The sequence below is a fragment of the Notolabrus celidotus genome, chromosome 2 (assembly GCF_009762535.1).
Source record: "Notolabrus celidotus isolate fNotCel1 chromosome 2, fNotCel1.pri, whole genome shotgun sequence".
Taxonomy (NCBI): domain Eukaryota; kingdom Metazoa; phylum Chordata; class Actinopteri; order Labriformes; family Labridae; genus Notolabrus; species Notolabrus celidotus.
In genome coordinates, this window is record NC_048273.1 from 21,648,479 (window position 1) to 21,714,887 (window position 66,409).

General features: G+C 39.8%; 4 protein-coding genes across 7 annotated transcripts; 2 read left to right on the plus strand and 2 right to left on the minus strand.

The window, feature by feature from the left end:
• Positions 1-6,902: 6,902 nt before the first annotated feature.
• LOC117805954 (ELAV-like protein 1) lies at positions 6,903-15,404 on the minus strand. Of its 2 annotated transcripts, none has more exons than XM_034674605.1 (8): positions 15,207-15,404; positions 14,839-14,888; positions 13,048-13,113; positions 12,748-12,916; positions 9,056-9,159; positions 8,333-8,486; positions 7,540-7,765; positions 6,903-7,253 (listed from the first exon to the last, which is right to left on the minus strand). In XM_034674605.1, the coding sequence occupies exons 2-8, from the start codon at positions 14,872-14,874 to the stop codon at positions 6,935-6,937; spliced, it is 1,074 nt and encodes a 357-aa protein (XP_034530496.1). In that variant the 5' UTR covers positions 14,875-14,888; positions 15,207-15,404; the 3' UTR covers positions 6,903-6,934. The 2 variants fall into 2 exon arrangements, with proteins under 2 accessions (XP_034530496.1, XP_034530486.1); XM_034674595.1 differs by having other exon boundaries at positions 7,540-7,774.
• A 6,270-nt stretch (positions 15,405-21,674) lies between these two features.
• stx6 (syntaxin 6) lies at positions 21,675-28,832 on the plus strand. Its single transcript, XM_034703903.1, has 8 exons — positions 21,675-21,891; positions 23,461-23,630; positions 23,705-23,799; positions 24,427-24,483; positions 25,030-25,158; positions 25,394-25,500; positions 26,270-26,364; positions 26,788-28,832. Exons 1-8 carry the CDS (start codon positions 21,857-21,859, stop codon positions 26,862-26,864), a joined length of 765 nt encoding a protein of 254 aa, XP_034559794.1. The 5' UTR covers positions 21,675-21,856; the 3' UTR covers positions 26,865-28,832.
• A 184-nt stretch (positions 28,833-29,016) lies between these two features.
• On the minus strand, positions 29,017-40,989 carry LOC117827349. Of its 3 annotated transcripts, none has more exons than XM_034703930.1 (8): positions 40,610-40,989; positions 36,696-36,846; positions 34,073-35,085; positions 33,809-33,911; positions 33,474-33,687; positions 32,126-32,232; positions 31,594-31,766; positions 29,017-31,091 (listed from the first exon to the last, which is right to left on the minus strand). In XM_034703930.1, the coding sequence occupies exons 2-8, from the start codon at positions 36,758-36,760 to the stop codon at positions 30,910-30,912; spliced, it is 1,857 nt and encodes a 618-aa protein (XP_034559821.1). In that variant the 5' UTR covers positions 36,761-36,846; positions 40,610-40,989; the 3' UTR covers positions 29,017-30,909. The 3 variants fall into 3 exon arrangements, with proteins under 3 accessions (XP_034559821.1, XP_034559813.1, XP_034559806.1); XM_034703922.1 differs by having other exon boundaries at positions 40,575-40,989; XM_034703915.1 differs by lacking the exon at positions 40,610-40,989 and having other exon boundaries at positions 36,696-37,747.
• Positions 40,648-60,388, plus strand: wdr18 (WD repeat domain 18). Its single transcript, XM_034703944.1, has 10 exons — positions 40,648-40,930; positions 42,580-42,690; positions 42,780-42,913; positions 44,907-45,048; positions 48,254-48,397; positions 51,710-51,774; positions 52,603-52,727; positions 59,199-59,359; positions 59,443-59,511; positions 60,172-60,388. The coding sequence occupies exons 1-10, from the start codon at positions 40,721-40,723 to the stop codon at positions 60,298-60,300; spliced, it is 1,290 nt and encodes a 429-aa protein (XP_034559835.1). The 5' UTR covers positions 40,648-40,720; the 3' UTR covers positions 60,301-60,388.
• Positions 60,389-66,409: the final 6,021 nt, after the last annotated feature.

A 66,409-nucleotide genomic window follows, 5' to 3' on the forward strand; every position in this document is an offset into this window, starting at 1 on the left:
TTCCAGCTTAAGCTTTGATACTCACATTTTTCTGTGATGGCGTATACGTCCTGTTTGTACCTCTGATTCTCTACCTGGACAACAAGTGCAATATGAATCCGCGGCTCACCAAACAACCTGTCAAAGCCCTCCAACATGTTTCTAAGCTTTTTTTTTTGTTTATATTGCTATGTTGCTTTATGTAATAACCTATAAGAAATTCAAAAGACTATAAGGAGATACCATTTAAAACACTTGCTGCCATATTTCAGCCATGCTAGCTGTGTAGCTTTGTTTATGGTAATATAGTACAGGGGTTCCCAAACTTTTCAGCCTGTGACCCCAAAATATCGGTGTCAAAGACTCACGACCCCCACTGTCCCTCAAAGTGATTTAATGTGGCTTCGTTTATCAGGTCTACAGAAAATTTGCCTATCTAGGTGAGTATGTGTCTGTTTCCTGTGCCATTATGAATGAACCTACTGCTACTGATGCTTTTGATAATTAGCTGTTCACTAACCCTAAACTTAGGAGTCATCTGACAAAAAGAAAGGCAGAAAACTCTACATTTTCTATTTTCAAGGTTTTACTTCAAGTTTCGCTACTATTTTTAGTGTAGATATTTTTTTAAATTTAATTAAAAAAAATTAATTAAATAAATTAAGAAAAACAATTCTGGAAGACATCTCACAACCCCCCCATTTGTGTCTCGCGGCCGCCCAGGGGGTCCCGACCCACACTTTGGGAACCCCTGATATAGTTGACCTGAAATATCCACTTACTGTCTGTACCCTCAACAGGCCAAAACTTTTAAAAGTTCAATCAATCAATCTTTATTTGTATAGTGCCAAAATCACAACAAACGTTATCTCAAGACGCTTTTACAAACATAGGAGGTCTAGACCACTCTATGTCAAATTATGAACAGAGACTCAACTTCAAGACAGGGTAAGACTCAGTCTGACCCTACCTTAATCCATCATGAGCATTGCACATCGCAGTATTTAGCTAGTTACAGTGGTGAGGAAAAACTTCCTTTTAACAGGCAGAAACCTCAGGCAGAACCAGACTCATGTTAGACAGCCATCATGCCCTCGACTGAGTTGGGTCTGGAAAGACAGATAGAGGGGAGTAAGAGAGAGAGGTGATAGTGATGAGACGAGTCGTAGAAGCTGTTGCCACTGGAGTCCAGCACGTCCGTATCAGCTGGAGTCCAGATCGTCCACAGCAGGAGGACGTCTACGGCAGCTCAGAGGAATCTACGAGACAATGGAGCTCAGGGACTCCAGAAAGGTCTATGGTTAGTAACTTTAATGGGACAGGCAGAGTTAAAGTAAGTGATGAGGGGGTTGGGGGGAAGAGGGTGAGCTAGGATCCCAGTGTGTCAGTGTGCCAGTTCCCCCGGCAGTATAGGCCTATAGCAGCATGACAAAAGCTAGTCCAAGCCTGATCCAGCTCTAACTATAAGCTTTAGGTTAACTTAAGTTAACAATATTTACCCGTGAAAGTAAAGTTATTGCCATTAGCTAGTTTTGGCGGGGGGAGGTAGTTGATAAAATGCCTTCTCTGTTGCCCTTCCTGGGGATAAAATGTAATAAAGGTCCTTGTCAGGTGCTCTTTGTGGTTATAATGTAATTAAATGAACTCTCAGATGCTCTACCATTAGGCAAATGTAAGTAAGTGCCTTACTGGTACTCTAACCCAGTTATATCTTTGGTTGTCATGATGCAAGGTTTGTGAGTTTAAATGTATACTCTTTAAAGTATTTTTAATTTACGTCTTGAATCAGTTAACAGAACTCGATTATCTGCTTTTGTGTATGTGTTTTATTAAACCACCATCTCTCACTGTGACCATTTGGAAAAACAACAGACACATCTCACTTGAATTTGACCTTCATGTAGGAAGTAACATTCAGTTTTTGTTAATTTTGTTTTACTTATTTTGTTTCAGTATGTTTCAGATGTACCCATACATCCCCTCGTATTACTTCTGCCTCAATGTGTTGAAATGAACCCTACATAGTGAGTATCTGGGGTTTGAAAAACTATTCAAATTCAGTAATTTCTTTGCTACCTACTGTTCAGGTTGGCCATCTAATATGTTTACCAGCCCAACCTAATTTTTGACCTGCTAGAACTGAGCATTGATGTACATCTGTCTCATGATTACAGAATGCCAAGGAGAGAGTGAACAAAACAATCTTCAAAATGCTGCTGAGGGAGACCTTTAATCACAACTTCCTGTGCACTGGTGACCAGTGGCATACAGCAGGTACGCTTTTTGTTTTCTCCACTGTCCCTCAAATAGCCTGAGTATGCAGCTGACTGTGAGCCTGTGCTGTTCTCTACTTTTGGTACTGTAGCAAAGTTAGAATATGCTAAACTGTTCTGGATAACTGTAAACATCACATCTGCTTAGCTTCACGAGATTAGCTTTGTCAGTGTAAGCATACTATGACGTTTCTTAAAGCTCCACAGGCTCTCTGAAGACCTCCTGGCTAAGACTTGTGCATTTTAGGAAGTGTTAAAGAAGCTAAGGGTCTGGATTCCCTTATGATTTCAGCTGCAAAGCTCCATACAAGGCCAGGCAAAGAGATTCTTCAGTTGCATCAAGTCATGTAGGTCAAAATGTGGAGAGGAGATGGAGGCATGTCTGTCAGTAATCTGACAAACCAAACATGAAGTTAGAAGGAAGAGGTGAGTGATGATGGTTTGTGTGAGCAGACGGAGCATGTAGTCACCGTCTGCGGATGTAGCGATGCTGATGGCAGGGATGAAAGGATGGAGGATCAGCAATACTGTCAAAACAAACACGCAGACCAACAGGAGAGCTCATAGGTCAGGGGGGTGAGAGTGTGGCCTGTGGACAGAGCTGAGGCCTCAGAGAGTTTTTGGCTGGACTCGAGGAGCAGCGAGTGATGAGCTGGTGGTGCATGATGGAGCTCTGGACAGGGCAAACTGTTCTGTTTCCTCTGGACGGTGATGCTGAATAAACTGAGGATGATGTGGATTTTGGCTCAGCTAAAAAATGTCTTTCCATCTCTGACGAGGAAAAGATGGAGACCTCCTATGAGCAGCATGGAGGAAAGTTGTATACATTTCCAGTGATAATAATCCCATGTGCCACATGTACAACCATTCTTTCATATTATACCTACTTTCCCCCGTTTAGTCAGATTTCTGTTTCATAACATTAGGAGTATTCACCAGTTAGTAACCTCACCACCTTTTCCATCATGGGCTGAACAAGTCGTTGTTACTGACCCTTTAATGTGGCATCTTCATGAAGCACATCAGGTTCCCTGTCTTTCTGCCTCATGTGCTGCCCGTTTACTAAAACCCTGCTCTGACCCGCAGAGTGCAGTTTACTGTGTTGATGTTCTCTTGGCCCCTCTAGACACAGATAGGACGACTGATGTCAAAACAGTCTGAAGAGTTATATAATGGTCCCTGTCGTCGCTGGCATCCCTCAGCAGCAGCAGCTGAGCAGAACCAGTAGCAAGTCCAAGTACTTAATTTAAGCCCTGAACAACACCATACTGATTAATGACCTACTTGAGCCTTCACTTGAATTCCACCTCTGATAGGCACTGTATGAAACTGCACACGCAGTGCACCGCTGATCTCCTAGAATAAGAATAAGACTTCCCATACACCGTTTCTAAGATTTTGCATCCATCTTTGACTGAGTGCAACATCATAAAGGGTATTTATTTGGTTTTCTTTTGCTTCTATGATAAAAACAGACATACCAATAACACAAAGCTGAAGTTCAGGTCCTGTAAAGGGATCTCATACTCGTGATTTGCAAAAAGTGTTCATCACTCTTTCACATACTGGCTGTAGAGACATTTAAGGACATTTCTGTTTACTAAGGTACTTTATTTGGCCCTTTAGCCTACAGTCTGAAAACTCTGTGGGCAAGAGGAACACTGGCTGCAGGAGAGGAACTTTTATGTCCCCCTCAGTGTCCAAACAGCTGGACAGCAGACCTCCTCAGCTGGGGAGATCTGTTAGAAATGCTCAGAGCTCATCATGTCATGAAGCCCTGCTATTCTTCTTCAGTCTGGAAAAAAAAATTGCAGAAAGAAAAAGGGAAAGAAGTGGAGAGGCAGCCGGTTCTGTACATTCCGGACACAAACAAAACATGCATCAGTTCTAGAGAATGGAGCACAGACCAGCAGCCTGTTGATGGTAGAGTATTAACGTTGTCTTGTGCCCAGAAACCTCCACCTTTTCACTCCTTGGGAGTAATTAAGGATATTTGAAAAGGAGTTGAGGTTGAGGAGGGAAAGTGTGCTTAAACAATGCATCTAGTAATGCAGCCGGTTTGTTTATCATTAACATTTAGAGAATACATACAGAACTGTTTGGATTTCTACTCAAGGCTACCACAAAATATGCAACTTCAGCCTTTCATTTTCGGTGTGAAAATGGAAGAAGTAAATATGAACACTCATGGCTGAAAATTTGGAGGTCAAGACTACTGTGGTGTAAAACGCTTCTACAGAGCAAAATTCTCACCAGGAGGAAGAAAGGTTTGTTTTCACTGCAGATTGTGAGAAAAACAAACTTTGTCTTCATGGTAACAACACAGTTTCACTGATTAATTTTCAACTGGCTTTTCCTTATAAAATATGCTTACCTTTACACTAAGGTATTATCAAAGATCTAACTTCTTCTGTTATGATTGACTTTGGGCATATCAGTGTAATGTAAGAATGTAAAAATTCATACAGAAACATCAGCAACACAGATTTGTCTCTAACACTTAACATCTTCTGGAAAAAGAAAGAACAGCAGTTACAGAACAGTGCTGGTCGTACCTAAAGTCTCTAAAAGTAGTATGGGAGGTAGAGCTTTCAGTTATCAGGCACCTCTCCTTTGGAATCATCTACCAGTCAGGGTCCGGGAGGAAGACACCCTCTCTACTTTTAACTTTAGGCTTAAAACTTTCCTCTTTAATAAAGCTTATAATTAGATCTGGTTCAGGCTTGGACCAGCTCTTAGTTGTGCTGCTATAGACTTAGACTGCCGGGGGAACTGGCACACTGACACACTGGGATCCTATCTCTATTCTTTGTGTTGGTGTTGTTGATTCAGAGTAAATTCTTACACTGACATATGTATGAAAGTATTTATTCAAAATATAAACAAATGACTGAAATGCAATCAATCCATGATTCAAAAAACAGCTTGCAGAATTAGCAGAATTCACCTTTATGAAAATTGTCTTAAATTATTTCAGTGTTAAATGTCCTCTCTACAATATTTAGTCATAATGACATTTGTCAGAATTCATCCGCACCACTCTTCCTAAGTGATGTTCTTGGTCAATACCTTTCAGAAGTCAGCAGATTTACCAAATAAAAAAGACTTCACATGCAGCCGATATCATTTATGAACCCTTTCCTTCAACTTAACTTTTATTGTGTTGAAGATTAGGAGCTTGAAAAAAGTTGCAGCTTGACAAAACAAAACGTATGTTAGTTGTTTTCATTGGAAGGAAGTGAACTGATCTCATCCAGCTGGTGATTTCTGTTTGTTTGAAGAAAAAGAGACCAGTCACTGCTGGACTGTTTGACTTGTTCTCATGAAAATTTTCAGTACTTTGAGGCAGTCTGAGCAACATTAATGGAGCTTGGCCATTCACAGCATTTGTTCACATGGTGTTTTAATGGAGGGAAACGTCTCCAGTGGCGGCCCTTCACTTCTCCACAGGCAAGCAGACCGCAAACTTCCTGGAAAAGACCTGGTGGCCAATTCAAGGAACCAAGTCCAAGAGCCAGGCAGAACTAGACAGACCGACAGGCATCAGAAGGTCATGTAAGTCACATTTATTAGCCAGCATTAATGATCGAGAGTGTTTAGGATGTTTACAGAGGGCAACCATTTTTTAAAAATGAAACAGGACATGTTTTTTTTGTAGGTTATCCTGTCACTGTCAGGAAGTAGTGAAACATCGAGAAGCAGCCTTGTTCAATAACTTAAAGCTACTGTGAGGATTTTTTAGCTGGTTGTGAAATACTCTTTTTTTTTTGCCCGAAACCGACCCAACCGGGTCGGGTTCGGATAAATATCTTCAGCTCTAGTCTGGACAGCTCATTTCTCGATCGGCACATACTATACGGGTGGTGAATTTTTTCATAACAAGGCAATTTCTAGGATATTGAGATTACGAGTCCGAGAGGCACAGCTGACTTGAACGGGAACACTGTAGCTGTTGGCTAGGAGGCTCAAAGCCCACCTCTTCACGTCACAGTCACCTCAAAACAGCGCTTCAGAAACAGATGGGTGACGTCATGGATACGACGTCCATATTTTATGCATTGGACACTATTTTAGTTTAGAGGGTTTCAAGCTGTATTCAGTGCTTCACATAGGATTATATTAACAAGCCTAGAGTTTTGAAAAGGTTGCATATAAACACTGTATATCTCAGTCTAGCTAGGCACACACCACCACAATCATGGTGAAACTGCTGACCAGACAGTAACACCACTCTTCCTTCACCATTATCGCAGATTTCAAATTGCTGTTCTTTTTGGTTTAATGAAAAACAAAAACTTCTCAACAATATAAAAAAAGACAGTAACAGAAGTTATCTGTGAACAGATTTATTACTGAATAAACAGTCCATCACAATGAAGCTGCAATTTAAAAATAAGATACGAATAAGAGAAATAAAATCAGTACAGAGAAATGGCTTCAGTTTGAAGAAGCAGAGCATGCTGGGAAAAAAACAGGAACTCACATTAACACAATCACAGCTTCTGAAACTCTCTCGCACCTGATGGCTCGTCAGACTGACAAGAAAAACCTCTCCTCTTAGGAGAGTTTAAACTCCTCCTTTTCCCCTCCCTCTCTTCCACCCCCTTCCCCCGGCCACCCCCATCCTCCTCACCCACCCCCCCAGTCTCATTTCCATCCCCCCTCCTCCCTCTTATTGATCTCTACTTGTGTCCTTTGCTGGTTTTGAAGGACACCTGCAGGACTTTGTCTCCCAGCCGGTACCCATTCAGGCTGTGGATCGCCATTGCGGCCTCCTCGTAGTTCGTCATGGTAACGAAGCCAAACCCTTTGCACTTGTTGGTGTTGAAATCTCGGATCACCTTCACGTTGATGACGGCGCCGAATGGTCCAAACATCTGCCACAGGATAGCCTCATCTGCGTCCTGACCCAGGTTATAAATGAAGATGCACCAACCGGAGGACGAGCTCCCTGAGACTCCTCCTCCCCCGCTCATGTGATCCACACTCATTGGAGAAAACCTGTAGAAAAACAGGAAAGACATGCCATAAACAGCCAATCAGATTATAGCATGACCCCTAGGTGAGTAACAGGAAACAGAAATCTTATTAATGTTGAAATTATTCTAACCGAAGTCAGTGACCGTATCCTAATTAAAGATGGCCACAGTCTCTCCTAAGGTCGTCAGAATAATTGATATGTACTTTTTAATGCCACAAGCTTTACAACGATAAAATATCCAGAATTTTTATTTTCGCTGGAATAGAAAACACCAGGAGTTTAAAAAAAAAGGTTTTGGGAGCTTACCTGAACCTCTGGGCCTGGTGATGGACAGGTCCTCCATAGCGCCTCGATTGGCCATGATACATCTGTGACACCATCTGGGAGTTCCTAGCTTGATTGGGGTTGGCAGCAAACTTGACTGTTATTGGCTCAGAGCTTCCAGGAGGGGTGTGGCCGTTCAGGTGTTTGACAGCGTCTTCCGCCTCTGCCCTCTTATCAAATCGGATGAAGGCAACGCCCCGGGACATACCTGAGCCGCCAGTGAGGTTAAATATTAAATTAAGTGAGATATCTGAACACAGGATGACTGTTATTGGTCATATTGGCCCTCATTCATCAATCTGGTGTAAATACCAGGGCAGATATCAGGGTAAGACAGGGTTCACGTGTAATCTGTGAAACGTGCTTATCTGGACAAATCACAGCGTGCACATGATCAAGTGTTGATAAATGTGTCGGCTGAAAACAAATCATTTAAATAGATGTATTTTATAGGGATTGGGAGAGGCAGAGTGAAATATAAAATACATTTGAGGTGTCATATCAAATTTGACTATCTAAATATTATTTTGTGAAACTCTGTTAAAAAATGCACTGCACTAATATGATCTAATTCTCTGCCACAGACAAATTTATTTGCTGCACAGGTTTCCACTCCGACAAGAAAACTTGCTTACCCGAGCTGAGACCTGGCGCTGGATTTGAGCATAACCTCAGCCCGCGTCAAGATTGATAAATGCCAATCTTAGTGTGGAAATGACCATTCCTGGTTGTAGACACGTTTGATGAATGAGGGCCGTAACAGAGTGTGCAGTACCTGAGGCCTGGTCGACCAGCACTCTGGAGTTGATGATGCGTCCAAAGCGAGCAAACATGTCCTCCAGGTCAGTCTGGCTAAGGTTCCTCGGCAGCCCGCTGATGTACAAGTTAGCGTCTTTGATTGTATCCGAACTCGGCCGTGCAAACGAAACCTGCAGGGAGATAACAGGAAGTGTTCAATCTGTCACCATGACATTCAGAAATGATTAAAGTAAATAAAAAAAATAAACACTGGACAAAATACAAGTATATTTACATCAAGTTTGTAAATAAAATCCAGAGAATTTAATATCTTTAAATATTCAAATAAAAAAATACTTTCCATATTTGTTCCCACACCCCAAAAAAAACAAAAACAAAAAAAAAACAACAACAAAAAAGGAAATAAATAAGAAATAAAATATCAAAGTATTCAAACAGGCTCAGAACATTACACACTTGTCCAAAAGAAAAGCATAAATTTATGAAAACAAAAGCTTGGCACATCGTCACACTGAACTGAAGAAAATTCACAGATTCAGTGTTGACAAGTGTAGACTTCAAAAAACAGGCTAAGAGTAATTTACGGAGTCAGAAAAAAATAAAAACATGACAGCAGAATTAAAAAAAATACCTTCATCCATCAGACAGTTTGCAGGAGAGAGCGCCCTCTACTGTCCAGGGAACATAACACATCTATCAGTTGAGACAGGAAAATCAAAGAGCACCTTTTGCACTTTACCTTGATAGTTTTAGACTGTAGCCTCAGGCCATTGAGGGTACTGATAGCCCTCTCTGCATCACTAGGGTTAACAAAGTTAACAAAGCCGTAACCTAAACTGTGGCCTAGAGAAACACAAAGGAAAACAACAAAATAAAATAACAAAACTCTCTGTTAAAGAAGCCACACATCCTGGAGATTCACATACTGATAAAAAAACAGAAAAAATTCACAGTGTTTGAAAACAGACAGTTGTTCTGAACAAACCAAGAAACCCCAAGACAACAGAATATATTTAAGTACTGAAATATGACTCAGTGAGACCTCCTAAATTAGATTTTCAAACACAAAAATTAAATCAAAGTCAGAGCTCTCTTTCAATTCTTTGAATAATAAAAACTTAAAGTGAGACCTCTTTTTTCAGTTTTTAAAACGAGACAGTTTTTTTTTTTTTAAGTCTGGTTGTATGAGGTGTTTGTCAATAGTAAGAGTGTTACCCACAGGGGCGCCGGGCAGCTTGGCCCCTCTGAAGGAAACAGGCTGGAGAATCCGAACAGAAGCTAAACCATCAACCTCAGACGGCATCAGCTCTAACATGTCATTTAGATCTTTCAACATAATCATACCAAACAGTGATGTCAGAGTGAGTGTATGCTCTATTACTAACATTTTCAGCACTTTACTTTGCCTACAGAAAGACGCTAAGTTTTTGCAGTTCTCATGAATGTGAAACATAGGTGTTCCTCCACCTGCAGCGCGCTGATCAGCTGTTCAGGTCTGTGATGTGCGAGTCGCTGATGCATTATGAATTTTGATATTTCTCAGTCTGAGATAACTTTAAGCACTGCAGTGTTTCAGCTTAGTGTTCCCTTCAGCAGCTAACACAGTGTATTGTGATATGGTTAACATATGGTGTGGACCATTGGTTTTGCCATTACGCTGTAAAAAACAATGAGAGCTAAAAAAGGAAGAAAAAAAACGCACTTCCATTCAGCTTTTCTGATGTTACTTCGGAAAATTGAAGAAAGTAGGTAATATAGTGGTGTTCAGTGAGGCAGGGAATTCTAGATGGTATCCTCTGATTCAGAAAGGTCCCGAAGTACTGCTGTTACCAAGTGCCACTCCTGACAGCAGGAGCTTTCTGGGTTCATGGGCTAATAGTTTACACACCTTCACCACCAGGTAACTGCTCTCCAGTTAGCACAGAGATTTCCCCCTTCTCTCGTTTGGTCAGTTGAGTCTCTTCTTCCTCTGTAAACTAGTTCATAAAAGTGTCCTCTTGTGTCCAAAGTAAACAGCGTGTCAATGTCGCTGTCAGAATCACTCAGGTTTTAGTTTGGTTGTATTTTGTCTCTTTGAAGCTGCAGACGTAAACAGCTGATCGGTGCACTGCATGTGTAGGTACACGTCTGTGTTTTAAAAAACAATTGGGCTTTCTGACAGCTAAGTAATGGGCTGAAAGATTTTTTTAAATTAACATGCACTCACGCTGATGTAACTGTTTGGTTTGTGTTTGTTAAAATGACCATAATGACGTAGGAGAGCCGACTCTGTCTGCAGAGGTTGATAGTATTCTGTTCTGGTTCTCTGGAAGTTTTTAAACTAAGGGGTCAAGCTGAGCGGTATCCTCTGAGAGTAATACACTTAATATTGACAAGAACCTCAAACATCCACACTGCAAAACCCCCCAGAAAAGACGACTATCCCTTTAAAATACAGAACATGTACTTAAAAATAAACGTCCCACTTTTTTAAGATCAAACACTGACAATGTATGAGAGCTCCTCTTTGTTCTACATCTCCAACTGAAATCTCTTTTTGTAAAGCATGACAAATGAATATGTTATATTCATTTGTAGGTCTTATACATTAAGGTATCTATATATTTAGTCATGCCTGTGTATTTACACACTCACGCAAGCGCACAGATGCATTGAAGGCTCACTGAGGAGAACCTAAATGTCTAACTTTGTTCAGTCCACAGATTCCCTGACGTGTTCAGAACAATTCATTTTTCATACATTATTCAAACTTTACAAACATTTTAAAATCCTGAAGAAAAATAAATGTGAAAACAATTAAACATTTTCCAAATGGCATTAAATCAATTTTAAATGTTAAAAACAAAAGGACTCATCTCATTAAGGATAAAATGTTAACATTTACAGTTTGTTTGTATCAAAAAATAACAAAATACAAATGTTTGCTCTAGAAATATTAAATATGTAAATAAGATTATTGCTCTGTACAGTCAAATAAATGACCATCAGATACCTGTGAAACAGTGGTCACTACACCTGGTGTGAAAAATAACAAAATGTTACAAAGAACAGTTCAAAAAAATCAGTTTGATATCACAGAAATGTTCTTGAAAAAAAAACAGACTTGTTAAATCAGCATCTCGTTGAAAAATGAAAATAAAAACAAAAAACATAAAAGTGCTGCAGAAAAAGACAAGAGCACACAGAAAATACTGCAAAAAGTACTACAACTACTGCAGAGATGTTACTACTATTAATACTACAGCAACAGACTAATGCAAAGAGGTAGACTGGGTTAACTCAATGTTTGTTACTCAAAGTATTAGTATTAAGTTACCCATCAAACCTTGAGCTTCATATCCGTACAAACTACTCCAACAGCACTGACGGTACGCAGGTAATACTGCAGCATTACTGTGTCTGCCAATTGGTACAGCAGTACCCAGACCTGGTGCACAGATATACAGTACTCAGGCATGGTACTCAGTAGAACTGCAGTACTACATCAGAGCGTTGAGCACCAAGAACTGATAAAGTACAGGTTAGTGTTGTGAGAAAAGCTCTCAGCAGCTGTCTTCTGCTGTAACATCGCAAAACTAATGCACAAGTATTTTAGTCCTATTTCAGTACTACATTAGTCCCGCTTTGGTACCACATTAGTCCTGCTTTAGTAAGACATAAGACATGCTTTAGTACTAAATAAGTCCTGCTTACGCACTACACTAGTCCTGCTTACGTACTACATTGGTCAAGCTTACATACTACATTAGTCCTGCTTTTGGACTAAATAAATCCTGCTTCAGTACTACATAAGTCCTGTTTAAGTAAGACATTAGTCTAGCTTACCTCCTACATTAGTCCTACTTTAATAAGACATTAGTCCTGATTTGTACTACATTAGTTCTTCTCTCGTACTCTCTCGTACTCTCGTTCTTTAGTACTAGATTAGTCCTGCCTTGTGAACTATATACCCAATACTGTCCTCTGCACTTTACTGCTATGACAGCATGCAAATACAACATGCAAATACAACTGCAGTTTTCTTTTTAACATGCTGTTTTTTTTATTCATTTACTATAGGCTTTTAGGTTATGTATTTATATATTCTATTTTTTTATAGGGTCTATTTTTATTTTTAGCTTATTTATTTTGTAAGCTGCTGGACCCGAGTAAAATTTTTAGTTAATTCCTGTTTTTAACATGATTGAATGACAGTAAATTGAATCTTGAACCTTTAGTGCTAAATTAGTCCTGCTTTAGGACTTCATTAGTCCTGCTTTAGGACTTCATTAGTCCTGCTTTAGGACTTCATTAGTCCTGCTTTAGTACAACATTAGTTCTTCTCTAGTACTATATTAGTCTTGCTTTAGTGCTACATTAGTCCTGCTTTAGTACTACTTTAGTGCTTCACAAGTCTACGGTAGAACTTTATTAATATTGTATTGTTTTTACCTGCCACCTTGTCGCGGATCAGCTTGGCCGACTCAACATCGCCCACGCTGCTGAAAAGGCTCCTCAGCTCATCCTGGCTCATGCTTTGAGGAAGGTAGTTTACAATCAGGTTGGTTCTGGCATCTTCATCCTCCATAATATGCTCGCTGTACCCGTTATTGTACAGCTCCTGAAAACACACAAGCGCACTTTAAAGACTTCATCTTCTCACCTGACACACCTCATACAATGCAACAACTTCAGGATCAAATTATGTACAGTATGCAATAATTATTTCAGCCAATCATATAAAAATGTCACCATTGCAGCTCCTCCTTTAGGGGTGTGTGGCCCAACATCGCTCTGAGACGACTGCACCTCACACACCTGCGACACAAACACACAAAAAACAACCATTAAGGCACACAGAGAGTATTATTTTATTTTATGTTAGCAGACAATACGGTTAAGATTGTCTATGTATATATTTTTCATCAGATTGTTTCTAATATAAGACGGGTTAGTCCTTATTTTTAACTGATGTAAGTAGAACTGTCGAGGAATCATCATTCTTATGAATAAAGTTTTATCTTAGTTTGTCCGTTCAGTCTGTAGTTATCCTCCAGTATTTTCAGACTCCACTATTTCACATTGAGGGAGGCAAAGGTGTCCTCGGTGTGACGTCACATGATGCCATCATGAGAGGAAAAAACGGGGTTTTTTTTGTTTTTTTTTAGTAACATAACCAAAAACAACCACTTTATCTTATAATTGTGCACCTGTATGAAGTGTATAACACACAAAAACAGATATGAACTTTCTCAGCATGTATTTGCAGGTGAAATTATGGGATTATGGTGTAAAACAATTTACCTGCGACTCACACTTTAACCCTCCTGTTACATTACGGGTCAAACTGGCCCTTTTTGAAGTCTATATTAGGCAATATATGCCTTCAAAACAGGCTAAATGTACCATACAAATCTGTATGCGACAGAAGAGGTTACTTTATCAACATCACTTCATAAAAAAAAAAAATTCAAAATGTAACATAGTATAAACAAAAATCTATGTCATGTAAAACTATTGTATTTATATATAGGGCTTTCCAATGTGCATTAAAAACGTCTTTCTGACAGCCAAGTAATGGGCTGAAAGATTTTTTTAAATTAACATGCACTCACGCTGATGTAACTGTTTGGTTTGAGTTTGTTAAAATGACCATAATGATGTGGTAGAGCCGACTGTCTGCAGAGGTTGATAGTATTCTGTTCTGGTTCTCTGGAAGTTTTTAAAACTGAGCGGTATCATCTGAGTGTAATACACTTAATGTTGACAAGAACCTCAAACATCCACACTGCAAAAACCCCCCAGAAAAGACGACCATCCCTTTAAAATACAGAACATGTACTTAAAAATAAACATCCCACTTTTTTAAGATCAAACACTGACAATGTATGAGAGCTCCTCTTTGTTCTACATCTCCAACTGAAATCTCTTTTTGTAAAGCATGACAAATTAATATGTTTCTTATACATTAAAGGTATCTATATATTTAGCCATGCCTGTGTATTTACACACTCACGCACGCGCACAGATGCATTGAAGGCTCACTGAGGAGAACCTAAATGTCTAACTTTGTTCAGTCCACAGATTCCCCGACCCCCGACGTGTTCAGAACAATTCATTTTTCATACATTATTCAAACTTATGCCTTTATTCATTAATAAAATTCAAAATGTAAAATGAAATAAACAAAAATCTATGTCATGTAAAACTTGTATTTATATATAGGGCTTTCCAATGTGCATTAAAAACGTTTTTACATTAATTGTAATGAAAAATGAGTGAGTTGTCCTCATTGAACCATGATCTGTGAGAATTAAAGAACACCAATGGACTAATTCTTGATTTAAATGGTTAGTAATGGAGTTAAAAATGAGATTTTAAATAAATGTGTATTTTGATTTTTTGGGTTCTGACACTTTTGGATAATTGAATATGCCCCCGGTCAAATTGACCCAGGAACATTATTGCTGTTCCAGAGAAACGAACATAACAGGGGGGTTAAGATAAAGTCAAACTTTAAAAGACACATTAGATCAAACTCACCTTCAGGTACCGGATGTGTCCTCGTCGGAGCGCCATGAGACTCTCTGCGTCTGAAACAAACAGATAACTGTTACTGAGAGCTCGGCAACACTCGGTCAACGTCGGGAATGGTCGGCAAAGATCGATGGTGTTCGTTTTCGGTCGTAGCTGTAGCGGGTTCAGACCGGTTAGGCATGACATGCGGTGTAAATCTGCTACAGCTCGTGGAAAGGTAAACAACAGAACCTGTAAATGTTTGTATGAATTACTTCTGAGAGGAAGAAAATGTTAACAACATGCTAAGGTTAGCTACTTCTCAGCATCGGTCACACAAAGACTCACTGTGGCTAACGCGGGAGCTAACACTGCTTCAGCTTTAACACTCTTACCTGAAGCTACAGCGGACAGGTAGGGAACAGGTGAAGGACAAGTCTGACGCTGTCCTAAATCCAAGGTCGTTTTACAAAAATCACAAAGCGGCTGTGAGGAAAAAGCAGCTTTTCTTTAAATTGATGCAGCTCTCCGCTCCACACACCAGCAACAAACCCACTCTGAGTGAAGTCACGCGAGATTACCCGCTTCATCCTCACATACCACTGAAGAAGTAACGCGAGATTACCCTCTTCATCCTCAGATAACACTGGAGCAGTAACGCGAGATTACCCTCTTCATCCTCAGATAACCCAAGAGGTAACGCGAGATTTTCCACTTTGTGCCCTCCTGCCCCATGTTGGGGGTTGGAGGGCCCCACCATTGTAACACTGTGGGATCGCCACCTACTGTGCTGGAGTAGCCTTTTCTACTCAAGCTGGGTTAAAAAGTAATATAAATGTTTAGAAACATAATGTTTATATTCTGTTTTGATAAAGAATTCTATGTGTGTATTCTTGGTGTATGATTCTAGGTGTACACCTGGACAACAAGTTGGACTGGTCCCTTAACACAGATGCACTCTACAGGAAGGGGCAGAGCCGCCTCTTTTTCTTAAGGAGGCTCAGATCCTTAGAAATCTGAAGAAAGATGCTGCAGATGTTTTATCAGTCTGTGGTGGCAAGTGGGTTATTCTATGCTGCAGTCTGCTGGGGAAGCAGTATAAAACACAAGGATGCGAGGCGACTGGACAAACTAGTGAAAAAAGCTGGCACTGTGATTGGAACCAGGTTGGACTCACTGGGGGCTGTGGTAGAGAGATGCACACAGAAGAAGCAAAGGCGATTCTAAATTACCCAGATCATCCACTTCACAACTTCTTCGTGGACCAGAGAAACAGCAGCAGTGGACGTCTCTTCTCTCTGCGCTGCAGGACTGAGAGATACAGAAAATCATTCATCCCTGCAGCCATGGGGCTTCATAGCTCTCTAGCCAATGGGAGATGAGATAAGATAAGATAGTCCTTTACTCGTCCCACAACGGGGAAATTCAAGTGTCACAGTAGCAAAGTAGACAGTGCAAAAAAATATAAAGCTGAAGATGATCCGACAGACACCTGAATTACTTGTTTTATGGGATTTCTATAATTGTATCTGCCCAACACCTGAATTCCCCCCTTGGGGGATCAATAAAGTACATTCTATTCTATTCTATTCTATTCTATTCTATTCTGTTCTATTCTATACTGTTATATTCTACTGGTCTTTTTGTGTCTATAGATAGGAGCTGCAAACAGCTGTGGTATATCAACCGAATGTTCATTCAATTCAATTCAATTTTAAATACTTTATTTATCCCTGTGGGGCAATTAAAAGGCCAGAGAGTAGTGGTGTAAAAACAAAAGTTAGGTCAATAACTGCACAGGTCCCAAGGACAGTCCGCACCAGGATACAAACCCAATACCCTTGCATTGAAAGGCAGCAGCCCTGAACACCACACCATAGAGCTGCTTGCCCATGCTTGTGTCTTTAAGCATTTTTATTTCCCCATTTTTTTGTAGTAGTTTAAAATCATATCTTCACCATATTGTGAGGAAACTGTTTCATTTCCATCTCACATTGGAAGCCCATAGTGGGATTTGAACCCAGAACCGTCAGATTGAAAGGTAGCAGGCCTATCCTCAACACCGCAGGACTGCAGCAATGAGCTTTACTAATGAAGATCAGCTTACAGCATGCAGAGAATGATACAAACAAATAATACCTGATTCAAAATCTTAAATTATTGACCCAGTAGTAACCAGCACTGTCAATCAACATATTACTGAGTTACTTTGGAGTAATTCTCTTTGAAATGTTGATTCACAGTGGGCTGTTTTCTGTTTGATTAATACAATAAATATTCATATACCCACTCAATCCTGCTGAGGTGTACTTTTTTTTAAAGTTAATTATTCAAGATTAATTTGATGCATTTTTTGTCATTGACTAAAATAAATTATTTAATAAGGGACTTGAATTCTAGAAGGAAAATTAAAAACTTTTGGAAGTGACTTTGAGAATTTCTGTTTGTGAATGAAAAACTTGGCATTTAGTATAATGAAGTTTATGCCATGTTCAAGAGCAATATTTTCCTTGTTATCATAGTAACAAACAACATCTTTGAGTTTCAGAGAATATACATTATAAGCAGCAGAGAAAAAATGAGATTCTATGTCTTTCCAGAATCTTTTGGATAGTTCCATAAGTGGAGCAACCACGTGGGTAGAGGGTGCGGCTGCCCCAGGGACCACGGCCAGCAGGGGCCACCTACTGAGCAACTTTTTTGACAGGACCAGAACAGCCGATGTCTGTCTCTGTCCACAGTCGGTATTGTAATTAATAAACATTCTCAAACACACATCTATTTTCAATTTAAAGCAACCTCCTGTTGTCGTTCGGTTAATAATCCCCAGAAATCCATATACACACTAACACACCTGAAAACGCACATGGCATGACCATTCAAGATTATTTATCTTATGTTTAAAGATGGGCCCATGAAATGCTTTAAGCTGAGGTGTGCAAATCACAACCATGTTCAACGTATGCCCACGTAAAGGTACACTGCTAAATAATTCAAACATTTACAAACAAATCAATATTAAGGAGAAGAATATATCAGCTGTTTTAAAGTTGTGAATTTGACTATCAGAAGGGCCCCTTGAGGATACTCCGCCCCCTTTGCGCTGTGAGTCCAGCTCCGCCATTGGGTTAGGGTTATGATTAGGGTTAGGGTTATGATTAGGTCTAGGTTTAGGGTTAGGGAGTAAGGCCCGGGTTGAAGAGCCGGCCGAACCTCCACTTTCCTTTTAAAGGTTGGTCCTGTGGTCAGTGGAATACATGCAGGGGAGATGGAGTGTGCGGCTCGATTCCTGACCAAGGCAGCATTTAATTCTGCGCTGTATATGCATCTCAGGGCCGGGAATCATATAGAGAAGGAAAAAGACCTCATGATCAAAAGCTGCGGCTCTGAGAGCTGATGCTTTATAGCGAATCAGAAGAGCCGGCTCGCATCGAGAGAGGGCCGGCTCCCAGTTTTTTCCTTTCGCTGCTTAGCTCTCACAGTGCTCAGCCCCAGCTCTGCTCACAGCAGAACTTTTTCTTGATTGGTCAGCATGGCAGCCATGCTGCCCTAACCCAAACTCCTAACCCTAATCCTAACCCTAACGCTAAGCCAAACCCTAATCCTAACCCTAACGCTAAGCCAAACCCTAACCCTAATCCTAACCCTAACCCTAACCCTAATCCTAACCCCAACTCCTAACCCTAATCCTAACCCTAACCCTAACCCTAACCCTTATCCTAACCCTAACCCTAACCCTAATCCTAACCCTAACCCTAATCCTAACCCTAACCCTAACCCTAATCCTAACCCAAACCCCAACTCCTAACCCTAATCCTAACCCTAACCCTAATCCTAGCCCTAACCCTAATCCTAACCCTAACCCTAATCCTAACCCTAACCCTAACCCTAACCCTAACCCTAAAGTTATCCTAACCCTAACTCTAATCCTAAACCTAACCCCAATCCTAACACTAACTCTGACCCTAACCCTAATCCTAATCCTAATCCTAACCCTAATCCTAACCCTAACCCTAACCCTAACCCTAATCCTAACCCTAACCTTAATCGTAACCCTAACCCTAACCCTTATCCTAACCCAAACCCCAACTCCTAACCCTAATCCTAACCCTAACCCTAATCCTAGCCCTAACCCTAACCCTAACCCTAACCCTTATCCTAACCCTAACCCTAACCCTAAGCCTTACCCTAACCCTAACCCTAACCCTAATCCTAACCCTAACCCTAACCCTAATCCTAACCCTAACCCTAACCCTAACCCTAAAGTTATCCTAACCCTAACTCTAATCCTAAACCTAACCCCAATCCTAACACTAACTCTGACCCTAACCCTAACCCTAATCCTAATCCTAACCCTAACCCTAACCCTAGTCCTAACCCTTACCTTAACCATAACCCTAATCCTAACCCTAACCCTAATCCTTACCCTAACCCTAAACCCTAACCCTAATCTTAACCCTAACCCTAACCCTAACCCTAGTCCTAACCCTAACCTTAACCATAACCCTAATCCTAACCCTAACCTTAATCATAGCCCTAACCCTAACCCTAACCATAACCCTAATCCTAACCATAACCGTAACCGTAACCCTAACCCTACAAATGAAAGCCTTAATCTGCCATCTTAATTTACTTGCCTAATTAAGACCACAGCGCAGAGCATTTGCATCGTAATTTTCTAAACTGTACCACAAATTCTTAAATAACGATTTCGGGATTGTGGGTATCATTCATTTATGGGTGCGGCTGCAGCATAGATGAATCCACTGCGATGGGTAGGCTTTAACTTTGCCTTTCTGGTCCATCATTTTTCCTTTTTTGTAGTATTTATGTTGCACAGGTATCACACTGTCTTTATTTTCATTTTTAAGGTTGAAAGGGTAAAGCCTACCCCCAAATAAACTCATGAAATTAAGATTAAATCTAGAATTTGAGCATCATGGGAGTTCATTTTTGTGTTTGTTGTGTATCAATAATTATGTGTTTTCCTTTTAAATGATTATATCTCCAACACAAATGGTCACATAAATACTCTATATATATATATAATGCAGGAAATCAAGTGTTTGATGCTTAAATTTCCTCTTGTTACCGATATGTTGAAATAAATTCTAAACTGAGTACCAGAGGTTTGAAAGGAGAAGTCCATTTTATTTGTTTTCCACTCATGCCTCCCACACAGCAAAATATCAACAGCTACTGAAAGAAAGACAAAACATACATTTGAAACATACATTCACAATGTTTATTGACATTTCATGTTGCATAGTTCACCAGCAGCAGGGAAGTCCATTTTTTAAATGAAAAAGTAACAAGAAATTAGTCGCACGAACACCATAACCTAATATTTCCCATGATGCTTATGAGCCATGTTGGGTTAACCCTAACCCTAAAAACTCCAGCAGATGAAAGATGGGAAAAACGTTACATTACAAAATATGGAAGAAGTTAGCTACTTAAACATTGACATATATACAGCATATATATATAGTACTTTAACTTACCTTGGACAAAGTGGTCACTATGCACACGGGCATTATCTGACTCCGCTCCTCCGGACCGCAAACGCAGGTTCGCGATCCAATGTTTCCGTCGTTTTTTGCATTATTCCCCCTGTGAACCACTAGTGACGTCATCTGCAAGTTAAAGAGGTGAATGTGAAATATGTTTAATATTCAGCTCAGGTTTCCCATTATGCTTTGCTGAAGAGAGCACACGTCTGTTCAACGATACATTTTTTGGTGTTTCTTTTTTAAGAGGTTTGCACAAATATTCACAAATTTAACTCCTGAAGAAAGACTGATAAGCGTACCTGTGAAAAATAGAGAGATTTTCTAGAGTATCGTAAAATCAGCCTAGCCAGCAACCTCCTAATTTGTCTTAAAGCAGCGTCTCTACATGCAAGGAATTCCACATTTCAGTGTCTGCTTAATTTCAGTACATGCACTGTTGATCAGCTGACAAGCCATCGAGCAAAGCTGAGCTGAGTTAAATTTTTAACCAGGAGAGGCAAAATCAGACTGGTGCATAGCATGAATATGATGCATAGAAGATATTCACATTCTGAAAAAGTCTGCATCTTTTTTCATCTTCACCAGTTTTCATTTTCTGCATATTAAAGACCCAACTGAGAATATTTCACTAGGTGGAAAGTTGGGAGAAATGTCAGATTTCGCATAAAAAAACGTCTATTTTCTCAAACTAAATCTATGAACAGTAGAGACCCTCTGAGATAAACCCGTCACTGTCTCTGGGATTAGAGGAGGCCAGTTTGGTTCTTGAAGAATGTATAGGAAAAGTTTCTCGACTTTGGGTTTAAACTCCTGAGAGAGAGGAGAGTTTATAACGGAGGATGAAAATGAGTATGTAGAAAAGAGGTGCACACATAGAAGCACTTGAATACTTCACTTCATGAAAAAACCTGAATAGGAACACTTTGAAGCTTCCTTTGACTTCTCCTGAGGAAACTGTAGTTTTCAGGCAGCATCAGTGACACTGGTTGGGAACTATATATATATACACGCAACCTGTTGCCTTTTATGGGCTGTGTTGGATCAATAAGTGAGAATTTGTGTTTTTTATTTATAAGTAGGGGAGACAATATACCTGCTGTTTTAGAGTTGTGAATTTGACTATCAGAAGGGCCCCTTGAGGATGCTCTGCTCCCTTTGCGCTGAGAGTCCAGCTCAGCCCCTGGATAGTTCACTTTTTTTTTAAAAAAGGCGAGGAATAGTCATAGACTGTATAAAATAGTAATAGGGAATAGTTTCTGTATCGTTTTTGCAAAAGTGCTGCTGAGTTGTCCAGGTCATTTTATACAGTCTATGGTCCAGACACAGCCCTTTGTTACGTCATTACGTCACTTCCGGTGCTGCATGTAAACAAAGCGGGGTGAGAAGCCGCCGCACCGATGGGTCAAAATAAACGAGTCTGGCCCGAAATAAAGTTTTACCAGGGATAAAAACCGATCACGGTTCGGCTAGTCCCAACGGATCCGGATTTAAGACCACGTGTGATGGAGCTGCGCCCCAACTAAACCGGAAAGATGTCCATGGAAGACCCGTTCTTCGTCGTTAAAGGGTCAGAACCGTTCATACGGAGCTAACAAGCTAATGCTAGCTTAGAGGGAGACTGTTTATAACGGCAATCAACAAATGATGTTAGCCTTTTAAGGGAGCTGTTTATAACAATAATAAACAATCTGCTAACAAATAATGTTAGCCTTTAGGGGAACTGATTATAACATTAATCAGCATACTGCTGTTAAGAATTAATGCTAGCTTTGAGAGAGGCTTTTTATAATAACAATCAACACGATGGAAACAGCAGCTAATGCTAACTTTGAGGGAGACTGCTTATTACGATAATCAACAAAATAATAATAATGTTAAACAGGTTCTTATATTAGTTTTGAGAGAAGCTGTCCCTTACAAAAATCAACATGAAGCTAACAGGAGCTTATGATGGCTTTGAAAGAGGCTGTCCCTCGTAATAATCAACAGGTTCCTAAGCTAGTTATAGTCATAGTCAGGGTTATAGTTTTAGTAAGGGTTATGCTCATGGTTGTAGTTATAGTTATGGTTGGGTTTAGTGTTATCTTTATAGTAATGATTATGTTTATAGTTAGGGTTATTGTTATATGAAGGGTAAGGGTTAAGTGATGCTATAGTTATTGTTGAGGCTAGGATTATGATCATAGTCAGGGTTATAGTTTTAGTAAGGGTTATGCTCATGATTGTAGTTATAGTTATGGTTGGGTTTAAGGTTATCTATATAGTAATCGTTACGGTTATAGTTAGAGTAAAGATTGCGGTTGGGATGCTGTTTTGGAGAGCATTGTTTTGAAAGGTTATCTGATATTTTTTCTACTTCCTTAACTTACAGGAGAGGAGCAATAATATTACTTACACCATTTAGACAGTGATGACAGTGACCTGTCTATGTAAGCTTAGTCTAAGACCCCGTTCACACCTTGTGTCAACATGCGGTTACATGATGTAATCATAGGTGAACAGCCTTACCTACAGGTGTAGACACACTCAAAGATCCCATCACTCAGTCCACATATGGAGGTGGTCTGGGTGTGTGTATACTCATGTGTCCCACCTGGCCCCCTCTCCTCATATCCAAGGCAACCATCCTATCAAGTGACAGAGCACATCTCATATCACTGATTTTCTGTACTGTGTCACTGGAAGTCTGTGTTTAAGTTTGTCCCACCATTCTGTGATTGCTTGTTGACAAATGAAGGCTGTATGTACTCACACCCAGATATAAACATCTGTTGATGTTGGTGTGGGGGACTCTGACAGCTTGAAAGGGAAATGAGAACAATTATAAATTTAAAGATTTTTTCTTATTTTACTTTTCAGAAAAAAACTTTTTTCTTTTAGAAATGTCTGGTGTATGATAGAATACACTATACGTTATATGTACCTAGTGGGGTACTGCATTACAAACAGGTACCATTGAAAAAAACGGAAAAAACGGAAATATGTATTTTAAAAATTAGATATTTCATTTCAACTTTTGGATTTTCTGTTAGATAGATAGATGTGTGTGTGTGTGTGTGTGTGTGTGTGTGTGTGTGTGTGTGTGTGTGTGTATATATATATACATTTTTTTATGTATTTATTTTTCTGTGGACAGGGAAGTTCTCAAGGCAGTGAATGCAGCACAGAGCCTCCATCATAGATGGAGGGAACTGCTGCAAGAGGGGGGCGGAGCCTCCAAGGAGGAAATGGACTGGACAACCAATGAGCTGAGAAATAGTCTTCGCTCCATCGAGTGGGACCTGGAGGACCTGGACGAGACAATCAATATCCTTTGAACAATCGATTGTGCCTAAGTCTGAACTTTTTTAAATGAATGTTTTTCTTAACTGTTTGTGAACGCATCGTAGAGTCCAACCCAAAGAAGTTTAACCTGGACACTGCAGAGCTGATGAAGAGGAAAGCCTTCATCAGCAGTACCAGACAGACCGTCAAGGTAGAGTCATAACTTTGTGTAGAACTCACCTGTCAAAGACATCTTCTCCTGAAGGCTATTGGGGGGGGGGTTACATGAAATTTTGTGTTTCAGTGATCAATAGCATCACAGGACTTGGATTGGCCAATTTGATTTAAAGCATGTTCATTGGAGGTTAATCTGACAAATCCCTTTGATTGGCCGTCCACATCAACAGTGAAATTGTCGAGATAGTGGAGTGCTTCAGATATATTGGACACACAAATGCTGCCAACAAATACTGCCTGTACTAAAGCCAACAAATACTGCCTGTACTAAAGCCAACAAATACTGCCATCCATAAACTGAGAGCCCTTTCTGTTGCCCCCATCTTCTGCTGTTACTTTACAAAAGCATTATGCAGCCCATTCTTCTGTACTGTTCCCCCTGTTACTACAACATGCTAACTATCCCGAATATAAACAACCTCACACACATCAAAAACAGTGCCACCAAAGTCATCCGCTTCCCCACATCCAACCTGTCTGATAACAACAGAGGCATCATATGCAGTGCATGCACCATAACTCTCGACCCTGACACCCCCTCTACTTATTCTTCACACTGCTCCCATCGAACTGTAGATACAGATCTGTCTGTCTGTTTCAGGAAATGAAGGAACAAATGTCAAGTCCCACTGCTGCCTCAGACAGGAAGAACAAACAGGTAACACACACTCATACAGTACACACACTCATAAAGTACACACACACATAAAGTACACACACACTCTTGATGGACACAAACTCCTGATGGACACACACTCCTGAAGTACACGCACACTCTTGATGGACACAAACTCTTGATGTACACAAGCACAGTTATAACATTGGGTCATTGGATCCGATCTGACTTAAAGTACAACTCAATCAATAACTACCAAAAACCTCCTGGAAGACCTAGAAATTCTTCCTGGCATAAACCCTTAAATTTAGAACCTCCTCAAGGAGCCAAAAAGTTCTACAGACTTTCATGGACCCATCAAAGACCTCTGATGGACTCATGAAACAACACAGGTCCCGGAAGTTCATATTATGTCCTTGAAGTATTCTTGAGATGAAAGTAAAGTCCTTGAGGGTCCCTTCCAGGTTGGGTAAATAGCAGCAGGGGTTTGGGAGGTTTTGGTAATGCTCAAGTCGGCCTGGAAGGTCCTTGAATGGACTCATTGTTGCAGAAGAGAAATGTCTGACGGTTGATGCGTGTGACATTCAGGTTCTGCTCGGTGAACGTGGTGCTCAGGGTCCAATCTGGCAGCCTGGGCCTGATAAATTCAGCCGACTGGACCGGCAACTGCAAACCGCTAACTCCCAGTTTATAGACGAGCAGCAGGGGCAGCAGCAGGTACAGACACTCTTCAACATAATGAAGCAAACCACGGTGTTTAGAGCTTTTCATAATAATTTTAAAACTTGTTCAGCATAAAAAAAAACATATTTTTCAGTTTCACCATTTGATTTTTTTTTTTACTTTAATTGATTTTACGAACCATGAGACTCTTTTTTTAATCAAAATTTTAATGGGAATGGGGGTCATAAATGTTGATGAAATTTAATATGTAATGTGTGTTTTGATTTAGCTTATTGCAGAGCAGCAGGATGAACACCTGGAGCTTGTGTCAGGAACAATCGGAGTCCTAAAGAACATGTCAGAGAGGATCGGCATGGAGTTAGATGAACAATCTGTGTAAGATCAACAACTTTGATACATTGTTTCTGTTTTTTATTAGTAGCCTATATATCATCACTGAGAGGGTTGCTCCAATCTTTAAAGTTTACTATAAATTAATTTTGCATCAGTCAAGACAAAGCTTCTTTAGAGTACTTGACCTCAAGTAAAAAAGACTAAAATGTGTTTGAGGTGTCAACAGAATATCTGAGGGCTGTGAACATGAAAGGTGCAAGGTGTCAACAAATTTGGGCATTAAAAGTGTGTTTATTGTGAGAACAGGATATTTTGGGGATATTTTTGGGATTTAAAAATGTTTGGATTAGGAACATTTTATTTAAAGTGTGAGACAGATATTTTTGGAGTGTGAGCAGAATATTTTTGGGATGTGAACAGGATACTTTTTAGGTTTGAACAAGATATTTTTGAGGTGTGAACAGGAAATTATTGAAGTGTGATCAGGATATTTCTGGGATGTGAACAAGGTTTTTGGACTGTGAATGCAATATTTTTGGGGTGTGAACAGGGTACTTTTGGGGTGTGAACCAGGTATTTTTTGATTGTGAATAGAGTATTTTTGGGGTGTGAATAGGATATTTTTGAGATGTGAACAGGATAATTTTGGGATGTGTGAACAGGATATTTTTGAAGAGTGAACCGGATATTTTGGGGATTTAAAAAAGTTGGGATTATGAACAGGATAACCCCCTGCTGTGAATAAGTTGTAATATGCCCATCTGTAGTTTCCTAGTCTGACCTGTGAAGTTGATTTGTGGTTTATTTGCAGGATGTTGGATGACTTCACTCACGAGGTGGACAACTCTCAGACCAGACTGGACAATGTCATGAAGAAACTTGCAAAAGTGTCTCACATGACCAGTGGTAATATACGCAGTCCTTAGTGGAAATAACCACAATTACGATTAAATACATAAATGTGTGATAAGCAAACACTTACATTGTTACCTCTGATGTGTCAGCCCTGAACTAATTTAATGTTTCTGTAAGACCAGTTTAAAGTTCTTAAAGGTGATAAGTATCTATCAGTAATGGGAAACAAGAACTTTAACCTTTATTTAAACAAGTTACCTCAATCAGTAATGGACTGGAATGTGTCAGTGTTCAGTCAACAGTTAAAACCAGTTTTGTGACAGTGCAGACAACCCTGTATTTGAACTTGTGATCAGTAGACGTTGAAATCATAGTCAATAACTAAAAAAAAAGTAATAATTTGTCACAGTTATAGTGAATTGTAGATATTTACAGTTAGTTAGCGGTCAGCTTCTAATTTTTGTATTTTTACAGACCGTCGGCAATGGTGTGCTATCGGCGTGTTGCTCGCCATCCTCTTTGTGGTCCTTCTCCTCTTCTTCATCCTCTGATTGATGACTTCCCCAATCAGCACACATCTCATAGTATTGCTGTGTCTACTGGATTTACTGAACTTTACTAGACTCTACTAAACTCTACCAGACTACACTGGACTCTGCTAGTCTTAAATGGACTTTACCATACTTAAGTGGACTCACTGACGGACTTTTCTGTGTCCAGGGCTCTGCAGTACTGTCAGACTGAAAAGGCACTTTTGTTTATTTTGAGTGTTTGTTAAATCATGGCAGAGCTCAAAGGTCAAACCAAGTGGATAAAATTTGATGTGTTTTATTGTTTGAAAATAATGTTTGTGTTTGTGTAGATTTTTAATTTCAAGGGCTGAAAGTAACCTATTACACTCCAGTTTGAGTCCAGTTAAAATACAACTAAACTCCCATGAATCAGCAGTTTAACTGTATTAAATGCAAACCTAACTCTAACTAAATTCAAATTTAACTCAGATTTAATTACAACTAAACTGTAGTTAAACGCCACTTTAACGCCGTTACCTCCAACCTAATAACAGTCTAATTATTGTGTGACTGATTTTAAATTGTTAGACTTTTTAGTTTTTATCTCTTCACTGTAAGGTAACTACTAACTCCAGATAAATTCCAGCTTAACTTCACTAAGACATTACTTTGACCTGTTGAACTAGTTTATTCCCATCCTTAACTAGGATCACCTTTTTAACCAGTTCAGTGACTCCAATCAGTTTAACCACTTTAACAAGTTCAATTATTGTAACCAGTTAAACCAGCTAAACTGGTTAATGTATATCTAATGTGTGTGCATCCTCAGTTAACTTTAGATCTAATCCACTCTGGTTGTTTAGTGTGATGTTGGAGTTTGTGCTAAGAATAATCTAAAACACTATTTGAAAAAACACTAAGACTTCCTGTTTACAGTTTTATTTAAGTGACTGAATTCTTTAATGTTTTATTTTTTATGTTGTGTCCTCTAACGGTTCGTTTATTGATCCTTGGATTTCCTACTGTTAACTATTGAAACCTCAGACTTCCTCTTGCTGCTTCACAGTAAAAGCCTTTCTTCACTAAACTCCATGGAGGCTCTTATTGTGATGCTCCAGCAGGAAATCAGGTGGCAGATGAGCTGGGGACAAAGCCGCCAATCACGTCATCCCACCATCTGTGGTACGTCCGCTAGTAATGAAATGATGAATAAATGATTTCCTGTTTTTGACTGAAAAATTAAGTCCCAGAGTTCAGAGCCCTGATTAGCACGGAAATCGTATAATACAGAAGGTTAAAAACACACTTGTTACACACCTGTCTACGTTTTTGAACTCCCTCTAGTGGTTGAAAACCTGTTTCATCAAATGTTTTACGACGATCTTTGTTTTTAATCCATACTTCAATTTGAGTTTTTTCTTTTCCTGACTGCAGGTTTGTGGTTTATGTTTAAATATCAATCAATCAATCTCTATTTATACATCACTAAATCACAGAAAAATGTTATCTAAAGAGTCTTTACAAACAGAGCAGGTCCAGACCATACTCTGTAATATTATTAACAAGGACCTAACATCAAGACAGGGTAAGATCCCATCCCATCTTACAGGCGGGATTCAGTCTTATCTCATCTTAATCCACTATGAGCAGAGCACTTTGCAGCATTTAGCTAGTTACAGTGAGACATATCCTGAGATCATGTTGATTTAAAATAAAACTATGACACAGTTAACAATTCTTGTTATTATTATAACAAAGCAATCATGGACCCCTGAAATGATAATTTTGTTAATGGTATTAATTAGAATATCATCTCAGTAATGTGTTGCCTTGTCATGAATCAAACCATCAGAACAGACTAATGACTGAAGTTAAAATACGTTATTGATCGATGAATGAGTTAAGTTTGTGTCTTTATGATCTTTTTTCTTCTTCTTCTGTTGAATGTCTGAATCTAAATTTGTTTTGGGTTCAGAAACAAATAAAGGCTGACTGTTGCTAAAGGCATGTCCTCTGTCGATTTTCATTCTCATCAAGATGTTGCTAATGAGAAAAGTACATTGTTGCATAAAAACAAATATTTCTTTCTTTGGATATAATTGTGAGGAATAATTTCTGCATACTGCCGGTGAAAGAAATACAAACACCATTAAATATGAAAGCCAAATGATTATTTATATTTATGGATTTATTTAACATGAAACATCAACTTTGGTTTCACAAAATATGAATAAGCATTAAAATACTTTCTGCAAAAACAGTACTGCAAAAGGTAATAATGTATGCGATAAATAATAAAAAATATACTGCATAAAAAGTTCTCATCAGGCAGTCAGGTATCCTCAAATGCTTCTTCATCAGGTAGTTTGACTTGTCAACAAAGTCAGTCCTATTACTGTCACTGTAAGTACAGTCCCATTATGGTCACTGTAGGTAGAGTTTTATACCAGTCACCGTGGGTAAAGTTCTATTACAGTCACTGTGGGAACAGTCCTATTACAGTCATTGTAGGTACAGTCCTATTACAGTCATTGTAGGTACAGTCCTATTACAGTCATTGTAGGTACAGTCCTATTACAGTCATTGTAGGTACAGTCCTCTTACAGTCATTGTAGGTACAGTCCTATTAGTCACTGTAGGTACAGTCCCATTACAGTCACTGTAGGTACAGTCCCATTACAGTCACTGTAGGTACAGTCCTATTACAGTCACTGTAGGTACAGTCCCATTACAGTCACTGTAGGTACAGTCCCATTACAGTCACTGTAGGTACAGTCCTATTACAGTCATTGTAGGTACAGTCCCATTACAGTCACTGTATGTACAGTCCTATTACAGTCACTGTAGGTACAGTCCCATTACAGTCACTGTAGGTACAGTCCCATTACAGTCACTGTAGGTACAGTCCTATTACAGTCACTGTAGGTACAGTCCTATTACAGTCACTGGGGGAACAGTCCTATTACAGTCACTGTAGGTACAGTCCCATTACAGTCACTGTAGGTACAGTCCCATTACAGTCACTGTAGGTACAGTCCTATTACAGTCACTGTAGGTACAGTCCTATTACAGTCACTGGGGGAACAGTCCTATTACAGTCACTGTAGGTACAGTTCTATTACAGTCACTGGGGGAACAGTCCTATTACAGTCATTGTAGGTACAGTCTTATTACAGTCACTTTACATACAGTCCCATTACAGTCAATGTAGATACAGTTCTATTACAGTCACTGTAGGTACAGTCCTATTACAGTCACTGTAGGTACAGTCCTATTACAGTCACTGTAGGTACAGTCCTATTACAGTCACTGTAGGTACAGTCCTATTACAGTCACTGTATGTACAGTCCGATTACAGTCACTGTAGGTACAGTCCCATTACAGTCACTGTAGGTACAGTCCTATTACAGTCACTGTAGGTACAGTTCTATTACAGTCACTTTAAGTACGGTCGCATTACAGTCACTGTAGGTACAGTCCTATTAAAGTCACTGTAGGTACAGTCCTATTACAGTCACTGTAGGTACAGTTCTATTACAGTCACTGTAGTTACAGTCCCATTATAGTCATTGTAGGTACAGTCCCATTACAGTCACTGTAGATACGGTTTTATTACAGTCACTGTAGGTACAGTCCTATTACAGTCTCTGTAGGTACAGTCCTATTACAGTCACTGTAGATACAGTTCTATTACAGTAAATTTAAGTACAGTCCTATAACAGTCACTGTAGGTACAGTTCCATTACAGTCACTGTAGGTAAAGTCCTATAACAGTCACTGTTGGTACAGTCCTATTATAGTCACTGTAGGTACAGTCCCATTACAGTCACTGTAGGTACAGTCCCATTACAGTCACTGTAGGTACAGTTCTATTACAGTAACTTTAAGTACAGTCCTATTACAGCCACTGTAGATACGGTTTTATTACAGTCACTGTAGGTACAGTCCTATTACAGTCTCTGTAGGTACAGTCCTATTACAGTCAGTGTAGGTACAGTTTAACTTAAAACAGTGTAGTTGAAGTAGTTGTATGTACAGTCACTAATTGGAGGTAGTCAGTCTGCTCCTATCACTATGGCGGTACTTAATGCTGTCTAAGAACACGGATGGTGGTGGTTGTTTTTTGGATCAGCAGGTTTGTCACTTGATCAAGAGTGAGACAAGCGACCTTCTCCCCGTTCACCTCCAGGATCTCGTCTCCAACTCCAAGCAGACCAGAGTACAACTTCAGAGTGCTACAGTCCACCATGTCCTCTACGTAGACACCTGCAGAACACAGTCCTGTTAACACAGTACTTACACTACGATCAGAAAGTACAAGTAATCTGATGTAATCATGTTCTAGTATCTGTATTACTATTAATATTGATTTAATTATTGCATTTTTTTTTTAAATTGGTATTTGGTATTGCTGTATTAGTATCAGTTGTAGTGTTTATTGTAATTGTTGTACCAATAGTATTTGTATCAGTATAAATTAGTCAAACTAATCTAGCATTAACTATTAGTTCTATGCACACAAACTAAGCACTACACTTGTTAAGAAAGGCATTGATAATCTGTACCACCCTTAATGGTGTATTTCATTGTTCATTGCTCCCAGAAATATTTGTCTTAGTTGCTTATTTGTGGCTCTTGTGATCAATGACAACTCATTTTTAAATTGTCTGTTCTTTTCTTGTCTATGTAAAGCACATTGTGACCTCTGTCTGTAAAAAGCATCAAGTAGATACTGAACATTTTGCTCTTTGCCTAGTATTTGCAGTACCAGAGTCAGGTCGTCCTTTCCCTCTGCTGATGATGAATCCAAACATTCGGTCCTTAGGTCGACTGATTTCAATCAAAATCGTTCCGTCAGAACACGCCTGAAGAACCCGACCAACAGAACGGACAGAAGAAGGAAAACCGACATCCTCAATACTGAAACACCTCTGCATACACCTGAGAGACACAGAGGGAGAGAGATAGAGACACGAGGCAGACATGTAGAGACCGTCAGATACAGATAGACAGGTAGAGAGTACGAGTACATGAGCTGGGATCAACTGTTTAATGTTTGCCTCTCTATGGTTAATAATAATAATAATAATAATAATAATAATAATAACAACAACAATAATAATAATAATAATAAAAATAATAAAAATGGTAAAATAATAATAATTAAAAAGTAATAATAATAATAATAATAATGCATTTTATTTATCACGCACTTTACATTCTGGACAAATCTCAAAGTGCTACAGGACATATTAAAAAGGCAGAGGTGGTATTGACAAGTTATTTATCAGGTATTTTACTGGTCAGCAGCTGGTCTGTAGTCAGCCGATCGATCCTTCTTTTTCTTTAGCTCTGACCTCAGACTTTGAACAGATGATGACTTTCTCAATGGCAAGAAGGGCGCCCCCTGCAGGTGAGACAGTGGAACAGACAGCACACATTAAAACTCAGCAGCTGATTGTTATTATGACATTTTTAAACATTTTTATTGGATTTTATTTTTTATTTTTTTTGCTATCTATGTAAAGCCCTTTGATACCTGGTTTCAAAGAAGTGCTCTTTAAATAAAATTACTGTTATTATTATAGTTACGGCTAGCTGAGTCTTGGACTAGCTCTTAGTCATAATGTTTAGTACACGGACACATTGACGCACAAGTATGTGGGGCCCATGTCCGCGTCAGCCCTTGCTGCGTTGGGGTGACGCAGAAGTAAAAAAATCAGTCTTAAGACTGCTATAGGCTCAGACTGCTCGAGGCTGTAACTACGCACCGAATCAACGCAGTACGCTCAACAGCATTGCATTTCCTGCATTTATAGCACTTCCGGAATTGCAGCACATTGGCCATATGTTTCATCTCCTCTCTATTCTTCCCTGTAATCATGTCTGTATGATGAACAGCAACAAGTATCAGCTATAAATTAACATAACACGCTCTGAATTGCTGTGAAAAAGTAAACAGAAAACTTAGCGGGGCCGGAAACCGGCAGCCCGCCTATCAGAGAGACCACACTGCCTTAAAGAGTTTTGGTGAAGTATTGCTGCGTGACACAGCCACATTGACACACAAGTATGTGGTGCTCATGTCCGTGTCGGCCACTGCTGCGTAGGGTCAACTCAGAAGTATAAACCAGGCCTCAGACTGCTTTAGGTTTAGACTGCTATAGGCTCAGACAAACACTTTTAAGACTGATTTATATATCTGCGTCGAATTGATGCAGTAGCTTACGCTGTAGGACTGCATAGCCCTTTTTTGACGCATAAACCTACTATTGTAGTCTTATGTGCATCTCCTCCAAAATGTAATTATGTAACAAAATGTCATGGACCGCAAGCCCTGTGACTGGTCTGCTGGACAGCATTGTATTTCTTGCATTTTCAGCACTTCTGGAATCACCGCCCATTAGTAATACATTTAATCTCCTACATCATCTCATCATTTTAGTTGTGGAGGTTTCTGTCTGTTAAATGCAGTATAAGTATTTCTGTCTCATGGTGGACAAATGATGGGTCTCTGTAAATACAACAACAACTCTATAGCTGCATTTTATCAGAAGCATTGGAGATAACTTTGTTAGGATTATTGAATATTGATTGAATAGCTGATATCTTTCTTTATAACAAACACTGAAAGGTAGATCATCTTACCACACTGAGGGACTGAACAGACGGGGACTTCTTCAGCAAACTGGAGGACATCCCAGAGCTGGAGGGGGCTGGTTCAGGGTGGGATCGGAAGGGTGGCGAGGGGCAGGATCTTGAGCTGAGACGATCAAGACTAGAAGCCCGAGTCCTGTTCAATTTGACGTTGGCAAAAAGTTTACGCAGGGACAGTCGGGCAGGTTCGTCTCTGGTCATTGAGCTGACAAAAACAAAGATGTATAATTACCAAATCAAAGAACAAAAACAGACTCTTTAAAAACATAGACTCTTTACACTCTAAAACCACTTAGACTATACACTCTAAAAACTGTGAGACTCACTGCTCAGGAAGTGAGGTGTCATCAACCTGGTACTCCGATCTCATTGGCTGTCTGAACTGTCTACTGCTGCTGCTTTCTGACGTGGGCGGAGCATGGCTTTCAGCTGTAAACAAAGCAGAGGAAGTTTTTGTGTGATGTAATGATGATATCATCTCCACGGGTCAGCTGAACAGTCCATTGGTAATGTCATACAGTGTGCATGTTCTGTAATATCATGTCAGTAAGTGTGCTGAAGGAGGGAAAAGTTCTCACTTGTTGTCTTACCTGAGCTTTTTCTTGCTAATGAGAAGGGGGAGGAGCTCTTTGTTTTGACCTCCTTACACCTGCTCCTTCCTTTCAGCTCAGTCCCCAAACAGAGCTCCCTGTGGGGCTCCGACAATTTACCCTGCACCTCCTGGCTCTGGTTCTTTTTCTGGTTCTTGTTTCTTTCCTGGTTCTGGTTTAGGTTCATGTCCAGATGTTGGTTCTTCCTTACTTTTGTGTTGCTGAGCTTAATGCTCTGTGTCACCATCACTGATGTCACATGTGGAGGAGATGAAGTGCGGTTGCAGGCAAAAGTAGGTAAGGGGCAATCTGAAGGCTGAGAGGGCGTGGTTAGCTGGTTTGGGGCGTACGGATTTATTGGCAGACCTGTGGTGGGTGTGGCCTGAGAAATGCTAACCTGGTTTCCATTAACTTCTGCCAGATTGGTCCTCCTTCTCACCTGGTTTTTGGTTAGATGTCCTACCTTGTCCCCTCCCTGACAAGGCTCACTACATGTGACAGAGCCGATATAGGTCTCTCTGATTGGCTCAGTCCTCAGCTTGAGGCGGGGCCTGTAAAGTCTCCCCCCCTGCTCTTCGGGAACAGATGGGTGAAGAGAAAGGTTCAGGTTGACTCCGCCTCCTAAAACTGTCCAACAAGAGTCATACTGACCCACCTGTCCCCCTGACAACTGTCCTTTTTGATGTCCTTCCCCAACAGGCCTCGCCCTCAGAGGCCCTGTCATTGTAGTGCCATTCAAATAGAGGTTCAGGTCAGGTTTAGAGACCAGGACACCTGTCCCTCGCTGCGCAGACCCTCTCCTCTGACACTGTCGTTCCAGGTAACGAGACTCTGCTTCCATCTCCGTCTCATCCTCGAATCTCAGACGACGGGGCAGAGATGTCAGAGGGGGGTGTCTTCTCTGACTTCTTCTAACAGCTGATTCACTGCTTGAGGAGTCACTCAGATGTTCTGGTGAAGAAGCCAGTGCCCCAAACTTTACCTGGATGGCAGGAGGCAACCCGACCCCTGACCTGCAGAGAGTCAACAGGAAATCATTTCACAGCAACAGTTGTCACAGTCTGACAAACCATCAGAAACTTTCAGGGACCAACCTTTGACCTGCTTTATTTGTTTGTCATTCATTATATTTATCTATAGTCATGTTTTGGGGAATTTTTGCCTGTACTGGATAGGACAGCTGGAGAGAGGGGAATTCAGAGTGGGGTAAGACATGCAGTGAATGGTAGAGGCCAGGAGTCGAACTTAGTTTATACAGAACAGTTGTGGTTCTGTTTGAAATATAAAACTGTGCCTGCTTATCGCCTTTAATCATGTTTTAATTTTTATTCAGCTTTTCTCCACAGGGCTTAGTTTGATACCGTCAAGGCTGCAGTTGAAATATATGTTCTTCTGGGAATTCACCGGACAAGCTTCTGATGATAGGAGTGTATATCATGGGATGAAATGAATAATTGAATTTACAATATATATATTTTCCACAGGATTCCTTTATTGCAGCAGCAGGGCCAGATTTTTACCCCTAGAACTTTTATATAATCATACCAATCGCTACCAAGAAACTTAAACCATGAGTGGTGGTGATAACAGCAGCAGTGTTAAAAGTTGTGACATTTGCCTATTTTTTTTAAAAGGTGTATGAATTGCAGATTTCAGAGAAGATGGAAAGCTGAAAAAGGACAGTTTAATGTTAAATCGACAGATAAGAATCCATCCCCATGGAACGCTAACTGCTGTGGAATCACTGGGACTATTTTAAAAAAAACTCTATACATAAATAATTTAAAATTAATAAAACAATCTTTTAATCCATTTTTTGACAGCATATTTGTATCATGAGTTAGTAGCAAGGTAATAAGTGGGATAATGTATGGTCAGGAGGTGGTTATGGAAAATAGAATCCTGACAAGGTGAGACAAAACCCTGACGCATAGCCGCACCTAGAGATTTAGACTTTGTGGAGTCAGCTCACTAAGAGAAAGCCTGGGTATGTTGAGCTTGATTTGTGGTATACTAAAGAAACAACAACAGACCAGTAAACAAACAAACAGCAGACAAACTTAAAAACAAACAACAGACCAACATACAAACAAACAGCAGACCAACACAATAACAAACAACAGACCAATAAACAAACAAACAAACAAACAGCAGACCAACAAATGAAAATCAGACCAACAAACTAACCATCAGCAGACCAACACAATAACAAACAACAGACCAATAAACAAACAAACAGCAGACCAACAAATGAAAAACAGACCAACAAACTAACAATCAGCAGACCAAAAAACAACAACAGACCAACTAACCAACAAACAAACAAACAAACAAGAGACCAACAAACAAACAAACAAACAAGAGACCAACAAACAAACAAACAAACAAGAGACCAACAAACAAACAAGAAACCAACAAACAAACAAACAAACAAACAAACAAACAAACAAACAAGAGACCAACAAACAAACAAACAAACAAACAAACAAGAGACTAACAAACAAACTTAATGTGTGTGTGTGTGTGTGTGTGTGTGTGTGTGTGTGTGTGTGTGTGTGTGTGTGTGTGTGTGTGTGTGTGTATGTGTGTGTGTGTGTGTGTGTGTGTGTGTATGTATACTCACTGTGTGTGTGAGTCGGGGGTCAGCAGGTTGTGGTCGGCTCTCAGAGGAACGCAGCGACGCTTCATACGAGCGCCGTCCTCACAGTGCTGCTACCAGGGCAACCGAGCTGACACAAAGACAATGAACACACTCACAGACACACACATGTCCACTCACATACACACATGCAACGTGGGGGAGGGGTAAAGATGACATCAGCATTTCTGATTGGTTGGTGTGACGGAGGAAGGAGGATTAAGCTGAGCAGCTTGTCAGGACTAATTAACCTGACAAGCTGTCCATATCAGCAGTGTGTGTCTGTGTGTGTCTGTGTGTCTGTGTATTTGAGCGTGAGTAATACTCCAAATAATACTTATTTATAATAACAATAGATACACTATGATCAAACCAAAACAACTAGTACTACCTGAGTTAGATAGTCAAGCAAACCTGGCAGTACTATCAGTGCTCCTGAATCACTGCTCATCACCATTACCTTGGTAACATGGTGTTTACCCTTCTGTTGTACATCAGTAGTTTACCTGTAGCTCACCTGTTCCCCCAACCCTGACTTGATTTGTCTACACATGAACATTTTATTCCCACGATGTTAATTTATGAGACATGAGGTAGACAGCAGCCAACACACCTCAGCAGGTAGCACATGCACACACTCACCAAGCCATTCAGAGAGGCAGAACTGCAGCTGGAAGGGATGGGTTGGGGTACCACGTATTTTCCACCCAGACTTGGTATTGGGTGAAATTCTTACACTTTTCAACACAGTATAGAAAGATGGTCAGCTACCAAAAGAATGGAGCACTCAATTGTTGTCCCCATAGAGAAACCTGGTAAATAAGAAAATGACCCTACATTTCACCGTCCTGTTGCACTGACAGCTGTATTATGTAAAATAATGGAACAAATGGTTACAGACAGACTGGTATATACAGTACACTGGAGAAACAGAGGTCTCCTAGTCAGAGCATTTTTTGGGCAAGACTGTCAACCATGGATTCTGAATTAATGCTGCACTTGGACATCAGGAAGGCTTTAGCAAATAAAGAAGCAGTAGGTGGGTATTTTCCTGAACATTGAGAAGGCATACGATATGCTGTGGGAGCAGGGATGATGCTCCAATCAGAGGAAGGATGCTAAACTGGATTAAAAAATGTACTGAGAGAGCATAATATACAGTAAGAGTGAGTGCGGCTATATCATCTGTAGAAATGATGGCTAATGAGACCCGACAAGGAGGTGCGATCAGCCCAGGTTTGTCTAATATCATGATCAATTAAATATTTTGTAGAGTTGGCAATGGGTTGGTGTATCCCTATTTGCAGATGATGGGGCCATATGGAAAAGGGGCCAAAATTTAGACCACATTTTTAAGCAACTACCGCAGGCACTGGACCAAGTAGTATCACAGGCAGAGGAATGGGGTTTTAAAATCTCAATAGCAAAATCAAAGTATGTGGTGTTTGGCTTTAAAAATAAAGCACCAGAGAAGGGCCACGGGATTTAAAACAGCCCAGTGGAAAGGGTTAAAACTTTGTGTGTCTGATAGGAGGAGAGAATGACATGGAGGGTACACATAAAGAACAAAATAGCAAAATGTGAGAAGGTTATTAATGTCTTGAGGTGTCTTAGCGGACTGGGGAGACGATAGAGGAACTTTAATGACGACCTACAGAACAATCATAAGATCTATATTAGATTATGGCAGCATGGCATATGGATCAGCAGCTTCCTCTGTGCTCAGGGAGCTGGATGTGGTGCAATCCACAGCACTTTGTGTGGTGGAGCGTTTAGAACTACACTCATAAGGGCCTTTTTGATTGAAATGAGGGGAACCACACTCTAAGAAGGACAAAACTGTTCCTGAATTACTGGGCTAAGTTACAGTAGCCACAGCTACTGTTCTATGAGTCTGTGGTGGCCAGTGCTATCCTGTTTGCTGTGGTGTGCTGGGGCAGCAGCCTGAGGGTAGCGGATGCCAACAGACTGAACAAACTCATCCGTAAGGCCAGTGATGTTGACAGGGTGGAGCTTGACTCTCTGACAGTGCTGACAGAGAGGAAGACTCTGTCAAAGCTCCACACCATCATGGACAACATCCACCACCCTCTCTACAACATGCTGGTGAATCACAGGAGCACGTTCAATTCAAAACTGATCCCCCCTAAATGCACCACAGAACGCCACAGGAAGTGATCCCTGCCTGTGGCCATCAGACTCTACAACTCCTCCCTCTGATCACTGAACAATAACTGTGCAATACACTGTGCAATATCCCTGCCACTTTAACATCCTTGTCTATATCTCCTCCATTCCCAGCACTTATGGTCATAGATAATTCTACCTATTCTGAGCTTCTGTTGTACTTTAGTAATATTTTATTTTATTCTATTTTATTTTACCTTTATTTTATTTAATCTTATTCATATCTATATCATATTTTACTCCTTCTATTAATATTTTCACTTTCTTACATACTGTCTATAAGAGCTCTTTAACCACTGAATTTCCCTCCCGAGGATAAATAAAGTATTTCTGATTCTGATTCTGATTCTGAGTGAGGAAGGGGAGTCTAATACACTCAATGAGGGCCAGAGCAGGGGAGGTGGGAATATCTGATTAGTCAATGGGCCCCGTGGTGTGTTGGCCACCCTATCCCCGTTTCACCATGACTCCTACCAGAGCCAGATGTAGATTTATCCATATTAAATAGAATAAGGAATAAAGAGGCAGGTGATCCAGTAACCTTAGCTTGTAAACATCTGAATGGGCAGGTTTCATGCAAATTTACACTGACGGGCCCAAGAACTTGAATGGTAATGGAAAGGCTGCAATAGGGGGTGAGTAAGAATTTAAAGTGTGGTAAAAAAAAATAAAAAAATGAGTGGGAGGTGGAAAAATAAGGTAGATTTATTTTCTTCAATTCTACCAACAATAGATGACACATCAACAGTGGTGGACTGTAACAAATTAAATTTACTTGAGCACAAGTACATTTTTGGAGTATCTGTACTTTACTTGAGTATTATTTTTTTGGGGAACGTATTACTTTTACTCCACTACATTCAGAAGACAATTATTGTACTTTTTACTCCACTGCATTTCTATCAGTGCTCTAGTTACTCATTACTTTTGCTTTGTAGTCAGCTAATAAATTTCATTCTCTTTTCTGAAATCTGAACCCACGTTTCAACGTGGAGCAAACACAGAGCAAATTTCACTCAGATCAGGCAGTTCATGTAGAGGTGGTAATGATGGCTATAATTCTCCACCTGAGCACCCATGTCCATATCTTCAGCCCGTGTTAGAGGTTTTTGAAATTAAGAATGATCCATATCATTTGAAATGTTCTCCCTGTTTCCCACTCTGCCCAAACATACAAACAAATATTCACTGTCCAACCTGAGAAAGCGTGCTGAACTACGTAACATTTGTTTCATTCCAGATGAACATTTCAAACTAAGTTGTCTGTGCTTGGAGTAACTTAGTTTCTGTTTTTATTCCATGGTATAGTTTTTAGAGATTTCAAGTAATGGTTTCTAAATAAACAATGTGACAGAATGTACTCCTATGTTTTGACTGCCATCATGCTTTGTGAAAATAAAACGTTTTTGGGTTTTTTTTAAGAAGTACTTTGAATACTTAAGTATTTTTAAAAACAGGTACTCCAGGACTTTAACTCAAGTAATAATCTGACAGAGCAACTTTCACTTGTATTGGAGTAATATTTGACATGGAGTATCCATACTTTGACTTAAGCAATGAAGCTGTGTACTTTGTCCACCACTGCTGAACTCACTTCTCAGCTTGGAACACTGTGAAACTAGTATATTTCTCCATCGGACTGGCCTACATGGAAAAATCTAAAAAAAAGTAACTCACAGTGAAGGCCTGTGGAGGGCAGCAATGTAATGCACCTTGGTTGCGTCTCGTCTGCCAGAAATTATAAGAAGAAGAAAACCAGGAAGTGACGCCGCAGACCGGCGCTGGTCCCTGTACCGCGCGTGTAGTGTTGTGGTTGAGCCAACATGGCGGCTCCTCTGGAGGTGATTGTGAGCAGTGACTCCGGCTCTCAGCTCTGGAACTGTACCGTCTTCGACCTGCACAGCGGCTCCAGCCTGCTCTCATACCGGGGAGGGAACAGCTCGGCTCGGACACTCGCCGTTCTCAGCGGGGGGTACCTACTGTCTGCCCAGCTCGGCAAGAACTTCATCAACGTGTGGGAGATCCAGAGGAAGGTATGTGTCACACCTGGGCACAACACGAGTTCTCTGAGCACCTCAGGAGACACCTGAATGAACGACGAACCCATCACAACCACACGTGCAGTTTATCAGCTCTCAAATAAACCGCCACCTGTCAGAGGAGGTGGCGGGAAAAGCAATGAAACACCTGACTATCAGAGAGACCAAAACAAAGACCAAACGGAAAAAATCATTCAAACGCTCAACATGAACATACATTTAAAACTAAGAAGTTCTTTAATTTGTCACCTGTCAGATCGGCTGAGGAATTCGATTAATAAACATTTTTTAAATTGTAATAACAATATTAATAATAATAACAAAAACAATAGCAATAATGGCAATAACAATTGTACTATTTGTGATAATAATGATGATATAATAATAATTAAAAATAATATATAAATAATAATAATAAGAAGAAGTAGAATGATAGTAACTTCATTAATATAGCATATTTATAGAATAGGGTTAAAGCACTTAGAACACAGACCCGGGATCCTCAATTAGACTTCTAGCTGGGCAGAATTGGGGACCAGGACATTAAGCGGTCACATTTTAAGCAGCATTAAAAATTTTCTCTGCTTTTCCGAAAGGCAATATGTAAATAGGCCACATGCAAATGGATATAGTAAAATACAATATTTATTATTGTTTCACATTTTAAACAAAACACCTTTGGTCACATGTCTGGTAGAAAATCAGACATTTATGCACAGTGGTGCCTTATTGTCAGTGACTTATTATCAGTGTGGTGGACATGTGTGGACCATCAAATATCTAGACATGAACTTGTTTCTTGAAGTAAGACATCCTTCCAAGCCAAAGATGAGAACACCAGACCACTAAGTCTAGACAACTAAAGACTGTCAAACTGGTTGAAAATGTCTTTAGTTAATGTCATTGGCTAATTAAGTCAATAATAATCATAATAACAACCAAAAAACAAATTTAAAAAACCCTCAAAACAACAACAAATAAACCACAAATAACAAAAAATGGCAACCCCCCCACAACAAACATAAAAACCCTCACTAAACTCATATAGCTGAATAAATATAAATGAAGTTAAGGTGTTAACTTAGATTCGGGAGCAGGACCACGCCTAAACCACACCCTCAATCACCTGACAAGCCTTCTTAAACGTAGCCAGCCTACTCCAACTGCTCGTCCGTGATTCTTCAACCCACCCTCCCTCACCTTACTCTACTGCTCTTAACCCATTTCCTTGTCCTCTCCTACTCAACTCGTGCTCGCTCCTTCTATGCCCTGTCTGCTTCCAGCTACAACCTGGGTCAAGATCAGCTCTGGCAGGTTAACGCTGAGACGAAACCCCCATCCTGAGTCTCCTTCTGCTGGGCACACCACGCACAACTAATTCATTAAATGTTCAACTTATATCCTTGTGTGGCGTGGTCCTTGCTAGTGAACTAATAATAATACAAAAATAAAAATGATGATGATGGTAACATAATATTATTACTATTGTTGATGATGATGTTTTTAACACCTTATCCACAATGATGTTTTGTTAGTTTCACATTGTCTCATTAATAGCTGCTCTCTGTTCTGGTATTAAACATTTTCAGGTTAAAGTGCTACGCAGTTTTCAGATTCATGAGACTTTCCTGTTTTGTCTACAGGATCAGCTGCAGCATAAGATTGTGTGTCCAGGTGTGGTCACCTGCCTGACCGCCTCACCAAACGGACTCTTCCTAACTGCAGCTGTTGCTGAGGCCATTTACCTGTGGGAGGTCTGTTTGTCTGTCTGTCTGTGTGTCTGTATTTTTTCCCTTTTCTCTGATTGGCTCTGGTGTTAATGTCTACCCTCTGATTCGCTCAGGTATCTACAGGTAAGCTGCTGTCTGTCCTCAGTCGTCATTACCAGGATGTCACCTGTCTCAAGTTTACAGATGACAGCAGCCATTTTGTTTCTGGAGGAAAAGACAACCTGGCCCTGGTGTGGAGTCTGTCCAGGTAACACTTTGAATACATTCATGCTGCAGTTATTCATTCATTCAAAGCTATGAACAATAGTCCTTCAATAAAAAAAAATACTAATCAGAATATTAATAACATACACTTCAAACTACTGAACTTGATGTAACAGTGCCTTTTACTTCAACCAACGACCTAATTATAACTAACTACAACAAACCACTGATAACTATAACTAACTACTGTTAACTGCCTATAAGTAACTAACAAGCCGGGTAAACACTGAGGCCGACTCTCCTCTGATTTGCGAGTCATATGACTGCTTTGAAAGTCGATTGCACATTCTTGCATGATGAAAGCAGGACTACAAGCCAATTCCGCAACATCAAGGTTTTTTTTTTATAACTGCACCTGCTTAAAATGGCAGGTAGCGCCTGAAAGCACCATTGCAACAGTGGAGGTGACGTGGACCACTGGAACGTGTTGTAGACACACTCTGAACGGCAATCCAACAGAGGCTGAGTGATGCAATATTGCAAGAACTACTTCTACCACTGTAAAATCCAATAAGGCGGACACAGATCCTCGTCGTCAGTATTTCTTCAGAGACGAGCCTCATAGGCTCAGTTAGAGTCCTACCTATAGCATTTTAAACCTTAGCATAAATGTTAAGACATTAAATGTTCTTCCTAAAGATCTGCAGTGAACAGCAGGAGCCTAGGGTGCGAAGAGATGACATTGTGTCCCTGTACACACAAACACAGAGATCACTGTATGAAACTGTGTCAGTGCAGGGGTTATTGTGTAAAACAATCACACTGCAATTCATAAATGATCAGCGACTGTTTTAAATTAGGAGAGATGCTGTGTTTACACACGTGGCACATTGTCAGAGCATCATTCATTATTTAAACCCAGGACACACTACCAGTAGCGTTACAATGCAGGAGATTATTAACCATGCTGGGATTATAAATTAGTTAGTTATACTTAGTTTTAGTTATTTATAGTTTATGACAACAGGGAAATTTAAACAGTGATTAGCTCTAACACTGAAAACTACACTTGTCGTCCACTGGAGGGAGCTTTAACACTGTGTGTCCGTCAACAGTCCCTACACACTATGACTGTTGCTTGTTGCCATGGAAACCTACCCCACACAACCTGGCAGGATGCCAGACCACGTCCATGACCCTCTGTTTCCTTAACCAAAACCTGGACCATCTGATACCAGACAAGAACCAGGAACCTTTTATTCCAAACCAGAACCAGGACTCTGTCAGTCCAGTCTGTGTTTCAGTCTCCAGGCGTCTTTCTTTATTGATTGATTGTTTAATCAGAACCAGACCCTGCTCTCATGTAAAGAAAAGGAGGAATGTGATCGCCTGGATGTCCCCTGAAATTATTTTGCTGATCAGCCAATAATCAATATTTGATAATCAGTGGTGCATTCTGTTTGTGAGTCAAACCCCCCCCCCCCCCCCCCCCCCCCCCCATAGACACACACACACACGCACACACACACACGCACACATGCGCACAGTGTTTTAAAATGTGATGTCTGAAGCAAAGCATGATGGGAAACCTGAGCTGAATATTAAACATGTTCAGTCTGCAGGGCAAGACTAGAACAAATTACAAGAACTTATCGTACTGATCTGTTTACCATTTCTAATTGAAGTAATAGCAATACTTCCAATATAACTACCACTGTTACTACTAATTATACTTCTACCGATACTTAAGAGTAATCAATCACTGATCAATCACGACCATCAAATACAGTAATCAGAGTGATCACAGACTGCTTGCCTTTTTCTTTCATCATTTTCATCCTAAAAAAAACAGAAACAAGGATCACTGATGTGTGTTTGTGTTTGTGTTTGTGTGTGTGTGTGTGTGTGTGTGTGTGTGTGTGTGTGTGTGTGTGTGTGTGTGTGTGTGTGTGTGTGTGTGTGTGTGTGTGTGTGTGTGTGTGTGTGTGTGTGTGTGTGTGTGTGTGTGTGTGTGTGCGTGTGTGTGTGTGTTTCAGTGTGATCCAGCTAGATTTAAACCACACCCCTGAGCCACGTCATGTCCTGTCCCGTCACTCCCTGCCAATCACAGACCTGCACTGTGGCCTGATGGGAGCTCAGGCCAGAATCGCCACTGCCTCCTTAGACCAGACTGTCAAGGTAAGACTGTTAAAACAACTGTACAGGTAACACAGGTGTGGCTTGAAACACCTGAACATGTAACAAAGGTAGAGTTTCTTACACCTTTACAGGTAAAGTTCATCATACCTCAACTTAATTTCTCATTATGAAAGGAGTTCACTCTTCACATCCTGACTTACACAAAGCTGCTGCAGCAGGTAACAGAGCAGGTTATCACACCTGTACAGGTAACACAGCTGCTGACTTCCTGCAGGGGGCATACCAGGAAACTTCTCAGTAAGGCACACAGGAGACTATAAGAACTATATGCATGATAGACATAAAAACACACACTGACGCACACTCATACTGTAGTGCTGTGAAACTGTGTAAATGTTTATAAAAATGAAAATCTGATCAGCAAAACTACAAAATGTTAACAGTTAACACCACACCTGTTTTTTCACCTTGACTCTACCATAGATTTACACACAACACTACTAAACTTCACAACAACACAATACTACACAACTATACAACTACACAATACTATAGAACTACTCAATACACAACAACACACTACACGGCTACACAATACAACATAACTATACAACAACAAAACCACACAGTACTGTACAATCACACAGCTATACGATATCACAAAATACTACACAACTACAAAATGCTACTCAACTACATGATACTATACAACTACATGATACTACACAACTATACAACTACATATTACTATAGAACTACTCAACACAACACGGCTACACAATACTACATAACTATACAAAAACACAACCACACAGTACTACACAATCACTCAGCTATATGATACTACAAAATACTTCACAACTACACAATGCTACTCAACAACACTATACTACACAACTATACAACTACACAATACTATAGAACTACTCGATACAACACAGCGCTACACGGCTACACAATATTACACAACTACAGTATACAACAACACAACCACACAGTACTACACAATAACTCAGCTATATGATACTACAAAATACTTCACAATTACACAATGCCACACAACTACATGATACTACACAATACTACACAACTAAATGATACTAGACAACTATACAACTACATAATACTGTAATACTACTCAATGAACGACAACACAGCAGTATACAACCACACAATACTACACAATCAAACAACTATATGATACTACAAAATACTACACAACTACACAATATTACACAACTACATGATACTACAGAACTATAAAACTACATGATACCATATACACTACCTGTCAAAAGTTTGGAAACACCTTCTCATTCAAGGGTTTGAATTTATTTTAATTATTTTAAACACAACATCAAAACTATGAAATAACATGTATGAAATAATTTAATTCACAAAACAGTGTTAAACAAAGTAGAATATGTTTTATATTTTAGATTATTTAAAGTGGTCCCCTTTTGCCTTGATGACAGCTTTGCACACTCTTGGAATTCTCTCAATCTGCTTCATGAGGTAGTTTCTTGGGATGGTTGAATTAACAGGTGTGCCTTGTTAAGAGTTAATTTGTGGAATTACTTGCCTCTCTTAATGCCCCTCATGTATCAAACTTGCATAAGACTGAAAACTGGGTGTACGACCATTCCCATGCAAAGGTCGGCCTTTATCAATCTGAACGTGGGCGGTGTTTTCTTTATCGATTTACTTTTAAACGGAGTTAAACTTTCAGAGTGTGAAATAGGTTCGGTTTTTGTTTAGAAAGATGTGATTGATGACGATTACCATGAATACGATTGTTTTACTCCTGACTTTTTTATTGAATTAATGGTTTGTGTGTGATAGCTGACCATTTAAGAACAAAGAACATTCATTTACATGAGATCAAAACCTGTCGGCACATCTGGAGTTATTAATAATTCATGCAACACTCTGGTTAGCCCCGTGTGTAATTGCACACAGGCGATTTCTTGCCCAGGCTCCGTGTTACAAAATGACCACAGTTGGAGTTGATTGAAAACAATTGGTAGGTTAACCAGTGTGCGGTCTACGATATTGAATATTTGCTATCATCTGCATCGGACACAGATGCCGGTTTGTCTGTGTTCCCTGGGCCCCAAAATGACTTCAACAATAACATTCAATAGTAACACAACACCAGATTACCCCACAGAGGATTTATTTTGGACCAAGCTGTACACTGTCCAGTTGAGAGTTCAGTTTAACATCTGATACCCAACATGAAGCTCATATTGCTTACTCTTTTTTGTGACTTGAACTCAACATTTGAGATTAGATTTAAGAGACATGATCAGGCTGCTGTCAGAGACGATGACTGAATGAGGTTTGGTCTGATGTTTCTCTGTTCTGGTCTTCAGCTCAGTGTCCTTTTTGTTTAGTTCCTCTGAGTGAAGTTAAGTTTAATGTTCATTAATTATTGATCATCTGTGTTTGTAGATTTTCTAGATTACATGTTTTCTTTGTGACGTTTGCTGTGACGATTGCTTTTAATAATTGCATTTTTCTATTTACATTTTCTGAGAGTTAGAGGTTTTCCTAATGAGGTTTGGTCTGCTGCTTCTCCTGTCAGTTTAAAAGCAGCCAAGTGTTTCTGACAGAAAGTGAACGTGTGGATTAAAAGAGAGAGAGGACGTGGAGATAAAACTCGTCCTCATGTTTTCACGGTGTTACTGAACAGGAAGTGAATTAGAGTGTGTGCTGATAAATCCTCCCAGAGGCTCTCAGTGTTCGCTGCTCGTCTCAACTGTCTGTCGTCTGATTGATCGGTCGCCCTATGGGGACAGAAGCTGTCGTCTCCCCTCAAAAAACGTTATTAAAGTCAGAGTTTCAGGTTCTATTAATAGAAACAGTTCAGTTCCAGGTCTCTGCTGCTCCTCAGGGTCCACTCTGAACCAGAACCAGAAGCCGTCTCAGTCTGAGAGTGGTTTTGTCTACCTGTGTGATAAAGGGGAACTCTGTGTATTAACTTAATGGGTTCTTTGTGTTCCACGTTTGCTTTAATGGATTTTTTCTTCATTCATACAGCCTCTGAATGAATGTTATATGTGGGCTACTTAAATGGCACTCATGTTCAAATAAGATAGACAGAAGATGTCTTCTGTCGGCAGCTTGTCTCCACCTCCTTCTTGCCACATTTACACTTTTCTCTTTATTTCTGTCATCTTTTGCTTTAATTGTATCCTCTCCTGTCTTATCGCCATGACATGTCTGTGTCATTGCTTTCCAGGTGTGGGAGTTGTCCTCGGGTGAGCTGCTCCTCTCTGTCCTGTTTGATGTGGAAATCATGTCTGTGACCTTCGACCCCTGTGAGTACTTCCTGTTCTGTGGAGGCAGCGATGGCAACATTTTCCAGGTGTCTCTCTGCAGCCAGGTGAGTGTCTGACTTCAACCTACATCCCACACCCATTTGACCCTGCGTCCACTTACCACATTTTTTTGTGCCGACAATCCCCACAACATTCACACAACATTCACTTCAGACCCCTTCATCCTGATGTTTACTGTAATGAGGTTAAGAGCTGTCTTGCAGCACCTTCTCTTCGTAGTACGTCCGGTTGTGTCTGATTTAAATCATATCTTTATGCAAGAACATTTTACAATGATAAGTCCTGGCAAGTGTTGTTGTCCACTCACTAAACCTTGAGTCAGATAGTAGTCTGGAGTTCTTGATGTTTAGGTTCCAAGTCCAGTCCAAGTTGTTCAAGAAAATGATGTCGACCTGGCCTGACTGTGTGAACCTGGACTGACTATGTGAACTTGGACTGACTGTCTGAACCTGGACTGACTGTCTGAACCTGGACTGACTGTCTGAGCCTAGACCACCTCTGGTAACCTGGACTGACTGACTGAACCTGGACTGACTGTGTAAAGTAGAAAACTTAAGCATCTCCCTGACCTTCAGCATCCACCCTGGACAAATATGTGTTAAAGTTCAAGATCTCCTTGATCGCTCTTTTACATCTTCAACATCTTCAACATCTTGCTCTGCTCATGTTTGTGTTTGCTTTAAAATCCCTGACAGCGAAACTCAAAATTTGTGGTCTCTTTTTAATCATCCTATACTTCTGCAAAAGATGAAACATGAGCACAGATGCAGGTGAAAACACCTGCCAGCCCCTGCTCTAAACTAAATAAATCATTAAAGCCTTGCACCTAAAAATCAATCCGTCTTTATCAATGAATAAGTCTGAATCCTCCTCTCTGTCTTCAAAATGCAGTCAATCCTTTAGTTTGAGTCCAAGTTTGAGTCACCATGCTGGAGTCCAAGTTGAATCCTGAGTCAGATTCATCCTCCTGGACTTGAGTACTCCAACACTGGTCCTGGCATTAGCAGAAGCTCTACACCTGAAAAGTATACTCTCAAAAAAATGAGTCTGATTTGCTGTTGACAAAGTTGATATCAGAGTTGATTATGATTGTTTGATGGAGGAGAATGACATTCAACTGACATTGAAGCTGAACCACACAGTAAGATTATAAACCTTGGTAATGAAATGGTTTGTAGATTGCTGACCAATATTGAGGGCTGCTGCTGCTGCTGCTGCTTGCAGCCGATGTACATAATCTCTCTTCTACAAAACGTATAGACCGGCAGACTTTTGTTAAGTTTTCTATCCTTCATATTGAGTCCACATGACTTGATTTCTGTGGTGGAGAATGTTCTTTTCTCCCCATTAGCTAACTAATGATCTTATGCTAACTTTACTCTTGTGAAAGGTAAAAAGTCAACGTCCAAGTCTCATGAGATGCTGGGCCCAGTTTACGGAAAAAACACAGCAAACCTTTGTCCAAATTTTATATTAATCCAGGATGCTGCAGACCGGTGTACTCTTTTAACATAAAGACTGGTAACAGATTTGGATCGGTGACTCTTAACATCTCTACAATAGAACCTTTAAATTAAATGTTTGAATTGTGTTTGATATAAAACGATTGTTAATACATGTGATATTGATCAGATTATTGAGATTATTATGTTGATGGGTCATAAGCTCATTGATCACAGACACTAGGTCTGATGGTGAAGTGACATAACATCAGATATGGGAAGTACTGTCTATTATCCAATGATTATTAACACGTATAGAAGTGTGCTGAGTGTTATACAGACCATTGTTTGACAGGATTATAAATATTCATATGGATGTATAACAGAGCAGTGTGATTCTGTGGATGGATCCTGGAGAGTCGTGTTTCATTCATTCATCTGCATCGTCACTTCTCCTCTCTGCCTCCTCCTCGCTCTGTCGCTTCTTTTCAAACAGGATTAACATTTTAAAGCTTCACTGAGTTAATCCTGCAAACAAACTACAGAGCATAAACACCACCCACCCAAACCCCTCCTCCCCTTGAACTTGTGATTCTGTCTTCATGACAGTCTGACATTTCTGTTCTCTCAACTAAATGCACTGCAGCTCCTCAGGCTGTTGTAGTACTTATACCATAGTACTGGTACTGTAGTACTATACTTATACTACTTATACTGTAGCACTGTTATTATTGTAATTAAACTGCAGAACTGTTATTTTAGTACTTATACCATAGTACTTCTACTGTAGCACTTTTATTATAGTACTTATACTGAAGTCCTGTTATTATAGTACTTATACTGAAGTCCTGTTATTATAGTACTTATACTGTAGTACTGTAATTATAGTACTTCTACTGTACTACTATTATTATAGCACTGGTACTGCAGTACGGTTATTAAAGTATTTACACTGTAGTACTGTTAAGACTTATGCTGTAGTACTTTTACTGTAGTACTGTTATTATAGGACTATGCTGTTGTACTGTTATTTATGGAACTTGTACTTTGGCATTGTTATTATAGTATTTATATTGTATCACTGCTATTTATAGTACTTAGATAATGTTACTTATACTGTAGCACTGCTATTTATAGCACTTATACAATATTACTTGTACTGTATTTCTTCTACTGTTGTACTCTTATTGTAGGATTTATACTGTAGTACTTCTACTGTAACACTATTATAGTACTGAAACTATAGTACTGTTATCGTAGTTCTGATACTGTACATACTGTTACATTCTAGTTGTAGGACTGATACAGCAGTACTGTGATAAAAGGTATCTGTTTGAAGTTGTGATTCGTGTCTTTGTCTGAGGACATTTAAAGACATGAAATCACCATCAGAACACTTTTACAGTCTCTTTAAAATTAATCATCTGTTAAATCAGATTATGGTATAGTGTAGATTATAGTATAACTATTCAGGGGAAATTATTTAGATGAGGTTATTGAGGCTTGACATTTTTTAAGTGAGGTTATTAAACTGAGACTTGGTAAGGGTGGGATGAATTAGGTGAGATTATTTAGAAGTGGGATGATTTAGTCGGGGATGGCTGAGGAGTGGGATAAGGTTGAAAAGTCTATTTATATTACATTATTTAGCTGAGATTAGTTAGGCTTGTAATTATTTAGGGATGGGATTGTTAATGTGAGATAGTTTAGGGGTGGGGTTATTAAAGGATGAGATTGTTTAGGATTGGGTTTATTTAGGTGAGATTATGTAGGCGGGATGGTTAAAGTGAGATTATATAGGGGTGGGATTATTCTACTTTTAATGAAAAATCTGGATCAACATGGACCTTAAGTAAAATGTATTCAAACAGTTTTGTGTTGATTTTCATTGTTTGATTTTTCTTAAATCTACAGAGTCTCAGTCGGGATAAGTCCTTCACGTCCGACAATGACGGGAACCAGGTATTCAAAGGACACAGGTGAGACCGCAACAAGTGTTCACTTTGTGTTTTAAGCTGTAAAATCAAATGACTGGACAGCAGGGAAGAAAGTTATTCATGTATCTGAAATGCAGAAAACTCAGCAATGTTACTCTCCAGCCCTCATTTTCTGAGGAAAAACAGATCAGCAGTGATATTAATTTCAGAGGAAAGGCTTAGGGTTTAATCTGCTTTCATTTTAACCCTCAAACATGACTCACCTCTGAAGGTCAAACAGTGAGAGTCTGGTCTAATCACAGGTATTTCTCAGTGACCTGTCACCTGTCCCTCCTAGACATGACACCTTTTAAAACTTTTCCCTACAAACTGTCCCTGAAAAAACCCTGCAAACTACCTCTTTAAATCACATCCTCAAACAACAACAACTTAAAACTCCATCCAAGACATTACACCCTAAAAACTGTTCCTTAAATATGAAACCCTATCTACTCAAAAATTCTACATCATAAAAATTACACCCTGCAAAGTGCACCTTTACAATACATAAAAATTACATCCTGCAAAGTGCACCTTTACAATACCACTCTACCACCCCTCAAGAACTACAACCCACAAACTGATCAGTAGAAGAAAAAAAAACACCTCTCAAACCATCCCTTAAAAAGTACATCCCACAAAATGCACCTTAAAAATAAGTACAGTTTACAATCTGCACCTTAAAAGCTACACCCTAAAAACTGCACTTTAAAAGACTACATTCTACAATTTGCATCTTAAAAACTACATCTTATAAACTATACCTTTTATCCTAGGTGTTGTTTGGACCGAACACCTTTCTGATTTGTAGTTGGTCTCTTTGTCTCTCAGGAATTTGGTCACGTGTCTCTCTGTGTCAATGGACGGGACTCTCCTCCTGTCAGGGTCACATGATGAGACGGTTCGACTTTGGGACATCCAAAGCAAGCAGAGCATCCGTTGCCTGTCCCACAAAGGTAAGCCACACCACTCACCACGCCATCAGTAATGTCAAAATACCCGGGCAGTCCAGGTGCAACCTGGTGACTCAGAGTCGTTAGCGTGTTAGTAGTGTTGTAATATGTTGACTTGATGTAAACACATTGCTGCTAGTTTGTAGTGCCATAATGTTTTTGCTTGTCGTAAACGCATAAGCATGTTGGTAGCGTTGTAATATGTTTACTTGTTGCAATACATTGTTAGTGATGTGTTTACTTCTTTTAAACACACTGTTAGCGCGTTTTAATATGTTGTGTGTTTACTTGTTGTAAACAAGTAGTTAGCGTGTTGTAATGTGTTTACATGTTGTTAACGCTTCGTTAGCATATCGGTTGTGTTGTAATGTGTTTACTTCTTTTAAACACCTTGTTAGCCTGTTGTTAGGTGTTTCCTTGTTGTCAACATGTTGTTAGCATGTTTTAGAGTGTTCAGGTTAAAATGTGGAGTTGACATGTTTAGAATCTTTGGTTTTAGATTTAACCTTTGTGGTTTATACTGCTGGTTGTTCATGAACCCGCTCTCTGTCTGGGGAGAGTTTCCTCACCCTGTTTCTTCACTTTGTTCTCTGGATTTCTGGTCCTGCTCCTAATAATCGATCTGACAGGAACATGAAAAGGAGAATGTCTTGCTGTGATGAAGACTGACACTTTGTAATTAACCAAATCCCCTCACTTCAAACGGACCGTCAGCAGAATATAATCCTCCTTCAGCCGGACCCATGGACCCCCGTCTGCTCCGACACGACTACTGTCTGCAGACTGATTAGAGGAGGGGGAAGAGGAGGAGAAGATTCTTCCTCGATGAATCTAGCTCCAAACGATTTCCCTTAACATCATTATTTTACTTGAACCCGAACCACCCATCAAACACGATCAAATCAAGATGAAATGATGAAATGATCTTCAAATGTTTTCATGCTGACTGATGAGTGAACGTCATTGAGGGAGTCTCACCACATGTTGATCAATGATTGGATCAAACTGATATATTTTTTTAAACAGATGCAGGCTCATATTTCAGAGTGAAAAGATTTTCTTTCCATTTATACTTGTAACAGCTTCAGTCATCTTACTGATTGATCATCTTCAGTCAATAATCAGTACACTGCACAGGCTGCCCATCGTTCATGAAAAACCCATTCTGATCAGTAAGAACTGCAAACAGGGAATGGTTCCAGTTTTTGGTTTTAACTGTCATAATTATACAACTCAGAATTTATTATGTTCAGGAAGAAATAGCAACTTGCATCCCTGAATCTCTAAAAATAAATCACAGCGGATCACTTATCTTTGAAACACTGTTTATCATCGATGTTACGGTTTCATTCAGCAGACCCTTTTGTCCAAAGTGACGGACATCTGAGAGTGAGTTCAACGCAGGGCAAGGATTCAGACTGGAGGAAACAGCATGAGTAAGGGATACTGACTGCTTCAAGTCCGATTTGACCAGGTGCTGCCAAGCAGAGCTAGAGGCGGGGCATCGTCACCATGTCAATCATCATCATCATCACATCAACTAAAACACATAATCGTTATTATCAAGAAACTCCTATATCATTATTATCAGCATCATTGTGCTTGGTAGTTTGATGATAAAATGATGTTGATGACAGATGCAGTGTCGTAAGCAAAGAGCTGGGTGTCAAGTTCCTCAGATGTAAAAAGGGAGTGTGCGGAACAAATGTGGTTGTTTAACTCATTCCACCACCAGGGGGCGACAGAGGAGAAGAGTCTAGCTGGTGACTTAGGACCCTGTTGTTACGGGAGTACCAGGAACCTTTCATCACACTGTGCTTCATAAACACACCTGAACAAATCACACTGTGAATCATAAAGACACCTGAACACATCACACTGTGCTTCATAAAGACACCTGAACGCATCACACTGTGCTTCATAAAGACACCTGAACACACCACAGTGTGCTTCATAAACACACCTGAACACATCACACTGTGCTTCATAAAGACACCTGAACACATCACACTGTGCTTCATAAACACACCTGAACACATCACACTGTGCTTCATAAAGACACCTGAACACATCACACTGTGCTTCATAAAGACACCTGAACACATCACACTGTGCTTCATAAAGACACCTGAACGCATCACACTGTGCTTCATAAAGACACCTGAACAAATCACTGTGAATCATAAAGACGCCTGAACACATCACACTGTGCTTCATAAAGACACCTGAACACATCACACTGTGCTTCATAAAGACACCTGAACGCATCACACTGTGCTTCATAAAGACACCTGAACAAATCACTGTGAATCATAAAGACGCCTGAACACATCACACTGTGCTTCATAAAGACACCTGAACACATCACACTGTGCTTCATAAAGACACCTGAACACATCACACTGTGAATCATAAACACACCTGAACACATCACACTGTGCTTCATAAAGACACCTGAACACATCACACTGTGCTTCATAAAGACACCTGAACACATCACACTGTGCTTCATAAAGACACCTGAACACATCACACTGTGCTTCATAAAGACACCTGAACACATCACACTGTGCTTCATAAAGACACCTGAACACATCACACTGTGAATCATAATGACACCTGAACACAACACACTGAATCTCTAAGACATCTGAACACATCACACTGCTTCATAAAGACACCTGAACACATCAAACTGTGCTTCATAAAGACACCTGAACACATCACACTGAATTATAAAGACACCTGAACACATCACACTGTGCTTCATAAAGACACCTGAACACATCACACTGTGCTTCATAAAGACACCTGAACACATCACACTGTGCTTCATTAAGACACCTGAACACATCACGCTGAATCATTAAGACTCCTTTACACATCACAATGAATCATTATGACACCTGAACACATCACACTGAATCATAATGACACCTGAACACAACACACTGAATCTCTAAGACACCTGAACACATCACAATGTGAATCATAATGACACCTGAAAACATCACACTGTGCTTAATAAAGACACCTGAACACATCACAATGAATCATTACGACACCTGAACACATCACACTGTGAATCATAAAGACATCTGAACACACCACACTGTGCTTCATAAAGACACCTGAACACATCACAGTGTGCTTCATAAACACACCTGAACACATCACACTGTGCTTCATAAACACACCTGAACACATCACACTGTGCTTCATAAAGACACCTGAACACATCACACTTTGCTTCATAAAGACACCTGAACACATCACACTGTGAATCATAATGGCACCTGAACACATCACACTGTGAATCATAATGACACCTGAACACATCACACTGAATCATAATGGCACCTGAACACATCACACTGTGAATCATAATGACACCTGAACACATCACACTGAATTATAAAGACACCTGAACACATCACACTGAATCATTAAGACACCTGAACACATCACACTGTGAATCTTAAAAAGTCCATCAACACATCATACTGAATATTAAAGACACCTGAACATATACCAGCATATTACACAGAAACATCTGAATACAACACACCGTATTGCACAGAGACACCTGAACACATAACTGAGAGGAAAAATGTGAGTAATTTCAGACTTTTATGGTTTGGCTTTAGACTGGGTTTTCTGGGTGTTTCCTCTGTTGGTGTGTGTGTCCCTATGGATGTCTGTCCCTGTTTGTGTGTGTGTGTCTGTGTGTGTGTGTGTGTGTGTGTGTGTGTGTGTGTGTGTGTGTGTGTGAGTGTGTGTGTACTCCACTCTCTGCAGTGTGTTGGCAGCTCCTCAGACTTTCAGTCTGATTTGTGTCTCCATGTTGGACCTCTTTCAGACCATTAGTGTAATTCCTGCAGTTGGAGTGCAGCAGCCTATCGATATTTGTAATTGAGTGTGAGATAATTATCCAGTTTCTATTACCACAACAAGCAGGGAATCTACTTCACTTTTCAGAACAAACGTGCGTCCTCCATCAAAGACAGTTTTTACTGCAGGAGGAGGAGTCTGATGATTTATGGACAATTTACAGCAGAGACACGCCAAAGTGAGGAAACCTTTTAACAGCTTTTTTAAAACCAACCTGAAACATAAATCGCTAAAATGCTCATCAGCAGTTTAAAGCTCAGTGTCGGAACACAGTCCCGTGATGTTGCTAAGTTTTTAATGTAGCAAGTCCCCGGACCGAGGGGTGGTGGTGGTTCTTTGAGTCCATCCCTGAGAAACTGAATGAGTCCTCAGTGAAAAAAAAAGTTCTTGGAAAATGTTGGTGTCAGAGTCATTTGAGGAAGGTTTGATGTGATATGGTTATAATTATAACATATTCTTATCTGTTCAAAATGTAGCTGAAATTAAAATACAGTTCAAAATCTGAAAAGTTTTATAGAAACAACTGTCACATTGGCATAACATACAAAAATAGAACAAGATTGTGTGTGCTGTGTCTTGTAAATACTGTACCACCAAAAAGAATGACCTAATAAAAGAAGAAAACTGTCCTGTGTTCTGATAAACCAAAATTCATACATTCTTTTTGGAAATCATGGACACTGTATCATCCGCTCTAAAGAGGAGAGGGACCGCCCGTGTTTTATCAGCACACAGTTCAAAGCCACTATCCCTGATGGTATGGGGATGCATAAGTGTGAATGGGTGGATTAAATATCTGGGAAGGCTCCATTAATGATGAACAATACACTGACCGGAGGAGGCTTGGACTCCTAGACCTCTGAAGGTGTGCTGTGGTATCAAACCTTAGCATCAGATCTTTTAAGTCCTGAAAGTTTCTAGGCAGACTCCATGGATCAGACTTGGTGCGTCAGAAAGACCCTCCTCTCTCTCTCTCTCTCTCTCTCTCTCTCTCTCTCTCTCTCTCTCTCTCTCTCTCTCTCTCTCTCTCTCTCTCTCTCTCTCCCTCTCACCCTCACCTGCGGGGTCACCTGGAGGTCATTTTGTTTATTTATTTATTTATTTCATTTCCTCAACCTCCTCTTCGTCTCCCAGGTGTCTCTATGTTTTATTCAGGTGTTCAGAATTGTTCTGTGAATTAAAAACAGAGTGAGAGCTCCAGGTTAAATATTCTGCTCACGTCTGCTTCCTGAACGTGAACAGTCGCTGCTCAGGCAGCTCTAATATATTTTTTCTTATCATTCAGCAGCTTTTAGGAGAAGCGGAATATTTTCACCTGACCGACAGAGTTCAAACTTTTGTTTAAATTCAAAATTTGAGATGAAAAAATAAGAAAATGATCCCGGCAGTAGCAGGTATAAAGAGTTATTAAATATGAATGTGATATGAATGTGAAATTACAGCTGGAGAGGACTATTTGGTTACCTGCACCATGGTCAAAATGCTAAATTGACACCTGACATCTAAATTACCAACCTGAGACATTAATGTCATCAGAGGAAGCTCTTTAATAGCACTCAGAGTGGTGCTTCACTTCACTTCACCAGAAAGGATAGTTGACTGCTGGTGCGGGGTAATACACCTGTATTGGTTCTGTTCCTGTTCTGTCTGATTTTTCCTCTTTTAGTTGCCTGTTTTACTCTCAGAAGTTTGTCCTGAATTTCAGTTTTTTTGCCAACATTGTCATCTTATTTGATCTGAGGAACTTTACTCTGAAAAGTCTCTAGACAGGAAGTTGCAGTGACAGTAGATTGAAGCGCTGCAAAAAAAAAAAAAAAAAAGTATAAAAAATGTAATTATCGGTTGTCTGATATTAATCATAAACTGTATAAATAATGGATGCAGTATCCGTGATGTCACCCATCTGTTCCTGAGCACTGTTATGAAGCCAATCGACGGCGGCAGCCTTATTGGAAATGTGCAACTCAACCAGGCAAAGTGTGAGGTAAAGAGGCGGAATTTGAGCCTCCTAGCCAACAGCTATGTGTTCCTGTCCAGGAGTCAAGTCAGTCATGTCCTTATTTGGACAAAAACTTGTAATCTTAATATCTTCTGAACCCCCGCGTTAGAAAAAAATTCACCCCCGTACAGTGTGTGCCGATAGAGAAATTAGCTACGTAGAGCCAAGCTTTTTTTTGAACCAGGCTGTAAACATGTTTATTAATGCTGCAAATATCCTCTCTTTTGAATTGATGTCTATGTGGTTTCCGGTGTTTCTGCAGCCAGCCTCAAACGGATTCTCGATGAATTGTAGTTTATAACACTTCTGCATGTGCTTCATAGTTTGAGACCGGAGGTTGCTGCTTGGTATTACTCTTTGTATTTTTTTTTTTAGTTTTTCGTGGTTTTGATGGGTTAAGATTTTTATGTAAGCTTTTACTGTGAAGATTTTGCAACAGGAAAGACAACAATGCAGCACTGACTGAAAAACAAGTCATGATAAATATAAATATGAATACGTTTTCTATTAGTATATATTCTTGAGTGTTGAGGATTGGTTCATTGACAACATATGATCTAACATCACCTCCTGTTTGCCTGCAGGTCCTGTGACCAACGCAGTCATCATGGCTGCTCCGGCGAATATGTTCCTTCCTGATAGTCGCCCTGCCCTCCCTCTGCCGCGCTTCAGCCGACACCTGCATGCTGCCGAGGACGGAGGGGAGGCAGGGGAGGTGTGTGTGCGGCTTGGACTCTACACACAGGTGAGTCTGCTGGGGTAGTGTGTGGGGGCGGGGGCATTATTTCTGCTTGGTTTTTACTTTGCAATGCTTTTCCGTTGTTTCAGGAAGAGGAGGAGTCATACCTACAGAAAGCTGATAAGCTGAATTCTTTGATGAATGCTGTGGCTGACAAGGTGAGGTGGGCGGGGCTTGTGGTGCTGAACAAAAAAGGGTGGACTGCCACAAAAAAATTGTTAAAACAAAAAACTTTGCATCTCATGTACTGTCCATTATTTTTTAACTGTTCCTGTAAGAGAGTGGGGGGATCTGTCAAAAAAAACTGCAGTTTGGTCAAAATCCTAACGCCCCTAAAAACAAACACTGACACAACTCAAGTTTTACAGCATTTCAAGAGAACTTGTTAATACTTGTAGGAAAATATTTTTTATTTATCCCTTTGAGTGAACCTCGCTGAGTTCAAACTGAACATTGGTTCTTGGAGCAGGATCTCTCATATGAGACCAGAGCTCTGCTAAGATACGATTGAAGTTCATGCCCTAGTCTAAGCTTATAACAGTCTGAGCCTATAGCAGTCTAAGCTTTTAAAAGTTGAAGCCTATAGTCGTGTAATCCCATAGCAGTCTAAGCCTATAGCAGTCTGAGCCAATAGCAGTGTTGGTGTGTGTGTATGTAAAAGTGTTCCTCATGTATTTAATTTTGGAACACCTCTCACAAACTGGAACCGGCCTCACCAATCTGATAGTTTTCAATAGTTTTCCAATACTGATTTATCAATATTAATTGGTGTGTGTGTGCTGCATGTGACTGTGTTACTCTCTGTGTGTGTGTTCTAGTCGGTGTTTGGTGATGGGGAGATCTCGAAAGTTCGTGTGGCTGAGCTCGAAGAAGAAGTTCAAACTTTGAAGAAAGTCAACAAAGATCTTTACGACTTCAGCAGCCAGCTGCTCACCAAGCCCACATAGACACCAACACAACACATCACAACACAAACACACAAACACACACACACACACACACACACACACACACACACACACACACACACACACACACACACACACACACACACAGTAAACATATACAACACAAACATTTACCACACAGTCTGATCATTTTTGTTTTTTTTCAAAATAAAAAGGTTTTTTTGTACAAAATCTTGTCTGATGTTTGTTCATACTGTCAGTTTAAAGAGCACAGATTCTTTGTGTTACTCTAACTACCGATCAAAGCTCAGAACATTACTTACCAACTAAAACTTACACTAACCAACCAAAAGAACAACTAAACTGCCAGAATAACCAAAAACCATCACTAAGGCTTACAAACCAGAATGACTAATAACCAACCATCACTAAGGCTTACAAACCAGAATGACCAATAACCAACCATTACTAACACTAAAAAACCAGAATGACCAATAACAAACCATTACTCACACTAACACACCAGAATGACCAATAAGAAACCATTACTAATGCTAACAAACCAGAATGACCTATAACCAATCATTACGAATGATTACAAACCAGAATGTCCAATAACCAACCCTTGCTAATGATGACAAACCAGAATGACCAATAAGAAACCATTACTAATGCTTACAAACCAGAATGACCAATAACCAACCATCACTTACACTCACAAACCAGAATGACCAATAAGCAACCATTACTAATGCTTACAAACCAGAATAACCAATAACCAACCATTACTAACACTAACAAACCAGAATGACCAATAACCAACCATTACTTACACTAACAAACCAGAATGACCAATAAGCAACCATTACTAATGCTTACAAACCAGAATAACCAATAACCAACCATTACTTACACTAACAAACCAGAATGACCAATAAGCAACCATTACTAATGCTTACAAACCAGAATAACCAATAACCAACCATTACTTACACTAACAAACCAGAATGACCAATAAGCAACCATTACTAATGCTTACAAACCAGAATGACCAATAACCAACCATTACTTACACCAACAAACCAGAATTACCAATAAGCAACCATTACTTACACTAACAAACCAGAATGACCAATAAGCAACCATTACTAATGCTTACAAACCAGAATAACCAATAACCAACCATTACTTACACTAACAAATCAGAATGACCAATAAACAACCATTACTTACACTAACAAACCAGAATGACCAATAACCAACCATTACTTACACTAACAAACCAGAATGACCAATAAGCAACCATTACTAATGCTTACAAACCAGAATAACCAATAACCAACCATTACTCACACTAACAGATCAGAATGACCAATAAACAACCATTACTCACACTAACAAATCAGAATGAACAATAACCAACCATTACTAATGCTTACAAACCAGAATGACCAATAACCAACCATTACTAATGCTTACAAACCAGAATGACCAATAAACAACCATTACTAACACTAACAAACCAGAACGACCAATTACCAACCATTGCTACCACTAACAAACCAGAATGACCAATAAACAACCATTACTGATGCTTACAAACCAGAATGACCAATAACCAACCATTACTAATGCTTACAAACCAGAATGACCAATAAACAACCATTACTAACACTAACAAACCAGAACGACCAATAAACAACCATTACTAATGATTACAAACCAGAACGACCAATTACCAACCATTGCTCACACTAACAAACCAGAATGACCAATAACAAACCATTGCTCACACTAACAAACCAGAAGGACCACACAATGCTTCTCACAGACTTCATGTTTGCTCTGAACAGCTCACAAAACTTGAAACTATAATTCATTATTTACTTCTTTTTGGTATCTTTGACTGTTTTTGAGGTTTAGCTATACATTTTGTGCCTTTTTTTCCATGTTTAGGTTGTGTATTAGATGGAAAGACATATTGTGTGACATCGACAAACCAGTGGGAAAGAATTTTAAAAATGTGTCAATTTCTTTCCAAACAAATTGCTCCTGAAACCACAGTTTTGCCCCACAAATTTACCCTAAAATGTAATAAGTCATCTTCTCTATTTATGTAATGTTTTCAAACAATCAAAAAAAATTGGCACAGTGTGCTTCAAAGTAGCAGGGTCTTTCCAGAAGTCTCCATCTGCCATAATGTTAAATTAGACCCAAACTGACTGGATAAAACCACTTGGAAGCACTTGTCTTGTTGCTTTGCCCAGATATCTGGCATTACAGGCATAAAAACAAGTTCAATAGACTTGTGTGTTTGTCTCACAGACTGCATTAAACATTGGTGTAGTCTCAGTGATGTCATTTAGTGGTTTCTGCAGAGGCATTTTAAAGCTAAATTAATTGTTGATTCAAACTAACTTTCATTTCACCTAAAAACAGACAGCTTTAAGCATTAATCGTTTCCCGAATTTATTATTCATATTATTCATAATATTGTTGTCATTGTTGTTGTTATTTATATCAACAGCATTATTATTATTAATGTTAACATTAATATTGATATTATTAATATTATTATTAACCGTCAGGGTTGTTGTTTATGTCTGTGTGTGGTGGAGCTCAAAGTGAGAGACTCAGAGTCTTTCTGTAAATGTCACTGAGCTGTTTGTTCATTTTGCCCAAAGCCTCAACTGCAGGGCGATGACACCAAAAACGAAGGAGAGGAGAGGAAGATGAAGAGGAAGTGTGTCCGGTCAGTGAAGATATGCCTGCAGTCAGGTGACGATGGCTTCCCGAGGTGAGAAAAATCAGCGACAGAAAGTTGTGGATGGATATCTAACTATCTAACTATCTATCTACCTACCTAACCTGATCTGAGGTCAGCAGAAAACATCAGAGTGGCTGCTCAGGATTATTTAATCTGATCAGAGGTCAACAGAAAACAGCTGCCACCTTGGTCCTTCCAGGAGGACTCTCTTCATGCACCTTGTTTGTTGTCTTTCTTCTCTTCTTCCACCAACACCGGCACATTCAACTCACCACACACCCACTAACTCACACTAATGATAAAACCGATATTCACATCTATAAACAATCTATACTGGCTCAGGTTACTTTAAACTTCATCAATGCCAACATTTATTGAGCCTGCGATCTGTGACGATATGACCTGTTGTCTCTCCACTGTGCCATGCACTCAGACTTAAAGATGAGCCCCCTCACCACCTGTGCAGAGCACAGACAAAGTTAAAGACAACATAAGATAAAGAAAAATAACAAACTATGTAAAAAAAACTAGAATGCAGCTCCTACACTATCAATCCATCAGTCCATCTATCAGGGAAACTAACTCCTCTCTTGCTGATATGTTTAAAAGCCTGGTTCTGAGCTTGATATGTTTAACAACCTGTTTTATAATAAGATATGTGTGTGTGTGCGTGTGTGTGTGTACATCTGCGGTTCAATCAGATCATTTTATTGTTTTCAAAAGGGTTGATTGTTGTGTTCTACTTCTTAAAGAAATGTGATGTGTGTGTGTGAGTGTGTGTGTGTGTGTGTGTGTGTGTGTGTGTGTGTGTGTGTGTGTGTGTGTGTATTATGTAACACTGGCCCAGCTCTCAGCTGTGATGTTCTCAGGATGACGAATCAAAACCTCACGGAGGAAAGACGAGCCGGATTCTCCCCAAAATCCTCTGCAGCAAAAAATACCGCACATTTATACTGCTGTGTATTTATACTGCATATGTGTACTGCTGCTTTGTATTTATACTGCACATGTATACTGCTGCTTTGTATTTATACTGCACATGTATACTGCTGCTTTGTATTTATACTGCACATGTATACTACTGCTTTGTACTTATACTGCACATATATACTGCTACTGTGTATTTATACTGCACATATATACTGCTGCTGTCTATTTATACTGCACATATTAACTGCTTCTGTGTATTTATACTGCACACATGTAGTGCTTCTGTGTATTTTTAATGCACATATATACTGCTGCTTTGTATTTATACTGCACACATGTAGTGCTTCTGTGTATTTTTAATGCACATATATACTGCTGCTTTGTATTTATACTGCACACATGTAGTGCTTCTGTGTATTTTTAATGCAGATTTATACTGCTGCTTTGTATTTATATTGCACATATATAGTGCTGTGTGTTTATACTGCACATTTTTACTGATGCTTTCTATTTATACTGCACATATATACTGATGCTTTGTAGTTATACTGCACATATATATTGCTTATGTTTACTTATCCTGCACACATATTGCTGCTGTGTATTTATACTGCTCATGTATATGGAAGCTGTGTATTATACTAATAAGTAAGTATTTGTTTATTTATAGAGTAATGAAAGTGTGTTACCGAAAGTAAGGGCCTAAAAGAGGTAACAATATAAGATCATTAAAACACCCTATAAAAACATTCACATACATAACCCACCATAAACAGAAGATCAAAAAAATAAACAGACAACCTTGAGAATCATACACAACAGTTAACAGGTTTGTCTTCAGCTTTGCTTTAAATACATCAACCGAACATCCCTGTCTTATAGCCACAGGGGGACGGTTCCATAAATTTGGTGCACATAATGAAATCACCCACACTGAAAAATATATTTCTTTCTGACCCTGCACATATACACTGCTGCTGTGTATTTATACAGCACATATATGCTTATGCTGTGTACTATAGTGTCAGGGGTGGAGGCAGATGTTTTTGACTGGGGGCCAAACCATAAGGGGTATTGTTTAAATCTGCTGAGTTTACTCCTTTAAAGACTCAAATGAAGATGAAGGTACCTGCAGCCCGTTAAACACAACCCAAAGAGCTGATTTACACCTCTGGCAAGGCAAATAGTCAATCATGGTTTAGGATTGCAGAGTGGTAGCTGGGATGGCCTGACGTCTGACTGGCCACCCCCTGACTCCACCCTTGAGCGGTGTACTGCAGTGTGACAGTCATACCTCTGTAGAGCTTGTTTGAAGGTTCTGTTGTTTGTTTGTCGTTTTTTATGATGTTTTAAAGACTTTTTTAAGTGGATCCGTTTCCTTTGCTTTTAAACAGAGACAGTTTGAAATCATATTTATTTGTTTCACTGTTTGATTGGTTGATCCCTCTGTGATGTCACTGATCCCTTAATGATGTCAGACAGCTCATCATTACTCAAGTAACCTAAACATACCATTTTTAATTTGAAATATGGAGAGAATATTTTCAAAATAAATAAGTTTAGTTTACTTCATCTCTCTTTCTCCTCTCCCCTCCTTACCTTAATCTCCTCACTTCTCTTCTCTTCCTTTTCCTCCTTTCCTTCACCTCCTTCCCCATCTCCTCCTTCCTTTTCTTCCTTTCCTTCTTCTCCTTCCTCCTTTCTCCTTCCTTTTCCTCTTTACCTTAATCACATCCCTTCTCTTCCTTCTTCTCCTCCCTTCTCTTCTCTTCCTTTGTTCCTCCTTCTTCCTTTTCCTCCTTTCCTTCACCTCCCCCCCATCTTGTCGTTCCTTTTCCTTCTTTCCCTCACCTCCTCCCCATCCCTTCCTTCATTTTCCTCCTTTCCTTCTTCTCCTCCCTCCTATCTCATTCTTCCTTTTCCTCCTCACCTTAATCTCCTCCCTTCTGTCCTTCTTCCTTTTCCTCCTTTCCTTCTTTCCCTCACCTCCTTCTCCTCCCTTCTCTCCTTCTTCTTTTTCCTCCTTTTTCATCTCCTCCCTACTATCTCCTTCTTCCTTTTCCTCCTTCTTTTCATCTACTCCCTCCTAATTCCCTCTTCCTTTTCCTCCTTTTCTTCATCTCCTCCATCCCATGTCCTTATCCCCTGTTCCTCCTCTTTTGCACAATCTCTTCCTTCACTCCCCTTCCTCTTGCTGTAGACCTCCTCTGCTCCTTCTTCCATACCCTTGCATCCTTCCTTCACCTCTTCTACACCTCCTCTCACCTTGCACCCACCTGTCTTTTAACTCCCTCTTTCTCCAACTCTACTCCTCTTCTCCACTTTAACCTTCACTTCTTCACCTTCTTATTTCTTACATTCTCTTTCATCCACCTCCTCTCCACCTCCCTTACCGCCTCCTCACAAGTTTGACCTTCATCTTTTCTCTCCTCTTCTCCAGCACCTCCTCAT

Coding starts and splice junctions, on each gene's coding strand:
- LOC117805954 (XM_034674595.1), bottom strand. CDS start 14,874: ATGGCGCTCCGACGAGGACACATCCGGTACCTGAAG. Junction 7,775..8,332: donor GCTGGTCGACCAGGCCTCAG/GTACTGCACACT, acceptor TTAACCTCACTG/GCGGCTCAGGTATGTCCCGG. Junction 7,254..7,539: donor CACCAGGCCCAGAGGTTCAG/GTAAGCTCCCAA, acceptor GTTTTTCTACAG/GTTTTCTCCAATGAGTGTGG.
- stx6 (XM_034703903.1), top strand. CDS start 21,857: ATGTCCATGGAAGACCCGTTCTTCGTCGTTAAAGG. Junction 23,800..24,426: donor GTACCAGACAGACCGTCAAG/GTAGAGTCATAA, acceptor TGTCTGTTTCAG/GAAATGAAGGAACAAATGTC. Junction 25,159..25,393: donor AGCAGCAGGGGCAGCAGCAG/GTACAGACACTC, acceptor GTTTTGATTTAG/CTTATTGCAGAGCAGCAGGA.
- LOC117827349 (XM_034703930.1), bottom strand. CDS start 36,760: ATGAAGCGTCGCTGCGTTCCTCTGAGAGCCGACCACAACCTGCTGACC. Junction 35,086..36,695: donor ACCCCCGACTCACACACACA/GTGAGTATACAT, acceptor GACTCTCTGCAG/GTCAGGGGTCGGGTTGCCTC. Junction 33,912..34,072: donor ATTAGCAAGAAAAAGCTCAG/GTAAGACAACAA, acceptor CTTTGTTTACAG/CTGAAAGCCATGCTCCGCCC.
- wdr18 (XM_034703944.1), top strand. CDS start 40,721: ATGGCGGCTCCTCTGGAGGTGATTGTGAGCAGTGACTCCGGCTCTCAG. Junction 42,691..42,779: donor AGGCCATTTACCTGTGGGAG/GTCTGTTTGTCT, acceptor TGATTCGCTCAG/GTATCTACAGGTAAGCTGCT. Junction 48,398..51,709: donor AGGTGTCTCTCTGCAGCCAG/GTGAGTGTCTGA, acceptor TTAAATCTACAG/AGTCTCAGTCGGGATAAGTC.